Source organism: Stegodyphus dumicola, chromosome 3, assembly GCF_044657685.1.
Source record: "Stegodyphus dumicola isolate Sdum_Otavi_A_Nest chromosome 3, ASM4465768v1".
In the NCBI taxonomy this organism is placed as follows: Eukaryota; Metazoa; Arthropoda; class Arachnida; order Araneae; family Eresidae; genus Stegodyphus; species Stegodyphus dumicola.
Window position 1 is genome coordinate 55,728,531 of NC_140770.1, and position 54,326 is coordinate 55,782,856.

General features: G+C 32.2%; 2 protein-coding genes across 3 annotated transcripts in view; one reads left to right on the forward strand and one right to left on the reverse strand.

Annotated features, from left to right (window-relative positions):
• Window positions 1-4,894: 4,894 nt before the first annotated feature.
• LOC118187258 (mitochondrial outer membrane protein SLC25A46-like) lies at window positions 4,895-47,253 on the reverse strand. Of its 2 annotated transcripts, none has more exons than XM_085812903.1 (11): window positions 47,110-47,253; window positions 46,698-47,002; window positions 40,264-40,306; window positions 40,122-40,179; window positions 28,768-28,845; window positions 18,309-18,409; window positions 17,964-18,020; window positions 14,078-14,135; window positions 11,726-11,947; window positions 9,345-9,460; window positions 4,895-6,144 (listed from the first exon to the last, which is right to left on the reverse strand). In XM_085812903.1, exons 2-11 carry the CDS (start codon window positions 46,861-46,863, stop codon window positions 5,886-5,888), a joined length of 1,158 nt encoding a protein of 385 aa, XP_085669029.1. In that variant the 5' UTR covers window positions 46,864-47,002; window positions 47,110-47,253; the 3' UTR covers window positions 4,895-5,885. The 2 variants fall into 2 exon arrangements, with proteins under 2 accessions (XP_085669029.1, XP_035213332.1); XM_035357441.2 differs by having other exon boundaries at window positions 46,713-47,002; window positions 47,110-47,252.
• Window positions 47,254-49,416: 2,163 nt separating this feature from the next.
• SecS (Sec synthetase) overlaps window positions 49,417-54,326 on the forward strand; it is a 7,937-nt gene continuing 3,027 nt past the window's right edge. Inside the window, exon 1 of the mRNA XM_085812904.1 lies at window positions 49,417-54,326. This exon is cut by the window's right edge and continues 3,027 nt beyond it. Within this exon, the coding sequence (XP_085669030.1) occupies window positions 49,727-51,157 (1,431 nt within the window). The 5' untranslated portion in view covers window positions 49,417-49,726 and the 3' untranslated portion in view covers window positions 51,158-54,326.

The following is a 54,326-nucleotide window of genomic DNA, read 5'->3' on the forward strand; positions in this document are numbered from 1 at the left end:
TGCAAGGAACATGCGTACATACATATAGATTCTTTATTATTTAGTAATAGAGATTACATGCAGTAATTTTAGGGCGTCTTTTGTGCTATGTAATTTATATATAAGTGAAGAAATTTCTGGTGTTAACGAGAAAGTTAAGACAGAAATACAAAGATTACAAAATTAATTGCTGGAACCTTTAGAGTCAGTAAACAATGTCCTGGTTCAGCTTTTGATGACTAACACTCTGGTTCACTTTACTACAAATAATTTCATAGCTCAGTCATATTGGCCTGTAATCAAACACTTACTATATGATGGGAATGTGTTATTATGAAATATATAGAGAATGCAGTATGAAATAATTTTGCAGAGAAATGAGTAGGACTCTGTCCAACACAGTTCACCAGCCACTTTTCTTACAAGAAGTGGCAGATACTCTACAGACAAATAAGTAGATGCTGATGCTTTAGCTAATGCTTTAAAACTGCAATTTGGGAACAAATTTCTCATAGATTTTTCACAGACTGCAGCAGGAGAGAACCTTCAAGAACTGGCAACCGACATACAAAGACCAACTCAGCCGACATTTCTAGATTGCAGTCAGGAAATTAATATTTGATTGATGTTCAATATTTATCTAAAATTTTGTGTAAGGAGGATTTACTTAATATCTGAATTCTTCTTGAGTTATTTAAAGCTATTTATTTTGCTGAACCCTTTTTATAAATTATAATAACTTGTTAATTCTTCTGGAATGATTATTTAAACAGACATACATGAACCTATAGATTGCAGCATTATAATAATGATGATCCAAGACCATCAAAAACAAAAGCTTACACGTTTTTGTCGATGAAATGGTTATTTGTACACCTGAAAGGATTCTATAAAGCAGCTGAGTGTAAAACAATTTCTTCTTCTTCTTAAAAAAAAAAAATAATAATAATAATAATCTCAGTGATGATTAAAAAGTATAATTCATCTTCATCTAATAGTCCAAATTTTTATAAAAATTTGATTAATTGTATATCTGTTAAACAAAATTAGTTGAATTATTTTTTTGTTGGTGGTGCAATTTTAAGTATCAGCAACATAAAAAAGTGCTGCAGATGTAGAAAATAAAGCTGACGACTTATTTAACATTTAACTTGGAACAAGAAACAGCTCTGTTCAAGGAAGGAGAGAAAATTGTTATAATTTGTGCATGAAGCAAAGGATTAATTTACAAATGATTCAAAAAAATTAATAGGATTTTTATTTTCCGTTTGATGGTACAGTCAAAAGTCGTTAATCCGGACTCATCGGGACTTCGGCGATTCCGGATTATGGATCATCAGTTTAAATCTGGTAAGATGGCATGCAGAAATTACAAAATTAAAAATATGAAATGGTAATTTATGAAATAAAGAAAAATTATGATCTAAAGGGTATCAAAATTTACAAAAAGAAAAAGCTTAATATATATTTGTTTACTTTATTAAACATTTCTTTCAATGTAAGTTGCTTCGTTTCATGTGACAATAGTTTCTCTTTAATTCTATTAAACAGACATAATTTCTTGTTTAGTTACAAAGTTCCGCTGTTCAAGTCCTATAATTGCTGTGTCGAGAATACCGATTAATTTGTCAATCGAAATGTTTTCGTTTTCCTCTCTGACACTTTCTTCACTATCAGAAGCGAACTATAATGACGAGAAACTTGATTTAAATCATATCAAAGACGGAGTACATCGAGATGAAATACTACATTTAGTAAGGAATTATAAGCCAAATAAAATAAAAACATCTGCCCTGAAGATAAGGATAGTGCTGACAGATCAACTTCCAATTCATTGCGCGTCGCGGCATTTCCCCCGCCGAGCAGCGTGAAATTGATAAACAGATTTCGGATTTCAAAACATACTTTCGCTTTGTAGATCCTTTTACATATTAGCAAATATATATCGGAAATTCTATTTGACATAATCGAAAGTTCAAGCTTACTTTTATAAAATTGCTCTAACAGTCTGCAAAAAATAATAAGCCGGATCCAATTCGAAGATTAAGGAACAACGCAATCTGCAACATTAACTGAATTAGATAATTTTAGCTTAGCTTATACCGTCCATTATACATTAAACGCGCATGCGTAAACGTATTATGCGCTTACGCACACGCATATTCGAAGCCGTAAAAATCTTACGCACACGCTTAAACGCCTATGTGTCGCATGCGCAGAAAGTTTGTAGCTTTGAGGTCCGGATTATAGATCATTCCGGATTATGGGTGTCCGAATTAACGACTTTTGACTGTATCTGAATTACATTTATTCGTTATTTAAACAGAGATTAAAGTTCAAAGTGACCAAATGCTGAATTTCTTTTAAACACACATGAAAAACAGACTGGTTTCTTTCTGAATGTAGTTAAATTTAAAAAAAAAAAATTATCAGCAGAACTTTTTCAAAATACTTCACAGTAGAAAATTACTTCACACATAATAACTGAAGATGATGACACTGGAGATTTATGGATTACAAGGTAATTTCTTGAAAACAGTTCTTTTTAGATATGCAGAAATTACTTAGAATGATTCGATTCTCTTTACTATTCTAAAATTTTTGTGATATTATCAGCAGCACTATCAAATTTAGAAAGTAGTTTAACATAAAAATTTATACATACATTCACTTTGTGATGGCTTAGAAATGACTCATTGGTTTATTAATATTATCTAAGGAATGTGGAATTGAATTTAAAACTGATACATATGAATTAATTCAAGATTTCAGGAAAGCCTGAAAAATCAATTTTTCCCCATACAGACATGGATACAAATGCCTTAATGTCTAATTAATATTCTTTCATGTTTGTAACATTATTTTCATGTATATTTATGTAATTATGATAATATATAGAAAAAAAGACAATGAACTATTACTTAACTGTCCTGTTGACAAGAAAATTCAGGGTCTCATATGGTCTTATAAACATATATGTTTACAGCTTGAAAGCACCATAAACATGACTTTTTGAGCAAGCAATAAGGTAGAAATCTATTGTCCAAAGACAGTGTTTCCTACTCAAGTGAAATAGATTTCCAGCCTAGAAAGACTCACACTGGCTGATGACTAGCACACATCAAGAAATATAGTGTTCAATTCACTGAGTAGCAATGGAAAAAAGATTAATCTGAAATGGGGATTTAACACAATGTTCTTTGTATCACTGCATTCCTTTCAAGTACACATGATTCAATTCTTTCAGGATTTGCAGACAGATTTCTTTTATATGCAATGGCATATTGTTAATACTATGCAAACACAGTGTCTTAAAAACACCCTTGTTTCTCTAATTAATGTAATAACTTATGCACACAACCAACATCTATCAAACTTATACTGAAGCAAAATTGATAAAACTCGTAACTGTGATTCTGTACACTTCTCGTTAGGCTGCAGTTATTTTCATGAAAAGGACAGCAAGCAGAAATTTAAAATAAAACATACTAATTGTTTTCAGCCTTTCAGTTATAATAGTTCCATAAGGAGGTCTGCCAACTCTGAACTCTCAATGAACAAACACATAGATACAAGCAGCATTTAAATTTGTAAGATTTGCAAGCATATTTCCATATGTGAATTTCATTTATTAGTTATGATTAGAAATAGATTTGTTTTTAGTCAAGTGTTTTTTCCATAATGGTGTTTTCATATTTTTATAACTCGTACAAAACACGTATTTCTTTTTTATCAATATAAATGAATTTAATACTACTAAAAAAGAAATTCAGGATTTGAAAAACATGGCCTGAATCAAGCAAAATGCTGAAAAGCAATTGTAGGAAAATATTTCATACAGTAGGTTTTAGTTGAGCAAACAAATTATGCAGTTTCATGTAACAATGCATACATTGATTATGGATCAAATATATAATACTTCAGTACAGTGAATAAATATTAAAGCAATAACACCAGAATTACTTACAACGAACTGAATAAAAGCACCAACATGAGAGCTGTAAACTACAATTTGTTTACCAAATGCAAATTAATTATAGTAGCAGTTCGCATTTATGAAAACATATATAAGTATGTAATAAACAATCATAAGCAAAGGATAAACACTTTGATGATTCTACTTCAGAATATACTAAGATATTATAAATATTTCAAAACACTGCAAATTCAATGAAAGGGTTAGATTGTTTGATGCACATGAGGGATATTTGTTGTTTGATGCACATGAGGGATATTTGATTAAGGGGAGAAATGTCTCCATTGAGAATTTTCTAAGGGCTTTAACTACCAGTATTTAGTGGTCTTAACTATTCGGCCATCAGTGGAGCTAAACTTAATGAACCATTGAGGAAGGAGTTTCAATAAAAAGCAATTAAAATTTCATTAATTAGACTGCTATAAAGTGCATCAATATTTAAGCATCACAAAATAAATAGCAAATTATTCTGCTCATTTTCTTGCAATGTAAAAGAACTATCAGCAAAACTGAAGAAAATGGATGTCTAAAAATATGTAAATATAAATTATATTTGAGGATGCAGAATTTTTTAACTTCCAAAATTAAAAATGTTGCCAAATAATGGCAGAATGTTTGTCATTCTAGATCATAAAATTATCATAGCTAATAATTTTTCAAATAATCTATACAGATTATGTATCTAATTTTAACTGATGGTGTTTCATCTGATTGTACATAATAAGCTGTATTTTTTAGTAAACCAAGTTGGTATTCAAGAGTGGCATACTTTCCTCTTTGGTGTTTGAATCCATAATGGTGTTGAAATTTTTTTCAAAGAACTGCAATAAATTTACTGGTCTGTTTTGCTGTAAGGTTCTACTGAGACATGATGATAAAAGATGTTCTATCAGATACCAAAGATAAATTACAAAGTAAATTAAATAACACATACATCCAAAATTATAATAATGATTTTTATTTGAATATTTTAACACAGGATAACACTGACAAAAACTGTTTTGATTACTTTTCAGCAAGATGTGTCTTTTACAATTTAAAAAAAAAATCTATAGGTTAAGGAACAAAACATAAATGGACCAGCCTAGAATAAATGGTGAAGTTTCTGTAGCAATTATCAATTACCAGTTATGTAGCAATTATTATTAGGTTTTTTTAAAATATTAATTTAATAAAGGATCTATTACAGAAAAAAAATAATTCTTAAATTGGTTCAAATTAATGTAACATACATGATAAATATAAAAATTTGTGCCAGCATCTAAACAGTCTTAACATCTACACATATACACTGAAAATACATATTCTGGAAAACAGACTGCACGCAAATATGAAACATAAGTACAGAGCCTTTCTTATTAAATATTTTATACACAAATGAATGCTAAAACACAAAAGACTATTTTTTTAGTTTAGTTCAAATTTTATCTCTGTACACTTTTTAAATTTAATAAGCATTAAATTTAAAAATCACTTATTCATATACTCAGACATATGATATAAATTACAATATAATTAGTAACAATAATTTTATACACGTATGTATAAATTCAAAAACAATAATTATAATACAATATATTACATAGCAGACACAACTAGTCAGTTTATAATCATCGTAATCCAGTTACAACATACAAATATTAATATGCACTTAATGATTATACATGCACATATTTTTTAGCATAAAATTTCAAGAAAAATCATAATGACTACCTAAAAATAATCTTTTAGAGATATAATATTTTTGTGAAATACATAATGCGCGAAAGATTTTATTCATTACATATTCTACTGTATTTTATGATGAACTAAGGAAATAACATTCTTATAAATAATCTGATACACTGAAATAATATTCTTATAAATAAACACTGACAGAGGATATTATTTATTTGCGACCCATAATTAACGAATGGAATAAAATTTAAATTCAAGTTTTTTTACCAGCTGATGCACGAAAAAGTTGTTCAATTTCATTTAGTGTAATTCTAGCTATTTTTAAAATGAGAGCCTGAAAGGCATATTCCAATAAAAGAGCACCAAAGCCTTTATAAAGTCCCGCTGCTCCTTCTTCAGCCACAATTGTATGAAAGCAATCCACTACACCTTCATACTTTGTTATTACTGGAAGCACAGAAGTTCCAGAATCTAAATTATCAATTATAGTTCTTGTTCCTTGAAGATACAACCTAAAGAAGAAAATAAAATCTTACATCATGTAAATTTTCCTTTTAAAATAATTAACACACAGTTCAATTTACAAACAATTTATAGGTTTAAATTCAGAAAGTTCGAGTTCTTGTGTAAATCCTTTGCTAACTTTGTTGTAATGTGCAAGTCCTTTGTACTTTTTGTTTACTTCTCTGCTTAATTCAAATGGGGGTTGAAATGTCTTGCATGTCATAATCATGCTTTGACATACACCAGTCTTTCTGTTTCTGAGAATTACAATCTCATGTGATTTTGCTTGAATTTAGTCAAAAGGGTTGTAAATAAGATAAAATTTAACGACTGCTGGAAAAATGCCATCTGCTTTCAATAAACTAATTGTTGGATATCAAATTATTTCATCAATTGACAATATCCTTTAATGAGAAACCTTTAAGGGAACTTAAGTCTAAATCTTACATTATTATTATTATTATTATTATTATTTTTATTTTTCAAAAATTCTTGCTCAGCCTTAGAAACCTCCTAGAAGATCAAATGATGTGAAAGAAGAAAATAATATGCAGTAATTTCTGCCATAAAGTGTGTTACATAATTAAACTTGCTTATTATTTTAGGCCATTTTGCTGACACTTTTGTGGTTACCTTTTTAAACTGTACACATTTTCTATTATTTTAAAATATTTTCGTGTTTGCACACAATTATTTGCAATTTCAGTTTTTTTCTCAGTACATTTAATTAGAATTTGAAATTTTGTTTTTAAAAGATAAAATGTATTACTGATTACAATAATACTGAAATATTTAAACGGATATAAAACTCATAATGTTAAGATGAATAATTGCTAACATTAATTAATAATTCTGCAATGAACTCTCTTTAACACAGCAATCTATGGTTCCAAATGATTTTGGTTTCCTGTGAAGGTAGATTACATGAAAAATATAGTTATGTTGACTTCATAATACAACAAAGGGTCATATAACTAATTTATTTTACTAAATACTGATAATTATAGCAGTTAAAAATATATCATTAATGGAAACTTAGACAAGATGTTATTTAGCACACACAAAGGTTTTGAAAAAGTGATTACAGATTTTTCCTTTCCATACTTGTTGAATCTAGACATCATATATACTGAACAAAGTCCAAGATTTGTAACTGTTAGGACTTGGTGGTTCCTGATTTGCGATTTTTCCATATATTAGATCATCAGTTTAAATCTAGTAACATGAAATGTAAAAACCATACTATTAAAAACAATATATTTCTGCCGCCTTCTTATCATGCCTTCGTGGTATAGGGGTCAGCACACTCAGCGCGTATTTGAGAAGTCCGAGGTTCGAGTCCTGGCGAGGGCATTGCTCGTTTTTCCTCTTTCATGCTTCCAAGAAATCCTAATGTCTCCACAGTGGTGCCTGAACTAAAAATAAAAGGTGGTGGATGATAATTCTTCACCAACAGGATTTGGCAATTAGGTCTTCTAATCCCCAGACACTCTTTAAAAGGGGGAGTATATAATCTATTTCTCCTGCCTTCTTAGAATGCCTTCGTGGTGTAGTGGTCAGTAAGTTCGGCGTGTATTTTAGAGGTTCGAGGTTCGAGTCCTGGTAAGGCATTTCATATTTTTCATCCTCCTGCTTTCGAAAAAATCTAATGTTTCTACAACAAGAAAAATGATTTAAGAGATAATGAAGCCTTTATGACCTTAAATGAAGTAAAAAAAAAAAAAAAAAAAAAAACTGAATATTTATTTGCATGTTTTCTTAAACATTTCTTTCAATGTAAATTATTTAATTTTTTGTGCTAATACTTTGTCTTTAATGCTATAGATACACATAATTCCTTGTTCAATTACAAAGTTCCATTGCTCAATTCCTGAAATTGCCACATCAAGAATTCCCACTAAATTGTTAATCAAAAGTTTCTTGTTCTCAGCAGTCTCTCTCTTACTTTCTTCACAAGTGGTAGCAATATTTCCTGGATTTAGAACCACACTAGAGATTTCGCTATCCGTTAGTTGATTAATGTTAGGAGCATTGCCACCATAATGGTAAAACATTTGTTATATCATCTTCATTTATTAACACGTCTTCACATTTCTTCACAAATTCCATTAATTAGAAAATTTTACTTTCTGTTTTCAATATCTGAAAACCTTTAACTTTACGGCTATCATAATATAGCTTAGCTAGCACCTGCTACACACTATTGGCAAAGTATCATGAGATCGGTGACTAAAAACATGTTCCACTAAATTTTACCTTGCCTGAATTTTATTACCATCAGGTTTTACCTGATGACGTTAAGCCTGAATTTTATTAGTATTATAATTACAAACTATTTTCCATACATGCTTAAGGGTGCATCGCAAATAAATAAATTCTCACATATATTTAAGGTTATTCCAAAGTTGGTGTGCTAGATATTTTGTGGCCTTGTGCAGTCTCTGAGAGTCCAAAATTCTGCTGCCAAGTGATTCCCTAAATTCTAAAAATTTTGCCACCCTTAAATTTTGTTGTTCAGTGCTTCTCTAAATTCTAAAAATTTTGCTTCATTCTGCAACATGACAATGCTCTACCACACTGGCATAAAGTTGTATGCCAGAACCTGAACGATAGTCTACAACATCGCTGGTCTCGTTGTGCTGGGTTAAGTAATATACCACTGCTTTTTTGGCCACTGAGATCTCCAGTGATTTTTTTCGTATGAGGTCTTGTTAAAGAAAATGTTTTGGTGCCTACATTTCCCCAGGACTTACAGCAGCTGAAGTAATGGATGACTGAAGTGTTTTAATCACTAACAAAAGATATTTTATCACGAGTGTGACAGGAATTGGAATACCGTATAGATATTTGTGTCACCGGAGAGGTACACATAGAACATTTATAGAAACTTATATAATTATAATTTCTATGTAAATTTGATTAACCAAAATAAGGTAATTACAATGTTCAGAGGTAAACTTTCTTTTTGTAATATTCAATATGAAACACCTGGCATTACTCATTCAAAATTATTAAATTAACAATTAAATTATTAGCTAATGAAACCATTTATAAGTAATGAACTTATTTAAATAAAAATTAAAAAATGAATGATAAAATTAATAAGATGCTGGAAGGAATATGATCCAGGGCAGGCTTTATTCCATGCAAGATTTTAAGTCTAAATGAAATACACATAAATATTAAAATAATAATAATAACTTAATACCTATGAAGTAATGTTTCGCCAGGATAAAGCATTATACTAGCAACAAGAGAACCAAAATGTACTGTAGATAAATTGTCCAGATAATTTACAGCAGAACTTTGGTTGGCTTGAGAATTCTGAGGAGAAGAAAAAACGTATTGTTAAATCTATAATCTAATATGCTAAAGAAAAGAAAAATCATTATTCAATATATTAAATTGTATATTTGGTAAGAATAACCATTGAAATACGTGATACTTTCTGCTTGAAGGTTAATAACAGTTCAAATAATAATCAACAGAAACTGTGAACAAATATATATAAACGTACAGATTTTTTCCTGACATTTCAATATACCATTGTTCATTTTTCAGTTCTTTTCCTGGGAAAACTATATTACTATAAAAGTGTAATAATTCCTAAGAGCATGGAGTAAGTTACTGCAACATATTCATAGCAACTGCATTAAATAAGTACTAAAAGATAAAAATTTGTTCCTTCTTATGAATGTAATTACTGCAATGAATACAACATATAACCAATATGATAGAGCCTGGTTATAGTTTTATAAATTTTGTATTTAGTTAGATATATTTAATATGTTAATAAATAGAATCATAATTAAAATTGTTTTATTTTCCCATGCTATGTACAGTGTGATAAATTTTAAGAGAAAGCTATGCCAAAAAAGTAAAAATATAAGAGCATGTGCATTTAACACTGAATAAAAGTTTATCTCGATAATTTATATTTCATTTGAATAAATGTAATTGACTACTATATTAACTGTAACCGTAATTCTACTCTTTTACTTTCCAGAAAACTCAAGAAGCAGAAATTACTAGAATCTCTTGCTACCAATTTAAAGCTATAAAAAGCCAGACAGAAAATCTCAGTTCAGTTGCTGTTTAGTTAGCTGCTGTTGCTATTTTTGTGAGTTCAGATCAGATTAGCTTTCTCTGCACTGAAGATTGCATTCTATTTAACGTTTTAATAGTTTAAAGGATAACTACCGATTACATTGTGAGATACTGTGATATTGTACAAATATCTCTGAGGAAAAATCCAGAGCTCTTTTATATTTCTTTTGATAAGAATAAATTTTATTAACATTTTATCAGACTTGTGCATTCAATCTATTACAAACCTGTACACACACAACAATATTTTCCCTAAATGAACTTATTTTTAAAATAATTAAAAAACATAGTGATCTAGTCTTTCTATAAGTTGTCTAATTCTTAAGTACAGTGTTAATTTTCAGAATTTCAATTTCACACAAAAGGTAATATAATTCATGCGATATTTATGGAAAATGACAAGAAAGTTGCAGAGTTAAATCCTAGAGAGCAATCATTTCAAACAAGCTTGTTAAATAATTCTACATTATAAACATAAATCACAATTTAACAAACCGAAATTAAACAAATTTTTAAATATTTTCTGAATTTGTTTGGATCATCAACAAAAGCTAAACAAAAAATCTCGATTTGATGAATATATTATCCTAATTTTAAAAAATGCCAAAAAAGTTCCCAAAGTTTACACTTAAGAATCTTATTTTTTTTTTTAAATAAGCCAATAATTAATAGTCAGATCAGTTTTGTCTGATATTATTATATTATAGTGACATCAAAACTATTAGGAATTGCTATAAAAATATTTTTCTTATAAGGTGTGATTAAAGCCATCCACTCGTATCACAGAGAACAACAGCAAAGAAGATTTTATTATTAGGAGAAGTCCTGTTTCACAGATATGCTAATTTTCAGATTATTCATGAAATTCAATTTACTGGCCCAATGTGGTGATAAAGAAGTGAGTAATCAGTCCAGTTGAACAATAAGGTGGAAACAAAACAAATCACGCAGTATTGTATACTATTACAGTGTCTTTTAATTTAAGAAATAATTGTGATTTTATGAATTTTATAATCAGCTCCAGGCACTCTATTATTCAGATTAGACTGTAAATCAAACTTACATTTTACAAATGACAAAAAAGATAACTATAATCTGAGGTCGCTTAAAAATATAAAATATAATGCAATGAGATCATACGAACTATTTTAATGTTATTATCATTTTATGACATATCTCATAAGGAAGTAAAATAGCTGGCACTTATAGACACTTCAAATATTAATTAATTCTTTATTATTAAACTCTAAGCACCATCACATAAATTCAAAGAAGTCACTGTTAATTCATGTTAAATAAATTACAACCATATTTCAATCACTTGCTTTTAAAAGAAACAAATATTGTTAATAGACTACAGTAGCTTTCAAATTCAATAAAACATAATTATAGTTCATATTGCTAAAAATTAACAAATATTTTGAAATATATATAATGTAATTAATGACTTCACTTTTATTGAAAGCACATGAATTCACCAACCTGTTTATGCTGATTTAACAATTTCATTGAATGAAACCACTGAAAGACAGATCGAACTAATGAAGAAAGAACATAGAAAGAAACTCCATATAAAGCCGTAGGTCCTACCAGCTGCCACATTGGAAGCAAACGTGTGGAATGTGGTGTTCCTACTCTGAACAGGCGACAAAACCCTTCCTTTATGCAGTCAAGAACACCAGGTTTTTCACTCGCAATGTCACTCTGAAAATATTTTACACATTTACATATCTTAAATCTCAAAATAACACACACAAAAAGATGCTCCGAAGTGGATACCATTATCAATATATATGATAAAATCAAACTCAGAAGTAATGACCAGCAAGAATTTTGATGTTGTAGAATACTGACACAATGAATAAAAAATTTGGCAGTCAAGGTATATTTAATTTAACTTTTACTTCAGTAAACATGTGGCCACAATCAATTTGCACATTAATTGTGCCTATTCCAAAAGGTATACATTTTAGATAAATTTGCAGGAAGAAAGAAGGAGCAAACAGACTGCAGTCAAGCTAGGCCAAAGCATAGAAAGAAAGTGCATTATGTTCGGGGTGAAATCTTAATTCAGACCGAGTTAGTTTTGGTTCTCAATGACTTTTATTGGATAGTTAATATTGCTGTAAAATTACTATTGGCTGTTTGAGTTTTAGTTTCATTTACATCATCAGAATTACGTAAGAATCATATGACATCAATTAGTCTTGAAATGACGCAGTGCAAATAGAGGTTACTATTTTTAGAATACAGAAGGGAATTTAAACTGCTAATTTAATCTTTTACATAGCCTTTATTTTTCTTACATATACATTATTTTCTTAAAATTTAGTACAAGACCATGCCGATGCTTAATTATAAGCCATCACTTATATTATTAGTATTAACCAATTATTCAATGGGGATAAATATTAACTAATAATTTTTATTAATAAATTAATATTAATTATATTAACTGTCATTTTTCATCATACACAAAGTGATACTAAGCATAAAAATAATAAATGAAATTTAAAATTGCAACTGTTTGTAAATTATAAAATTTTAAACATATTACACAGACGATGATAAATTTCAAATAGCATAATGAAATGGAATTCTAGCTACCTGCTTGGTTTGTTTAAAAATAATGGCAAAATTCAGAGTTATGTAATGAATTATCATTCTTGAACAACCACAAGTAAAGTACAATGGTGCTCAAAAACATGTTTGTATACAAGGTTCCATTAACGTAGAGAGGTCTAAAACTGAGCTTGAAAAAAAAAAAGAAAAAAAAAAGAAAGAAAGAAAGAAAGAGAGAGGTCAGGAGGGGTTTAGTACTCTTTAATACACGACTACATACTAAATATAATGCAGTTTATGAGTCCTCGTGGCAGTTGGTTCCGCTTCTGCAGCCATGCTGTTTTCAGGTCCTGGGAGGAAAGGCAAATTGCTTTCCCAAAAATGTTTGAGACATGTTCTATAAAGTTTAGGTCAGGATATGGCTGGACAATTATCAAATTCAGAAAACAAATTAGTTCTATATGAATAAGCACTGTCATTCATAAAAATGAACTGTACTTCCTGTAGTAGTGAACCTTATGTATAATTATGCATGAATACCATGACTGTTAGTATGGTATAATTTTATGTATTATGGCAACCTATGTTCATATCAAATTTCATTAAAATCTGTCCATCAGTTCTGGAGATAATCAACGAAATGTGGAAATTATCTTAACTAGAGAACTAGAGAAATTTTTGAAAAATCTGATACTTATACACTTTCTTATTGATCATGTTCAATAAACAAACATCATTAAACCATCAAAAGGGAAGTTTAGCTTTCATATAGAGGGATATAAGCTAATTAATATTTCTTTATTTTTTACACTTTGGAAAAATGATTAAAATTTACAGTCTGCCTTCTATGGAAGAATACCTAATGGAGTATTAAAGTTATGATACTTGCCATAAAAAAAGTTGTGTATTAATGGGCAGAACCTGAGGTTTTATTTGAAAATGAATAAACAATGGTGGTAAGTTGAACTCACATTTATTATAGTTTTTAATATGCTATATTCAAAGCTGTATCTGTTATTAGTTAAGTAAATAAAGATCACTTTCTTCCTTTTGCTGGAATGATTGGCGAGATTTCTGCCATTTTCATGAAAAGTATGTTAAGTTCCAATATGACCCATGCACAATCTCTAACAAGGATTTGGAACTTTGAAGCATTCAATACATTTTAACAAAACAAATCTATTTCACATTAAGAATGTGATTCTTTAAGTCACCCCAAATTCAAAACTGCAAAAGTCTTAAAATGGGTAAAATATGGATGAGATTACAAACCTGCACTGTTTCAACAAGACTTGCACAATAAAATGGTGTTAGAAATCCATATGTAATGCTATAATAAAAAATGACCAAGTAAAGAAAATGTATTGATAGTACTTTAGAATAACAACAAAAATATAACTTTGAATTAAAGGAACAAACAATATGATATGCAAATTAGAAACCTGTACTTAAAATTGCATAAATAATTTTTAACTTAATTATTTCAAATGTAATACAATTTTATACATGAATTTAAAAAAGTTGATGTGTACACTACATGACTTTCCTGTACGGAATATTAAATTATATGCATTTTTTTCTGCATATCATTTAAACTTATTGAATTGAATTACATCTACTTCGTTGATAGTGCATAAACCACTTTAAAATTCACTATATATATTTATCATAGCGACACTCTGAGTGCTAGGTTCACTTAACAGCATTACATCTCATTCATTTTATAACACAGAATGCACAAAAATCATATCATCTGAAGAATTATTTAATTGTCGCCACATGTTCTATCGAAATAATATAATAAATCTAAAATGATGTATAAAAGAAATTAAACAAACAAAAACAAACAGTTTTCACAGATGATTCAATCAGAGATGCAGCTAGAGATTTTAGCGCCCGGGGATGACTGAAGATCTTGCGCCCCTTTCTGTGTGCCAAGAATGAAAGATGTTTCATTCTAAAATTTCATAACATCATTTTGGTGCCCCCCCAAATGCTGCGCCTGAGAAAAGATGTCCCTCCTTGCCCCACCCTAGCGACGCCAATGGATTCAGTGCTAATTCTCATGTGCTACTCGTAAGCATTCTCCTCTGCCTTAAACAGACTGGCGACAATATTTGCTGCGACTATGAAACACTTATTTCTTTGAATTTTATTAGAGATATATTTCTCATTCAATTAATTCAGTTCTCACTTCGCGACAAGACAAAAATACATAAAAACTCAAAATATCTTCATAAAAAATTGAAAGATATCTATATCTATATATATATATATATAAGTACAATTAAAACAATTTAAAAAGTTTACAATTAAAATTACAGTTTCTATGCAAAAACAAGCAATTTGGCTAGCAGGCAAGAAGGCAGACATTTTACTGCACAAAACTAAAAGTTTCCTTCTGGTCCCACTCGGCAAAAAAACACTGAAGGCGCAGAAAGAATTAATTCATTATTCTTCTAAGTTTCAAACGTAAACAAATATGACTGTTATGCTAAAAAAAATTAAGCTTAGCCGCACTTAAACAACTTTTAAATTGTTGATAATTCTACAACTATTGCATGCATATTAACTAAAGGCATAAAAACCTTAACCAGAAGATAAAAACAATATAATTCAATCATTTTTAAAGCAAAAAATGCACAATTTACCGACATATAAGAATAAAAAGAAACTGAGCTCACTGAGCCAAGTTACAGAATGGGTGTGTTTATGTATACATAATATATATATATTTATATAATTTTGGCACGGTCAATTGCAACCAAAAAGATAGGGGCACCACTACATATTATAGCAATCCTATATTCAAAATTTCAATGTTCTCAGACTACTCGTTTTTGAGTTATGTGAGATATATACATAGGTACATAGAGATGCCGTGAAAAAAATCTTTTCTGAATCCACTTTAAATCAGTTTTATAATTCGTTTGGGGAAAAGAGTCCTTAATTTTGTCCTTACATGCAGAGAAAAACATCATTAAATTGCATTTTAAAGTGGTCAAAATGGATATTTTTGTTGAAGTATGGTACCCGGAATTTTTCATGATTACAATACTTACTTTACTTCTTACAAGGAAGTAAAAATGAATACTTTCTGATTATCTGCAACTCTCTTAGGAAAAAAAAGTCGGCAACTTGACAGCAACTAATTTTTTACCAAGCTAATATATAAAAAGTAAGAATAATTATGAAAATGGTGTCTAACTAAGAATTCCATTTAGATTTTATATTACGTCCATAGGGGCCTTTTTTTTTTTTTTTTTTTTTTTTGAATGTTTTTTGTGTTACCTTTATTTATTAAATATCATGTTCTTCTCACTTAAACCATAAAATTCAATCCAATAGCAATATCGCAAAATAATTTTAAAATGAGCATAATTTGACATTTTCCAACACACAGTCTCGTGCGCTGGAGATAAAAATGTTCCACCGCCCCGTACAGAGGTGCCATTGCTCGCTTTGAAATCGTTGAGTTTCTTAATCAAAAATTCGTTAAAGTGTTACAAAATATGAAATCGATAATAAAACAAATTCCAAATTAGGGCTTCCAGATGCCAATAACTGGTGGAGGATTACATTATTTAAAATTGGATGGCTCTTCGTACCGTTGTTTTATTATAAATAATAATTCTTCATTATTTAATTTCTTTAACTATAACACTGGGGGAAAATATTTGTTGGCAACAATTTGAAAAGCGAACCAATATTTATAGCGAATCAACACAAAATGCCAAAACAAAATTAATAGCCCAAAGAAAAAAAGCAAGACGTCTATTATAAAACATTACTTTCTGAAGAAATTCGTACATAATTTTTTTTGCACTGTTGTTTTTACCATGTACACTCCAATTTCGTTTCATTTTTAAAAACATCCGAAAATTGCAAAATTCAGCATCAGCATTTTGATGCACAAAATTCAATTGATTTGCATTCTCTACTGTTGGCAAGATGCCACATTTTTAAATAAATGCAACACTTTCCTTTTCATCAGCTAATAAATTCAACAATTCCATTACAATTCCTTACAAGGGGCAAGGACTTTAATGATCACTGAATTTGAAAATGGAAATTTACATTAATCTTCTAAGCGGGTGAACATACTTGGGTTGCCATAGAAATACATCTTGATGACATCATGGGTTGCCTATTTTGGCAACATACTGTGATGCCTTGTGAATACTTTTCAGGAGTATGCAGATAATCAAAAAGAGCTAAAAAAATGTTTACTGCATTTTGGCAACACCATTTTTGCATTTGAAACAAACTGAAAGTAAAAATTACATTATAAACAGTAAATTTTCATCTAGAAAGAAAGGACAGATGCATGAGCAGATTTTTCTGGTGCACAAGTCAGATACACTAAACATAAAATTCCACATTTTAAATTTTCAATAAAAAAATTTAAATAATAATGCATGTAACATCATTATAATACATTATTTACGGCTATCTGAAACAGGTTTTCAACCTGTTTTGCCCCATGCACCCCTTTCCTTACAGCTAGAAGATCGTTATCCACTGTTTCCAAAGCTAAAAAAATACATACCGTATTTGACGGCATATAAGACACACTTTGTTTCCTAAATTTGGTTTCAAAAAAGTTACCTGCGTCTTATATGTGAAGGACACAGGTTAACTTTCAATACTGAATGCTATTTTTAGCCCGGATAAAGATCTAGACACACATAACTTTTTTTACACCTACATGTGTGTGGCCTTCTAAATAAGGGTGCGTCTTATATGCCGTCAAATACGGTATACATTTATTTAGGTTTAGATTATTTTTCAGCATGTTTTATGCATTAAACATCAAAAGGTAGAGAAATACCAAAACTTGAATAAAAGAATTTTTTTATATTCATAAACTAAAACTAATAAGTATAGTTTTTTAGAATCATAAATTAAAACTAAATACTTGACAGCTAAAAAAAAGCTAACACCATTTCTTCTGTGATTGAGAACGCCTGGTCTAAAAGGTTAAAATCATGACAGTGAAGAAAAATGATGTGCATGATAATAAAACTTAGAAACAATGAGAATAATCAAAACATTAAAATATACTAGGTATTTCAGAGAGCAAAATCACTTTAAAAAAGAAAACATAACAGTTGTAAGAAATTTTTATTTTAGGAAAAAAATCTACTAAAACACTTACAGTTTCAATAACAGATGTTGAGCTAATTGTTTCAAAGAGTTGTTTGAAGATACTTCCCTAAAAAGTATTAAAAAGCACATATGAATGGCTGAAAAAAACCATTTTAATCAAATAATGCACAAATTTTAAAAATAAATATCACTAGAAAGAATTTTAGTTTTATAAGAGCTATATTAAACAGAATACGTATTACATCATACAGAATACACTACAAAATAATAAAAGTTGAAACAGCTATGATAATACATAAATATAATAAATACTAACCAAAAAATAATTATCACATTTAAAACCTATCTTAATGTTTCACCAATAATAGAAACAATTTTAATTTTTCTATATTACCGAGGAAAAGGTGTTAACTCAGCGATGAACGTTTCCAGAGCCACAGAACATCCACGCAGTATGAAAATACCACTACACCCTTTCCACAGACATTTTAGACCCTAAATAAAATTGACAATTTTAAAACAATTCATGAAAATTAAAAAGCAAGAAAATACATTTAAAACAAATATACAGAAAAGCAACTATTGGGTTGTTCGGAAAGTAATTTCGTTTTTTTTTTTTTTTTTGGGAACATGAAAGACAATTTTCATATAATGAATAAATATTTTATTAAATTATATATTGGCCATTCTGGTCCAACACCTTTTGCCATCTTTCTGGCAGTAACATGAATGATTCCCCGCTCATAAAAGTTTTGGTCCTTGCTGGCAAAAAACTGATTCATGTGGTTTTTGACATCTTCATTTGAGGTAAAGGTTTTCCCATCCAAAAAATTTTACAGGGACCGGAACAAATAATAATCGGAAGGCGCCAGATCTGGAGAATATGGTGGGTTTTGCAGTATGTCCCATTCAAGCTGTAAAAGTTTTTGGCGAGTGACCGAACTTGTATGAGGTCTCGCATTATCCTGGTGGAACACTACACCCTTCCTGTTGGTTAATTCTGGCCTCTTCTGTTTAAGTGCATCATTCAATTTGTCCAGCTGATGACAATAGACTTCCGAATTAATAGTTGTATTATCCGGTAAAAGCTAAAAAAAAAAACCGATTTCTTTGAAATTCCACCAAACGGACAGCATCACCTTTTTTTGGTGAATGTTGGCTTTTGAAACGCTTTGAGCCGGTTCATCTTTTCTTGCTCCATGACCTTTTGCGTTTCACATTGTTGTATACGACCCATTTTTCGTCCCCAGTAATAATCCTCTTCAAAAATGGATCATTTTCCTGACGTTTGAGGAGCGAATCACACACGTGAACGCGACGACACAAATTTCGCTCCGTAAGAACATCGGGCACTCACACATCGAGCTTCGAGGTTAAGCCCAGGCCTTTCAAGTGGCCATAAACAGTCGAATTCGACAAATTTAACCTCTCACCGATCTCTCATGTGGTTATTCGCCGATTTACATCAACTAATGCCTTTATCGCATCTTTGTCAGCTTCGACCGGCCTTCCAGACTGTGGTGCATCTTTGACATCAAAATTGCCGGATCGAAACTTTGCAAACCAGTTCTGGCACTGGCGTGCTGTTAACACGCCTTCTCCATACACATCCGTCAATTTTTTTTCTCGCTTGAACAGCATTTTTACCTTTTCTGAAGTAAAAAAGTAAAATATGACGAAAATGCTGCTTATTGCTCTCCATATTTAAAAGGGCTCCAACCAAAAACTACTGCGTAGAATTAATAGAACTTTTTCACACACAAGCCTTGTAATATTAGCTCTCAAGACATATAATGGTTATGCGGCTTAAGTGTGAAGTTGGTTTCGAAAAAATGTAATTAAGTCCTCTGACGGGAAAAAACGAAATTACTTTCCGAACAACCCAATATATTTACAATGGTGCTCCACTATAAACAGTAGATTTGTATTAGAAGTTCACTTTGATATGATATGTTCATTCACATTAAGATTTATCTTTCATTCTGTGAATAAATATGCCACAGAGTTTACAACTTATCAACACCGAATACAGCAACTTGACGACTGATTTAAATAACTCGGACATCTAGTGTGATACAATTAACATATAGCAAAACCGTACTTTAAAAATAATGACGCTCTTTACAAAATTCAAGAGAATGGTAACATAATTCTCATGCTATTTGGCACAGAGATCATTATAAATTTGAAACAAAATTTGTGTACTCTTAAAAAATTAAATAAAAAAGAGGAGACAAGTTTATAATTTTTTTCGTATAAATTTTCAAAGAAATTCTTCAAACACATATAAATGCTTCTAAATATTTAAATCTGACATTTTTTTTAAAACAAACTTCAAAATATTTACATTTGATCAAAAACTATTTTGTCTTTAGTCGAATGATTAGTATAATGACATTATTTAGTCCATCATATGGCCACCAAAGCTTCACTTCTCACATTATCTAGAAGTAAGCAGCAGTGAGACATTGCAATTAAATTTCAATTTTAAACAAACCAGAAGTGCACTAGTTATAAATACTAAACATTCGTTATCATGCATAATATTGCTCATATTTAACACCATATTATTCATTTCCTTTCCATCAGTCTGTCTAATTCCATCAGTAAACACAAAAATAATTCTGAAAAGACAAGGAAGGAGGGAGAAGAAAACTTGGTACTAAAAATATAAAAACTGAATGATTTAATGATTTAGCAAAATCTTGATTAAACTGCAATTACACTCTTAGACAAAAAAAAAAAAAAAAAAAAAAAAAAAAAAGACGCACTGAGAAGATATAAAGCAAATTGGACACAAATTGATTTGCATACAGGTTTTGACGGAAAAAGCAAAATTCTACGTTTTGGCAGCCAACGAATGAACGGTTGTTGCTACAGCACATCTGATCTGCGCAACTGGCAGGATATTTAAGAGAAGAAATTACGATTCCAGGTAATAAATTCTTCACGAATTCCATTTCGTGCACTCTGGTAGACAGTAACTATGCCTTGCATACAGGTGCATGAACGATATGCGCAGGTGTCTAAATTCGGTCCTGGGAACAGCTGCGTAAAAACATAGCAGGGAAAACTGACGCAGCTATCAAATGCATATAAAAACCTCCCCTTACACTCCATATACCGGTCCCCAACCAATTTTACACAAAAGAGAAAAAAAGTTTTGTAATATAAATAAATGATAAAAACATAACAGTGTTTATTGATGACTTAAAACCTGCATATATGTTAACTGACATGACAGATTCTCCTACAATTTGAGTCCTGTTCAGCCATCAAGTGATCCAAATGCATGGGCTTCCGATCCACCATGTACAACATGTAGTGCATGGCATTTACATTTTTCTATCAGACTTTCCACTATTATATAATACATCTAATTATTCATATTTTACGATCGCAGGTGTTTGATTTTTACTGTATATGGTACTGTATAAAACAGGCGTTCTCAACCAGGGGAGAACTCATAGTTTACAGAGAGAATGCAGTCAAACTGGAACCACCTGCCTCCTGTTCTGCCACTGAAAAATAATCTAAATCTAAATAAATTTTATATGCACATTTTGAGTTTGAGGGAGAGGGAGGTGTTCCTGATATTGTACATTACAACTTCACTTCTGACACAACTTGGACTTCAGAACATCAAACGACAAGACCTCTGAAGACCTATTATTTTATTACACATAAAATATATTGTGCATGACTTATCTCACTTGTCAGATAGTAACATCAGAACAAGCCCATGAAATTCAATGTGGCAAACAGTGCAAGATTAAGCCTGTAAGAGCCTTTAGCACCATACAGGTTGTAATAACTTACGCAATATTCCATATGCGGCATCAGTGGATCTTGATATGTTATGGTATCAAATAAAGACACTTTCCCTTAACTAAAGCTATTTATGAATCAAAGACTATGTACAAGTATTATATACAGATTACAGGATATCTAGTTCCTACCACTCTCATCAATCTGTAAACTCTCTCTCTTCAAAACTTTTAATTAGCTACACATACGGGCGGCGCAGCATCTTCTATCTCTTTTTTCTACATCACTCCCCAGCTGTACTCTTTAATAAGAGTACACATACTTACTTACATAACAATATTAACATTAATTAGCAATGGTTTTAATACTAAATAGTATGACATATATAAATAATATAAAAGAATAATCGGTACTTTTCCGTTTCGCCGGCGCAAATCTCGCCAAGCAGACTTTATTGGCGACAACATACAGTATACACATAAAAAATATTTAAAAAATGTTAGTTCTAAGAATTCTTTTAAAAAGAGAAGGCATTTTAATATCGCTTAAAATTTTATAAAAAGCCAATAAATGAAGACAATAAATTTGTAAAAAGACATTAATTTAAGAATTTACTATGCTTTCATGGTTCAACATCCTGATTAGCCAGTTCATATCACGTGACCCCAAGCGATCTCATCTCACGTAAACTACTCTACAAAAATCTAATGCTCTCAGTAATTATCTACATTAATTTCAAGTTAAATCTTAATTTGGAACACAAGTTTAAATGCAAGAAATATTTCAATTTGTATGAATAGCTTACTTAGAAATTTAAAACCGCAGTGCTTTACTTCGCTAATGCATTCTCATTAGAATTCATGAATTCTAATGACCTTGACTTTACCTTTTCTATATTTTCGGCTTCAGGTAAGCGCTGTGATTGCATCCTAATTGACTTAATTACCGAAATGGCCTTAGACATAAAACCGAACTATCTGATAAAAATTCTATGTATTCTATATGCCAGTATTGAAAGAAACAATCAATCTGATAAGAAAAAGCTGCGACTTGTTTTGAAAATGATGCGTAAAAGGTTACCAGCGAGAATATTCCGTTTGGTATTGGTTGTACCATTATTGGCGACTTCATCGCTTGCGCCGGCAAAACAGAAAAGTACCGAATAATCTATACTAGCATATATCAGAACCACAAATAAACATAATAATTAATAATATAATGAAAACTCAAATAATATCAAAAGTTCTAAATTAAATTTTGAAAGGATATAACATTTGGATCGAGCTTCTGATTTGTCCTTTGGGCGTGCGAGCGAGGCACGCTCGTACATGTCCATCTCTTCCTATAATCATGTTTTCAATCACACGTATGTCCAAAAGTAGTTTGGATTGTTTTGGTTTTTCTACCAACACGGCGTCTCCAGTCTTAAGATTCCACTCAGTTTTAGGATTAGCAAAGTTATGTGCATTTCTAAGATGGAGTAAATATTGCTCTTTCCACTTGATCCATGTTAATTTTAAGAGCCTAGATTGGTAAAGCTTCCTAGTTAAAGTCTCTTTGTCTGACACCTTGTTAAAAATTTCCAAGAAATGCTCAGGAAAGTTAAATGTACCACCTCCTGGCAGTAAAAACTGTGAAGGTATGAGCGGGCAAGGTTCACCCAGCTCGTTGCTCTCACACATTAAAGGTCTATTATTTAGCACACACTCGAGTTCAGCTAATATTGCAGAGAGCTCTTCGAAAGTCAGTAATGCTCTCCCTAAAATTTAATTAAGAGGTTCCTTGGTGCTTCTCATCAAACGCTCCCAGAACCCTCCCCACCATGGGGAATGCTCAGGTATGAATTTCCATGTTATCTCTTTGGATGTCAAGAAATCTCTTACACTTGGCTCTGCTCTGATTCTTTTAAATCCTTTGAAAGAATTCTTTTAAAGGATTTAAAAGAATCAGAGCAGATTTTTCTGCGGAATCAAAGCAAATTTTTCTGAGGAGATCAGAGCAAATTTTTCTGCGGAAATTCTTGGCATTATCTGAATAAATCACTTCGCATCTCCCTCTTCTTGCTAAAAAATGTCGTAATGAAAAAATGAAACTTTTTGCTGACATATCTGAAACCACTTCAATGTGTATTCGAGTGATGGTGCATGTAAATAAGGGCTATGTACACCTTTTTGTGGATATCCACTTTTTCTCTAATAGTAACCGCTCCTGTTAAGTCGATGCCTAGAACTGTGAAAGGATTTCTTTGGACTACACAATCTCTTGGTAACTGACCTGCTAATTGTTTGGCAAGCTTAACTGTGAACTTTTTACACACCAGGCAAGTGTTAATAATTTTCTTTACTACCTGTCTTCCTTTAGGTATTCAAAATTTATTCCTGAATTTGGACAAAGTGGCCATGACTCCTGATTGGAATACTTTTATGTGTTCACTAAATATCGCTAGTTCGGTGAACTTTGACTTCGGCAGAATAATGGGATGTTTTTCATCATCTATTAATTCTGCTTGTTCCAAACGACCCCTGACATACAAAATACCTTTACTGTTCAGATATGGTCCTAAACTGTAAGGCTTCGAATCTGGTGTTATTAGAGTATTCCTCTCTAGTTGTTGAATATCCGAAAAATAATTCTCTCTCTGAATTTGTTTTATCCAGTACTCCTCAGCTTCTTGGATCTCCAATACAGTAAGAGGACCTTATTCACAGGTACATTTTCTTAGCTTGGCGACAAACCGCTTTACCCAAACAATAACTCTAAATAATTTTTCCAGACTGATGAATTTGATAATGTTTAATGCAGTTTCTCCTTCTGGAACCGTCACCTGAACATAAGTGCTTAAATGTTCCAAATTTTGAGTATCAGTTTCTACTTCTGCTCTTCAGAATGGTTGAAAGATCTTCAGAATCTTTCAACCATGATGGACCATGCCACCAAACATTATCTTTCACCAATGCATTTGCTGTTTCACCAAGAGTTAATTTATCTGCTGGGTTTTTCCGACCCTGGACAATATTTCCACTTATCAGGCAAAGTACAGTCTTGTATTCCTGAAACTCTATTTGACACAAACTGCTTCCACTCACGTGCTGACCCCTTTAGCTACCACAAACAAATTTCTGAGTTTGTCCACAGAACTAACTTACCTACCAATTCCTGAAACATTTTCAATAAATATTTCCCTAACCTAGCTGCAACTACAGCCCCCATCAATTTCAACCTAGGGAGGGACAACTTTTTTAACGGAGCTATCTTACTCTTCGACATTATAAACGACATACATACATCTCCTCTCTCATTCTTATATCTAAAATATGCCACTACTAACGCATCACTGAAAATATGAATTTCAACTGAATGACTTTTACTTAGAACTTCAGGAAAGTAGTACCTCTCTATTTTCAACACATTTAATTCCTCAATTTCAGCACACCACTTTATCCATTTGCACCGTAACTCCTTTGGCAACTCTGAATCCCACTCCAAACCTCTCTCCCATATTTCCTGCATCAGTCTCATAATTTGAACATCAAATGGAGAAATAAATTCGACTGGGTCAAACACCTTAACTGCTGTGCTTAACACCAATCTTTTACTATTTCTCAACGATTCTAAACTACTCAACAATGATATAATGTCTATTCTCAAACCATCCTCTTCTAAGTTCCACACCAAGCCTAACACTTTCAACTTACTATCTCTCTCAAACCTACTTCTTCACACAACCCTTTCTGAAGCCACAAGTCATATAGCTTTTTAGAATTGGTGTTTAGCTTTCTAAAATTGAAGCTCGCATCTTTCAAAATAAATACGGCCTCTGATGAAAGACTGAAAGCTGACTCTACACTTTCCCCTCCATAACACAAATCATCTGCATACAGCGAGCTATTTAACATCTCGACACAGTTTTTGTTTGTTTCTGCGTATTTCTTTAAATGATATTTGATCATTGCACTCAATAAAAACGGTAAACAATTACATCCAAATAATACTCTGTTCATTTGCATAATTTTAAAGTCCTCACTGTCATTATCAGGATACCACAGAAATTTTTAATATTGCCTATCTTCCCTTGCTATCTCAATCATCAAAAACACCTTTTCTATGTCACCGCAGAAACCAATTTTCAATTTTTGAAAGGCAAGAATGATATCCAAAATATTCGGATTTAGGTTTGGGCCCTTTTCTAAGGAATCGTTTAATGATAGCTTTCCTCTTTTGCAACTGCTGCAATTAAATACCATTCGAACTTGAGTGCTTTTTTTACCTTTACGGACCACTGCCTGAAATGGCATAAAATATCCCTCTCTCGTATCCTCACACTCTTAAATAATGTTGTTTTGTGTCTGAAATTTAATTATTTCCATAAACTGCCCCCTCACAAAGCTGTTACTTTTTAACTCTCGCTGTACCCTTTCGAACTGCCTTTTTGCTAAACCAAAAATTTTTTCCAAATGCTCTGGACTCCTATTCCACAACAACCGAGCCTCATACCTCCCATCTACATATTTCAAATCCTCTTCAAATTGTTTAATTATTTGCTTATCGGCAGTGCTCCTTTCCAAGGCGCACTCAGAAATTCCTAGACTTTCAATCTCCCAAAGCTGACGAATCTGTTCTGATATTTTTAATTCCTCTTCTGAATTGATGTGTATAAACAAACCAGTGGAGTCTGACCCTGAACTTAGCTTCTTACTCACTTCCCCCATTCTACCACTCAACTTCCAACCGAATATGCTTTCATGCAATACTAAATAGTCTGTTAAACGATGTGTTTTCTCTGTTAAAATACAGTTCAAATAATCATTCCCAATTAAAATTTTTACCTCTGCTACTTCAATATCGCAGCTGTCAGATAAGTCAAATCCTTTTTTGCGTAACTTGTGTATGACCTCTGCAGATGGCCTGGGTAATGCATTGGAACATATGGTTTTTATTTCGAGTGCTTCGATGATTAGAGTGAACCCATTCTTATTTTTTAATTTAAGTATTTTTCCTTTTAAATTCTCTTACTGGAGGATTCGAAGATGAATTCTTAATCTTTCTCTACCAATAGTTGGTTAAATCACGTCACTAGGAATTTGCTTACTCAGTGTTTCAAGGAATTGTGAACTAACATTTGTCTCTTTTGCTGCGCTCGCAGTATTTTTTATGGATTTATTTTCTTGCACATTTGCATCACACAGGCTCTCAAAATGCAACATACATTTGCAAATATTACATTTAACTCACTTTGCCTTACAAAACGGTTTTTTGTGATGTTTTTTTAAACAGCACTTGCACTTAAATTGAGTCACTTTGTGTTTCTCTGAAATACTTAAGTCACAGTCTTTTGAGAGGTGAGATTTAAGACAAAAGTCGTACATATAATTTTCGACTGATGTATTAAGTGTCATCACTGACACCATTTTCTTTTTAATTGGAGCAACACTCTTACGATAGTTGTCAGTATTTCTTTCGCTTGTTATCGAAAGTGTTTGTTGATTAAAAGCCAGAGTTAATGACTTTTCGCTCACTTCTACTTCTCTCTTTAGAAACAACAATAAATCTGACACTCTTGACTCTGTGTGCCGACCTTTTGCTCCCTACTAAAATGTAACACTAAATCTTGCGGTATACACTTATATAAAATAGGAAGTAATAGATTGCCATAAGAATTAAAATTAATATCTAATGTCTCTAAACTTCCTGTTTGAACCCTTATTTCATCATATAGTTTTTTTAAACTGCATGCATCACTTGAACGATGTACTGGCTCCAAAGCTAGGAGGACGTTCATATGTGCGTTAACTAATATTTCTTTTTTCCCCAAATCTGTCAGTTAAGATTTCGATGGCTTTTTTATAGTTTTCTCCTATTAATGGCAATCCGCTTATAGCTTTTGCAGCTGAACCAGTGAGTAAAGATCTTAAATTGTTAAATTTCTCAACATCTTGAAGCGTATTGTTTTCATGAATGGCAGCTTTATACTGAGCCCAAAATTCAGTAAATTTACATAAATCACCAATGAAAGTTTCCAAAGTAATGCGAGGTAAATTAGTATTATAATTAGTTTTGATTTCCGAAACTAGTGAGGTTGTTCCGGTTTTACCACATTTTGAATATATCCATTGATTTTCGATTTACATCTAATGATTGATTTGCTGTATTCTAAACTATGTTCTACTTCTGTCTCTAATTCCTGAACAGTGCTTTGAGCATTAAGAACTTCATCATATTTTAACAACCCAATTTCTCTCTCGATAACACTGAAAGCGATTCTCACAACACTTCTAGGTTCGGATTCTCACTTTGCAATTCATCTTCCAATTTCCTTATTAATTTTGTTACACTTGTACGAACCGAACCTCTAATTTTTCTATTTCTCTAAACAGTTTCTTCAAAACTCATTTTCAAAGATAAATTGCATGCAGATAAAAATGAAATGACTCACCTTCTGGCCAAAACTTGTTGTATGTAATAATTTATTCAATATTCCATACGCGGCATCGGTGAATTTTGATATGTTGTGGTATCAAATAAAGACACTTACTTTCCTTTAACTAAAGCTATTTATGAATCAAAGACTATGTACAAGTATTATATACAGATTATATGATATCTAGTTCCTACCACTCTTGTCAATCTCTCAACTCTCTCTCGTTAAAACTTTTAATTAGCTACACATACGAGCAGAGCAGCGCCCTCTATCTCTTTTTACTACACAAGTAACAGTACGATTTTGCTCAGTTCAGCCCCTAATTTTGATGGAGATTACCCCCCAGGACTCCCACCCAAGGGTCTCCCACCCCTATTTCTATTTCTTTACCACCAACCTCTTGAGGGGACTTTTGGCTCCCCACATATTTAGAGTGCCCTCCTCTGCACAGACACTATACATTTACAAAGATCCAAGCCATCCCTGGGATTCAAACCCGGGCCCTTAGGTACAGCAGTCAGAGTCACTTGCAATTATCCCTCTCTCATTTCTACAAAATATGTATACATACCTTACAAAGAAAACAGCATGAATTAGATGAATCACAGAATATTTAATAGAAACCAATCACAAAATAAATAGAACTGCTATCCTTTGTAATACATACCTGTCTGCTTTGTAACCTTATTACAACAGGCACAAGAGTAAAGGGACTCAGATGATATCTAGCTGCCTTCCTGTTCACCTGCAACAAGTTTAAAAGCTTATTCATCAATAATAAATTAAAGAGGCATTGTTACTTTTAGGAAAAATAAATCCGCAATTCAATGGCTCACCCCCATTAGATGATGAAATAACAAATATTGCTTATTAAATTATTAGCTGCTAATTATTTACTGAATGTTACAAATGTTTTCATTAGGCAATTATTATTTCATAAATGTTATGCATACCAAATAACTTCATGTTACACCCAAATTTTATCAGTGTAAAATTTTCCTTTATGTACAAAATTTAAAAAAAAATTGTTATATTCTTCCATTATGTCTAATTGCTTTCAAACTTTATTATAAAAATACATAAATATGTACTTTGTTAGTATCAAAAACAGATGCTCACCAATAACTACTCTGGAGGTGACCAGAAACTATTCCAATCATTGGGTTATTCCTAATTACAAAAATGATTTACAAATTCATCGTACAATAAAAATTCTTATTCAACACCAACTGCAAAACATTAACTTCCATATCTGAGTTAAAATGACATAACAAATTACGATTATTGGAGCTAAGAATTCTTAATTATCAAGGCAAGAAGAATCAGTGTAATAAATATTCATAGATTTGTGAGACTAATTTCAAAGTTTTAAATATAGAACCATTTTCTTTGCAAACTGCAGAAGTGCAAATGACTAAAGAGAAGACTGTTCTCAAATGATAAAAATAAGTCTACTGGCACCATCTATTAATGAAAAGGAAAACAACTATGAAATAATTTTCTTAAAATCTGGGGTAAAGACGGATTGGAATTGGGATTGTAAAACTAGAACTGAAAGATTTTTATGTGAAACCCCTCTAGAAAATCTAATTTATTGATGGGTGTTTTTTGAATAATTCTGACTGCAGTAAGATAAAAAACGTGATTTTATGACCAACAGAACATTTATGTGTTTCTTTTTCTTACCATGTGCTTCATGTTCCTTAGCATGAAATTTTAAAGCTGTCTTAGTTTAACAAATGTAAATTAAACCACACTGTAAGGAATCTTGATTTATAAATATGTATGATATAACAAAATACAATAGCTGCTTTAAGAAAATAGTTGGTGACCTCAAAATTAACTATTCTAGATTTTATGCTCTCCCCCTAAATTCATCTGCTCTCCCAATTCAGTAATTCTTTCTATGTTATGTAACGCTTAATGCTGTTACCTCTTGTCCAATAAAAATAATTGTAAACCAAAACCCTTTTAACTCAAACTGAAACTTTTGACTCCCTCTCTTCTTCTTTGAATTGCTGTGATCCTTTTCACTTACACTTTCCTCCTGGTAAGACACTCCTCATCCATGCTGCTGCTTTTGCTTAAGATGATGATGTACTTTAAAATCAGTGTACATGGAAATTATTGTATTCTCACTATGATTAAAAAATATCTTGTCTGTAAAAAGATGATATTTGATATGGGAAAATAAAGATTGGTGATCTGTAGAAATCTAGTTTTATTTTCTTCATCAGCTATGATGGATATGTCGAAAGTTGTTAAAAGTTCCAATGTTTTCTTCTACGCATTAAATTATGACATATATATAACATAAAAAATAAATCAAAATTATAATTTAAACTAGTGGTAAGCCCATAATTCCCTCTTTTTATTCTAGAAATTGTAATAACTTTTCCATCTTGCATGACTTGAATAACACGGATGAGGCAAGTAATTCAAACTTGAACTCAAAATTTCGAGAAGTGAAACTTTTCTATTTAAGCCAAAATGCTACCTTGGTAAGCCTCCTGAAAAATAACTGCACAGTTTTAGGCTTCAGTTCTCTTGCTGTCAAGACTCTATTTCACTCCCTTTGCTCTGTCTTGCTGCTACCAACATTATCTAAAATATGATACTCTGTATAAAATCGTAGGATGCATATTATGCCCAAGATCACGTGCAGTGAAAAATATGTTTCAATAATTAGTTTGTATAAACCAATAAAAATTATATTCAATTAGGCCACATCTGTCTACAAGTCTCCCCTTCCTGTCACCTTTCTAACTACACAGTAGAGTCTCCCCAGGATACAATGCAGAGTACCATCGTCCATCTGTTGCAGCTTACTTCAAGTCATCTTATTATATATATATATTCATACTCCACGAATTCATATCTGGAATGGAATTGCAAATTTTATTGAGAGAAGAGAAAACAACCAAATAATTGAAATTTTTACTGAGAGAATCAAAATATATCCCGTTTCGTATGAGAAACAAAGTAAATAAAAATAAATATATCACACATGTGGAAAACTGATACAGCTCACTAAAATTTATCCCCAATGGAACAAACCAGAAAAACAAAATATCCCTTTAAAAATAAAATGCCTGAGTAAGAGACAGGTGATTCCGTAATAGCAAAAACAGCATCCTCACGATTAACCAGATGAAATTATTAGCAATTATTGATCCTGTGCGGAAGATCATGCCATAATCTTTGGAACTAGGCAGTTAATTTACCAATATCCCGAGACAGCTGCAGTTGCCTTTCAAGCATGTCCCAAATGTGTGCTATTGGCGAGGTCTGGTGACCTGGCAGACTACGGAAGTATATCGTATCCCTTTAATATATGGTTGGAGAGTCGTGCAGTATGTTGATGAGATGTGCAGTGTCTTGCTGATAAATGGCACCTGTGCGACTTGACAGCATACGCAGTACAACCTGTGTTAAAATGTCCACATAAGTGCCAGCCGTCATACTGCCTTTAAGGAGGACTAGAGATGATTATGTATCCCAAAGCTACCCAAAGTGTCACACCTTGTATAATCGATGTATGCCACTCGACAACTAATGCAGGATCGGATCGCTGACCTGACCGCCTTCACATGCGTATGCATTGGTCATCAGCACCAAGACTGAATCGGGATTCATCGCTGAAGATCACATGCCTTCAGTCGGCCACACTCCAGCTTGCCTGAGTTTGGCAATAATTCAGTCAATACTGTCTACGACGTGAAGTCAGTAGTAGGTGTCTTAATGAACATGAGTATCATATAGCAGCATCGGCCAGTCCTTACCAAACGGTTTCCCTTGATACTTGCCTGGAAGCTGGTAAATGCAGTCGAATCGATGTTAGCGATGTTGTTGGTGCGGAAGTAGCCACTCTTATGGTCCTTGCCCTCGTTTGCATTTCTGTGGCATCCTGACCCTCCACAACGTTAGATCCATGATCTAATGTCACCAACACCGAGCAACTACCATATAGTTCTGTCTGAAGTGGCAGCTGATATGCCTGTTCGACCAACCTGCTATACACACTTCTTCTCAAAGTCCAACAACTGCTCATATTGTGTAGCCGGTTACATCTCAGAGGCATTTTTAGTCACAATATCGTTCATCTAAGTCGACAGATTTGTCTGAACAGCCTTACAACACGAGAAATTATGCTTTTAAATTCAACCAACTGCATATCTCATATGCACATAGCGCGCTTACCCTTGTCTCATTGTCATTGGCATCAAAATTTAAACCATTTGTATATCTCTTACCAGACTACATTCCTACCGAGTTTCGTGACTATTGCTTGATTTCTTCTGGGTGCATGCATTTTTTTGTGATAGAGTATATTTGCATCATTGAAGCAAAATTATAGATCAAGTTCGAATCATTCATAATCAAAAATGAGATGCATGGACCCTTGGAAAAGTCAAGAGTTAACATGATTCAATACACATCAAGCTCAGTACTGATTATATTTAGTTATAAAAGGTAACCCTGGAACAGGGGTGTAAAGACTGGTTGCCTCCACAAAATACTTCTTTAACTCCTCAAATGCTTCGTCGTTCCGAAAGTCATGCCTTTCGGGCTACGCAACACTGCTGCAACATTTCAGAGTGATGAATCAAACACTTACTAAATACAAAGACTTCCCTCCAGCCTATATTGATGACACAGCAGTTTATTCAGAGAGCTAGAATCAACATTTAGTAATTCTAGAAATCATTTTTTCAAAATTATTAGAACGAAAGTTTTTGGTAAATCTCAAGAAATGTTCCTTTAGTAAAACTCACAGTAAGTATCTATGACAAACAATTGGTTCCGTCAGTCAACATACTGATCCAGAAATCAGCTTTTCCTCAAAGAAACAACTAAAAAGTTTTCTATGCCTACGATTACATTCCACATTGTGAAGAAGCAGCTTAATCATTAACCAAAAAAAAAAAAAAAAAAAAAAAAAAAAAAAACCTTTTACCAAAAGAAGAAGTCCTGAGGAGCTGTGCTGGACAGAAAAAACTGACGAAGCATTTGAGGAGTTAAAGAAGTATTTTGTGGAGGCAACCAGTCTTTACACCCCTGTTCCAGGGTTACCTTTTATAACTAAATATAATCCATCCTCAACAGATATTGGTGCTTGCTTATCTGAACGCAAGGACAGAAAGATGTACTAATTAATTATGCTAGCCAAAAATATAACCAAAGAATAACAGGCTTGGTCAACCATCGAAAGGGAAGCCTTTAATTATATAATAATATTTATAATTTGGATTTATAATTATAAATATTATTATATAATTAAAGGCTTCCCTTTCGATGTAATTTGGAGCCTGCAAAAGTTCGAAAGATGGATCTTCGAATCACCCATGGTACTGATTACTGATCACAACCCACTAACTTTTATTACAAAGAATGCACAGCAATCTTCTAAGCTACAGAGATAGGCTCTAGCATTACAGAAATATGATAAAATGATTTCGCAGGTGCTAAGTTCAACAATACTGATGCGTTGTACAGACTGGAGACCATCGTGTGACTAGTGTGAAAGCAAAGAACTCTTCATAGTCATTTGTAAGCTCTTAGGATTATTTTTTGTGCTTTCTTTTACATCTACAGGGGTGTTTGTGGGACCCCAAAAAATCCCCTGAAACTTTTACGGACTTACTACCGACATTTTGGAGTTTCAAGAAGGGGGGAGGTGAGAAAAATGAAAAATTACAATTATGAAGTATTGAATGACCTAATTATAAAAGTTCAATGAATTACTTTTTTTTGCAAAATTAATAACCATAAATTTTCAAACATATAAACTACTATATTTTATGTAAATATTTTAAATTATCTGAATTAATTCTTAAAAAAAAATTATCTAATTTCTGCTGCTTTTTTTTTTTTTTTTTTTTAATTTTCTGATGTTTGTGAGCTTGTCTTTCTTTTGTGGTGAACTTCATAATTGCAGGAAGGTTGACTTTTATTTTTGTTGAAGAAATTTCCTCGAGAACTGCACATGCAGATGTAGAAGCAGTTTGCTTTTCTGCTAATGTAGAAGGTTTTCAGAGATTTTTATAGGTGACTCATCTGAAATACATGTTTTTAAGTCCTCTTGATATGTTTTCTAACTTCTGTTCATATTCAGTAAGAGATCATTGGAAGAAGAGTAAGAGTGAATTGGATCAGTCATTGGATTTTTTGAGCCATATTTTTCACATGAGGTTTCTTTAGAAGCCATTAAATCATATTTAATAGTCTGCACTGCATCTAGGGAATCAATCTTAAGAGAGGTTCTATAGTCAGTGACATGTGTATCCATTAAGTTGAATGCACTTTCCACTAATGGGCCATGGAAGCAGCTAAGGCAGGCTTTGACCAATTTAGCCAATGTAGGATACTTATAATCATTTGTGAAATCATCTTTTAAATTAAAAACTTTAGACCAATATTTATCAATTGTACACTTGACTTGATTTCCACTTTCATCAGATGTGTAGAGCATTTCTTTGGTGATATCAATATCACTCTGGTATAACCTTATTTCAGCTTCTACTTTTGACTTTTCATTATCACTAAAAATATGGGACATAAAAGATGATAATTTTTCAAAAGCTAATATTGTACTGGTTTTACCTCTTAGCTCTGGATCTAATGCTGTAAAACTAATTAGATATGAATTTTTAAGGGGTAATTTCTGTTTCATATGCTGTGCTGTATTATATAAGCTTTCATCAGAGAAATTTGGAATTCTTTTGCTATTGGATGATTTTTTGATAATTTCTTCAGGAGAGTGGAAGCTTCTGCACCAGTAAATATTACTTTGCTAGGCAGATGGAATTCTGGATTTGTGACATCAACCTTTAATAAATCATTATAATAATCACTCTATATTTTCTGGCTTCATAAAAAAAGAGAAAAATTTTGCCATCAATTTATAAATACTGGAATGTATTAAATGAAGCATTGGTTTTTTTGTTTCAAATAATTTAATATATGTGTTGAACTCTGGTAATACTGCTGAATATAATGCCACATGCAATAAAGTTTTGTTTTGCATAACAAATACCCCATTTAGTATTCTTTTTTTCCGAGCTAAAGCATCCTTTGTGAGTTGTTGGGAATGCAAGCAAGAATACACCCCTTCAACAATTTTTTTCTGAGCTGCAGAAATATTTCTTTTATTGTATACAGTTTCAACATAAGAAAAATAATCCCCTTTATCAGTTTTATCCAAGTAGTGAAAATAAAATGCAATAAGAGCATCCCACAGATCTTTGATTCTTTCTAAAACACATAAAATGTACACCCACCTATGGTCTGGTCTCTTCAAGGGCTTAAGTTTTTTAATGGCAAGGGATTCACAGATTTTGAAAAAATTTTCTCTTTTACTGCAGCTTTTCATATCAAAATAGATGTCATCAAACAAATCTTCTAAGTATCTATCAAAACATGAAGCAAATGGTTTTGCACAGTTATTAGCTGTGTGACATGTGTCACCATCAATATCTAATAAGTGGGGTGCTTTGATCGTAGTCTGGTTTCAACACCCTTTTTTTTCCACGCATGGTGTTACATGAGTCCATTAATACACTAATTAAGTTTGCCCATGGAATATTATTATCTTCAATAGTATTAACAACTGCTTTAAAAACAGCTTCTGAATTGCAAGATTCCATCTTTAGAGATGCAAAATGATGAACTACAGCTTCATTTTGATTGTTGTCATAAAACTGCACCAATATTGCCAGTATACTTTCTTGAGCATTGCTAGTACTTTCATCCAAATTTAGAGAAAATGGAGTCTCCTTTAAAGTTTTAATGATATTTTCCTTAATAGTTTTTGTGAGCACATATTTCATCTTATAACATGCAGTAGTCCTGGACATTTCCAACGAGTTTAGTGCCGTCTGATCGCAGCTCAACTGTTTGCAGAGTTCAATTAAATTGAGAGCTACATTGAAAGAAAGAGAATTCTCGGCGATAAACGAAGTTATTAATATCTCTTGGCGTGCTTTTCTTGTCACTATATCCAATGGCCAAGCATCAGTCTCCAGTAAGTCATCAGTATTTTTTGATTAGCATAATTACTTAAAGTCATTGAATGTCTAATGCACTTTGAATATTTTATGTGCGTCACAGTTTTAGAATGATTTGTGAAAGCCTTGAGTCCTTCCCCACCATACTTCAACAGTGAATTACAAAAAACACAATATGCTTGTCCAGCAACATTTATTTTCTTGCACCATGTGCCGATGGTATCCCCATTACCATCTCTCCATTCAATCAAATTCCACCTAAATGCATTCCGGACACCTTCTTCTAATTGTATAATATCACTATTTATATCGAGAAATTTCATAGTGAAATTCTCTTGCGTACATAAATAAAAAAAAATATTTCAACAAACGAAATGAAAAATTTACACGTGCATCAATAAATGAAACGAAAATTTTACACAGCGGAGAAAAAAAAGTTGAGAAGCGATCAATGACAAATAGCTAATACAGTGGTGCCTCGCATAAAGAACGCCTCGCACAGCGAACGCTGCACACAACGAACTTCATTTCGTGATTCATACAATGAACTTCGTTTCACACAACGAAGTCGGCCGAGCTTCCACGACCGCTTTGCCCGAGCTTCCATGACTGCTTCGCCCGAGCTTCCACGACTGCTTCGTCCGAGCTCCCGCGACTGCTTTGCCCGAGCTTTCACGATCGCTGCCGATGTATTGCATCCTTCCACGCAGGCACTGCAGGCAGTCGTTAGTCGCTGCGCTTAACTTAAGCACGTATTGCAGCAATACCTCCTTTTAAGTTAAACTCGATATCGTTATTTTAAGTTCAAATCAATATTTTTTTTTATATCATGGCTTCTAAGAAAAGCAAGAAGGTGATTTCTGTTAAAATGAAACAGGAAATAATTAGAAGGAGTGAATGTGGGGTAAAACAGTGTGACCTCATCAAAGAGTTTGGCCTCAGCAAGACCACCATTTTCACCATTTTGACAAATAAGGATGCAATCAAATCAAGTTATTGCGAACTTTAAAAAACTCTACACTAGAGCCCTCTTTAATAAGGTGTTTGAAGAATGCGAGTTTGGTGGAGATAATATGACTGTCCGAAAGTTTTGGAAAGAGAAATTTGATGTCCTTATGGCAATACGACTTATACAGAAGGCCTGGGAAGAAGTGTCATAAAGGACCCTCATTTCTGCTTGGAAGATGCTTGTGCCTTCGTGGACCCAGGAAGAAGCAGTAGTTGATGACACAGAAGTAGTGAAGGACATCATCACAGTGGCCCAAAGGTTGGAATTAGAGGTAGAGGAAGAGGATGTAGAGGAGCTTATTGAGGAACACGAAGAAAAGCTGACAACTGTCAAGCTCCAAGCACTTCTGGTCCAGCAACAGGACAATGCTCAAAGGGAAGCGTCATCTGATAACGAGGAGCAACAATCAAACAATCAACCAATCCCAACTGCTGACATCAAGAACATCCTGGTCAAATGGAAAGCAGTTCAGGAGTTTAACAATGCCCACTATCCGGATTCAACTGAAGAAAACAGGATCAATGATCTTTACTCCGATACTCTTGTCCGTTATTTCCGGCAGATGTTGGAGAAAAGAGAAAAACAAATGACTTTGGACAGGTTTTTCATGAAACCATCGGCCAAAAAGCAGAAAATGGATGAAGATGTGCAAGATTCGGTAGACTCTACTTAGTCTGTCTTAAAATTAAAATTTTTTTTTTTTTTTTTTTTTTTTTAAATTATGTTTTTAGATGCATCTAAATAAAAATAATAACAAAAAATTTATCTTTTTTTATGTCATCTTAGCATATTTTATGCTACAGAATGAATTATTTTTTTAACATATATTGTTATGGGAAAACGCGTTTTCCATAATGAACTTTTTGCATAACAAACTTGCTCCTGGAACGAATTAAGTTCGTTGTGTGAGGCACCACTGTACGGCAAAAAATCCCCCTTCTCTACCTATTGGCGCCACGCCAGGAGAGATAAGACCTTTGAACCCAGAGTCACATGATCGCACATCTGGTAGAATGAAGTCTCTCCCTTTTTTTTCTGCCGCGCCTACTTGCCGAAAAGAATCCAGAAGAGAATGTCCGAGAACCGGGGGAATGAGTCATAACTCGCAATAAGGAAAGAACAAAAAAGAAGTTTTTTCCCCCTTTTCACGCATTATTACTGCCTTTGGAGAAAGAAAGGAAAAGTTTTCACCACACACACTGACCTTGCGTTTGCTGCTTTCAAAGCAAACAAAATTACCCAGATCAAAATAAATAATTCATTATTATTCCTACTTCCTTTTGAACGATGATCCCTGGATTCCGGGCATCGAAGTTAAAAATCCCCGGAGCACAAACACCTCTGCATCTACTATATGACACCCATAAATATTCTAAGTATTATTCTATTGTATTCTAGAATTATTTTGTTTACTAATTGTTAATATGTTACAGCTTTAGAGTATGTCTCATAGTAGATGTAGAAATAATATGTATAAGTATTTTAATGTATCTTTCAACTTCATTATTGAATGATTTGTTGACATTAATAGGTAAGTAATTTTTTAATTTGATGTAACCATTTTTTTTGTCATATTTTCAAAAGGCTTTCACCCAATTTCAATCTTGGATGGGGTGTGTGATGTATGGGTGACATCAACTCAAGAGATGCCTAGAGAGCACTAGCTCTCAGATTGAGAGGTGCCAAACGTTGAGTTTTCTGAGAGGGAGACCTAGAGAGATGTCAGAAAGAGGAAGGTTGATGGAAGTCGTTTTGTGAAAATGAAATTGCCCTATAATAATTAATGCACATATTTCATTTATTAGTAGTGTAGTTTTAGTGATCTAGTATGTAATTTTTTCTAAGTGTAATAAACATTTAAAAATATAAAGAAGCATAGATAATTTCTTTGATGAGACAAGAAGAATTGAGTGACATTACAAAAGGAATGACAGCAGAATTCTTTATAATATGTATTTTGACTTAATAAGTTATTTCATTAAACAGAAGTTAGCTTCATCTTATTTATTCCTTTTATGAGCACTTCAAATCTCCTTCTCCAGATTGGCTTTTGATCAAGAATGAAACTACTTAAAAGCAGCATCAGAGGCTCTTTACCTAATCTTATTGGGCAAGCGTTAAAAAAATTCTCATTTCAATACACCAAAAAGTTCTCTTTTGTTTTGGAAAATTATAAGAATTATGTTATCATTTTTTTCCTTCCATTTATTAATTATAAAATTGTACATATATTTCAGAAATTCAATTTTCAGCTTGTTTTCTCTTTTATCAATAAAATTTGTAGTTCTATGCTTAAAGAACACATTCTGGATATGAACTCATGGGGTATGTATAGGATTCCTTGCTAATGTGGTTCAATTTGCATTAGTCAAACTAAAAGAGCATTTAAAATTTCACGGGGGGAAAAAAAAAAAAAAAAAAAAACATGAGACAAATGTTAGGGGGGGAACATATAAATCTCCCACTGTTCAACACTGTTGGTTAGAAAATCATATTTTCCATTTTACTGCAGCCAAAGTTATTTAAAAAATATCGGTTGGTGAATTATATTTTTATAGGCGTTTCCTATTAATAAAAATCTTTCAATTCAAATTAATAAATCCAGTCCTAATCTGTCTTTACTCTCAGCTTTTAAAGAAATTATTTCATAGTTATTTTTCTTTTTCATCAATAGGTGGTGCCAGTAGCTGTTCAGTGTTATAGCCTGAATACAGACATCTGTTTCATCATTTGCACTCCTGCTCCTAAAGAAAATTCTACATTTAAATTTTTTAAACTAGTCCAGCAAATTTATGAATATTATGCTAATTCTAGATGCCTTCATTTTTTCGATAAAAGTTAAATAATACTAGTATGCTATTGATATTTTACAGAGAACAATCCCAAGAGATCCTATAGTTATCATTAACATATTTCTTCTGATAAAATAGTATTCTTAACCCCCCCTTTTTTTTTTCCATTGGAATTGGTTCAACTAAGTTTTTCTAAATAGATACATTAACTTACCTGACACTGCCTTCGGAGTACAATGCATGGATGAGATATTAAACTCCCAATCACCGTACTGAAATAATCAGAAAAGTACTCATCGAAACAAAACATAACAGAAAACCTAAAATTTCAAAAAGCAAAAAATAAACTTTTCTACCTTGCAATTTCAAGTCCAATGCCAGCAAATTTCTGGGCATGATCTGAAACAGATAAAAAAATAATAATAATAATAATAATTAGAGGAGATAATAAAATTTGCTTTAATACTTTTCACATCTCCACCAAAATGATGCAAATCAGTTGATAATTTTGGAAAGAAATATTTTTTGGACCTTCATTATGCTTATTGATGCATCCAGTACTGCCTATTTTTACACGTTCCACTTTTTCCCAGAAAACAAACACACACGTCTAAGAGGTAATTATACCAATTCATAATTGGGGATATTCCCAGTAGTTCTTCACAAAATATCTTTAACGTATATTCCTCTCTCTAACAAAAAATACGCAAAGAGCTATTTTAAACAAAATATAGCTATTTTTGAACCAGTTTCTGACCCCTACTGTACACTTTGCTTGCAATTTTTCACACTGCTTTACTATAAAATGTGATTGTTTTGAAGTACAATACAAGAACCAAAATTTGGATGTTCAATATCTGGAATGATAAAATACAGACCTCCAGGCAACCAACAAACTTCTTATAATAAAACATGTACACAGTCCCGATTCTTAATTTCATTTTGATGTTAAAATACCTCCATACTGAAACAATCATTTATTAGCATAAATCTGTATAATCAATAATTTGGTTCCAAAGCCACATTATTACTTCAGTATACTCAAATCAGAACATTCTAATATCATATAACCAACATGACCAACATGGAAAATCATTTTTCATTATTTTTCACGTTTTCATTACATGACTATCAACTCACAGCTGTTTGAGAAATGACTCGTGCAGCAATGTCTAAAACAATTTTTGTTTATCAGTAATTGAATACTAAACATCATGATAACCTTTTATGTTCACATTATGCTTGGCAATGATTACAGCTTCAGCTAACTGCATTGCGAAGAGTTGAGTGTGTTGATAAGGAGAAATTTCTTTCCAAATGGAAAAAATAGATTTTGTAAATGATACTCATAGGCCAAAGGATTACATTTAGTGCTGTGCATTCCGAAATTGAGAACGATTGATCTGTTATTCAGATAAGACCAGGACTGGCACCAGAGCTGTGTGGCTGCACCGGGGGGGGGGGCAGAATTTAGAATTTCAAGAAGCATTGAGCAACAAAATTAAGGGATGGCAGAATTATTAAAATTTAAGGAACTTGGATGCAAAGTTTTTAGAATTTACGAAAGCATTAGGCAGTAGAATTTAGAACCTGCAGAGACTACATTGGGCCACAAAACGTCTAGCACCGGCTCTGGACAAGCCTTAAGTATATGTGAGAATTTATTTATTCAGGACTCGTATAAGCCCTGGAAAAAATCAAAATAAAATAAATTAGTAACATAAATCAGGCATGGCTTTATCAGTGTGTGATAAAAGAAAGACAAAATTTAGTAGAAGAACATGTCTTTAGGTGCCAAGCTCATGATATATCACTAACAGACACCAGCTAAGCTTTATGAAAATAGCCAAGAATTTGGAGGTTTTCAGACACTGCACACACAAAAAAGCAATTTTTTTTAATTAATGGAATTTGTGAAGAAACATAGAGAAGTAGTTGATAATGAAATATAACTGAAGCTTTTCATTAAGATGACAATGTCCAAACAAGATGAAAAAGATGACAATGTCCAAATCATTAGTCAACTAACGAATGGTGAAATCAGTAGCATGGTTCTAAATCTAGAAAATATCACTACCAATAGTGAAGACGGTGGCAGAGAGGTGGTTTGGAACATCAAAATTTCGATGAGAATTCTCAATATGAGAATTACAGGGCTTGAACAATGGAACTTAGTAACTGAACAAGAATTTATGTCTACCTATAGTATTAAAGAGAAAGTATTAGCAAAAAAATTAAGGAACTTAAGCGACTTACATTGAAAGAAATGTTTAAGAAAGTAAATAAATGAATATTGAGCCTTTTTTTTTTTTTTTTTTTTTTTTTTTAAATTCTGATTGCCTTAAAATCAAATGCTTCATTATTTCATAAACCACTATTTCAGAATTTTAATTTTATATTTTCTACATGTCATCTAGGTAGATTTAGATTGACAATTTAATATCCAGAAAACTCCCCCATCCAGAGTCCCCGGAAAGTCTTAATGAGCCTCGATCTTGAACTTTGTATAGTACAGTTTCATAAAATGTGAGTTTTTAACTATCTACTGTTCAGTAAAATGCCATATTTCTGAAGAAATGCAGCACGTTTTCATTAGCTGGCACACTCCACAGTCCCATTTTGATTCGTTACTACAAAAACAAACGTGTGCAATGCAAAAAGAAATATTAATCAGAAAAATAATCATTGAATTTCTCAAGAACTCAAGGGCTGAAAGGGTGATCTTGATCAACATCAATATGCCAATTAATGTATTTTTCTTGGCTACAGTGCAGCTCCATAGACAGCAAGTGTTTGAAACTGACATATTGGAATCTCAGTTAATTGAGAGAAAAATTGCATTTATGGCACACCTCCTTCTTTTGTTGATATTCTCCATTCCTTGATTTTGTACTGAGGCAACTTTTTATTATTGTATTTTAACCTATTTATTTGTTTTATTTTATGGTGGTATGGATATCAGATCATTCCATAGATTGATGTCCACATTTTGGACTTTGAAGTATACAGCATTTGCGAAAGCCATGACCTAGTTTCAATTTTTATTCAGTAACAAAAATCACAGTTTTCTTTGTGAATTTTAGCATTAACTTACAGAAAACAAATACTTGGCATTTTATCCATTACAAAAATAAATCAAGCTATCATGCATGCAATGCTTTCACAGAATCGCAAATGAATTAAACTGCATTTATGCCAAAAATACACAAACTTTTTTATTATTATTTTCAATGGCTAGGCAAAAAGTTATAAAGAACTAAAATCTTACAAACAATAGAACAAAGAACAAAAAGACCGAAGCCATTGCCTAGGAATGCTCTTGCCTCCCAATATCTCGACTTCTTTGTAAGACCATGAAGAGACCATATCGAAGCAGGTGGTCCCTGTCCACTTCTTCTCCAGAAATACAAAGTGGACAAACAGGATCGCTTGAAATACCTATGCGATGCAGGCAAGTCAATCATGTCCTGTAGACAGAAGGAAAAACCACAACTGCATTGCATCTTGGACTACTAGGAATAAGAGAAGTTATCATTCTCCAACTTCTTAATTCTGTACGAGTCTGAAGATCTCATGAGAAATTAAACGTAAATAAACTTTTTGAAAACAGTTTAATCCTCCAATAAGAAATGGCTATATTAGGATGCTGTAGTAAGCTGGCACCTCTTTTTGCAAGTAAGGCCGCTTGTTCATTGCCCCAAAGGCCACAATAGCCAGGCACTCATTGGAAAACAATTTATTTCCCCTTTAAAGTGCAAGTTCTCAGGAAAATACTCAAACATTCATAAAATTTTACAAATTCTGTTTTCATGTATCCAAAATTTGCAAGATCAACATATCTACAATACAATTTAAAACTATGTTCGCAAGATTAAGGATTATGGTTTCATGTACAAGAGATTAACATATCTAAAATACAATTCAATATGTATAACAAGATCAACACTTAAAAAAAAAAAAAAAAAAAAAAAAAATTCCACAAGAAATTAGTTCACATATTTTCATTTCACCAATGATAATTTCAGTTTGGCTAGACTGGAGATTACGGTCCAGTCGCCAAGTTAAGGCTTAACTTGGCGACTTAATCGTTGCTTTCCGATCATTTATTGCTTATTACAATTTCTTAAATTTCATGATAAAATGCTTTACTCCCTTTTGCTACTGTCTTAAAAATGATATATGATATTATGAAAACTTTTAATATTGTTGATCCTAAAAATACATAGTTATTAACTTTCAAATACTTTGGGTAAAGTGCAGAATCGCCCACTTATTTATTTGGCGCTTTTTACAAAAGTAAGAAGAATTGGATTTTTGTCAATTTTCTTTGTCTTTTTAAGTGAAAATAGGTCGATGTGTACATGGATACTGAGTATGTGCAGCAATTCTTAAAAACGCACCAAGTAGTGAGTGATTCTGCACTTTCCCCGTTTTTCTTGAAGTCCTGTTTTAGATATTTTTGCATGTTTACATGATCTATTTTTTTCATGTTTACAGAATTAATTCAAATTCGCAACCCTCTAATATGGCGATATGATAAGTTAGCAATTTTCTGAAATGTTCGAAAACAACTGATTTGGCGACTTGGCAATTTTTCGAAAATGCGCCAAACTGGACCATAATATCCAGTTTTACCTTTAGTTTTGACACTATTTTATTTCTCAATTAATTCTAAAAAATAGTGCGCATAAAATACCCATAAATTTTTAATTATAAAAATGAAAGGGGAGAAAGTGCAGAATTGCCCACTGCTTGGGGCATTTTTAAGAATTGCACATACTCGGTATCCACGTACACATCGACCTATTTTCACTTAAAAAAACATCGGTTGATCTTTACAATATGGTAACTGGTAGTTTGGCGACATTTTGGAGGCGATAAAGGTTACTACCTGGGACTTTGGTACTCAGTTCCGATTACGCATTATTTTGCGTGAGGGAAATGAGAGATCATGGGATATGTCGTGATATTAATGGACGAATTACGGTTCTTTAAACGGAAAAGGGGGGAAATCGGGAAAAAATGTGGAAATTTTGTATTTAGCTTTATTCTGTGTTGTGTGAAACAGTGTTGTTTAATTTTTGGATCCCACGGCCCTAACTAAAGTAAATTCGAAATGGGTATTTAGGCATTGTGATAAAGAGAAGTTTGCTTTTTATTTAGCGGAGGAAGTATGGAGGAAAAATTCGCAGAAAAAAATCTTTCAATAATTTTATTGAATGAATTAGAAAAGTGTATCCGCCACGTAATCAAGATTCTGAAGAAGATTAGGTAAGTTAGTATTTTTAATTATTTGAGGATATTATTTTTATGCATTGTTCTAAATGTAAGGTGGAAAGGAATTTGGTATTATTGGGAAAATTGTTATTAGCAATGATTTAGTTTAAAGTAATTAGGATTGTAAGGTAATTTTTATTAATTTAATGTATGTGCTCATTTATATTTTAAGTAGTGTTTTTGAATTTAATTATATTTTAATGAAATGATAGTTATTTTGTGAATTTTATGTTTGTAGGAATTTGGTATACATTTTAGTTGAAGTAAACGTGCATGGAAATAATTTAAATATTTGATACTAAGCATTTGTAATGCTTGTGGTATGAATTCGTTGGTGACATGTATAATGTAATAGATGATTTAGAGGTAAAAGTTTTTGGATATTTTATTTATTTTATATGTGGAAATGTTCATATTTGTAAAGGGTAAATACTTTTTCGCGATCAGGTAATTTCATATATGTTCTTTTTACCGGGTTTAAAGATTGAGAAAATTGTCATGTATTTTCGTGAAATTTTTCTAATTTATGAGAAAAAAGCAGTGTACATGGATATAGTGAAGAGTGTGCGCGATGCCATTTTTGTGCAATTCTGGGATTTTTTTTAAGTAAAAATAAGTCGGTGTGTACATGGTTTATGTGTATGTGTTATTTTGAAAAACGCGTAAGGAGTATGGTATTGTGCACTTTTTCCCAATTTTGCAGTGAATATTTGTCATGATTAAGCAGTTTTGTTTGATAAAATTTCTAGCATAAGTGTAATTCGGCTAGTAGATTGTTGGAAGAAGTGTTCAGTAGATAAAAAGAAAAGAAACATGTCTTTACTTCGTGAAGACAAAATGGCGGCGGGGAAAAAAAAATAGAGGGTTGCTGTAGGAGAGTTGGTTGCCAAATTTTCGCCAAAAAATCGCCAAGTTACCATAATGTAAAGATCAACCAAAACATCCCAGAATTGCACAAAAACGGCATTGCACACTCCCTTGATTTTATCCATGTATACATCGACATATTTTCACTTGAAAAGTCAAAGAAAATTGACAAAAATCCAATTTTTCTTGCTCTTGTAAAAGCGCCAAACAAACGCCAAATAAGTGGTCTATTTTGCACTTTAGTTGATGAATCAAAAGACTAAATTATAATTATTATGTTTCTAGTTCCAGTACATTAGTTTAGCCTAGAAATTGGATAGAGTTTTTACTAAAGGTTTTTCACTTTGAGAAGTCTTAATTTTTAATGTTCTAAAATAAAACTAAAAACATGCACAGAAATATTTTCTGAGTGTTATGTTCCCACTTACTATTTTTTTACATTTTAAAAATCTAATTTCATTGTATTAAAAGTAAGAGTTTTCTTTAAATTACTAATTTATTAAATTTTAAAGTTATGTGCTCAAAAGTTTTATTTTAAAAGTTTTATTTCTTTCATTAAAGATTCATTGCAATGAGATTATAAAATAAATTCAATATACATGAAATACCTTCCAAGTACTTAAAATATCAAGCACCTTATAATTACTTAAACCGTGGTTACCAGTATCTAGATTTTCAGGGATATAGTCAGGTTGCGGATGAGGCACATTGGAATCAGTCATTAGAAGGCCTTGAGATCCGTATAGGTTTGGCTTGCTTAAGCGAGATCGGCCTTCTTCATCAATAGGTAACAGTTCTACTCTCGACGACATTTAAAAGCAATCTAACACTTTTTCCTTCCGCTTGTTCGTTCTCGCTTATAAGAAAACAACAAATATTAATAAAAGATGAGAAGTTCTACTTCTTCCTCTAACTGTATGAAGAAACCCTTTGAAATGGCTGGAAGATAACCTGAAATGTAAGTAAAAGATTTTATTTAGAGCTTATTGAATTAAGCAAGCTAAAAGATAGTACGAAAATAAATCAATTAGAAGCCAGTTTACGAAGCATTTATTTACCATAAAATTTCAGAAAATTTATTAGTTTTCATTTGTATTTTATTCTTTGGAGTCGAAGATAAGGAAAATATGGCTGATGTCAAGGTTCTTTAATATACTAAGGTTAGGCCAGGAACGGAAAAAGCGTGCCATTGGTTGCTGGTAGTGACGTCACCCGGGAGACAAGACGCATCGGCCGACGCGTCTGCTACATGATTTTGGTAATGGAAAAAATGTAAACTAAAGCAAAATGATCATTTTATATGTGGTAGATACACCGGAAATACCGGGTATATACTTTCCGATTAAGTATTTTGTTAAAGAAAATGTTTATTTTATGCACAGAATTCGTACGAATGCTGAAAATAATTGTAAACATTAAATTCTTTTCGTAAAGGAAAGCATTAGAAAATGAAAAACGATATTTAAGTTAATTAAGGGAAATAAATATTGTAAAACAAGGTATTTTTCAATATTTTTTCGTAGTATTGTTTGCACTAAATAAATCTTGTTGAACAGAACACATGATGGCATAACTGCTAAGACCATGGTAAAAACATAATCAAAAAGTATTATTCTATTTATTTTCATTGCTCATGCACTTTTTTTTTATAATACAAATGAACTTTGACATTCCATGAGAAATATATGATCGTGATTTCAGTTTAAATTACATATCTCAAGCAAAAATATATATAAAAAGATTTGACTTAACAAATTCATATTTAAATACTATAAAATTCTACAAATTTCTTAATATCCGTCATTATACTTTTAAATAGTATACTCATCTCATTCTTTTTAAAGTGAAAAGTCACTTCATACTGATTCACTTCAGATTTTAGCAGAAGTGCGTATATTTTCACTATAATCTAAAAGTACTTTTATAATCCCTTACACTCAACAAGATTTCTATATAACATTTATCCTGACGTGATTATTTGCTATAGTAAATAATCTTCGATATTGGCATCCTATTCTTCCTTCCATACATTAAAAATGGAACAATTAAAATACATTTTCTTACACATATACGCACAATTATAATAATAATAAACTTGCCCTACATCTTAGTTTCGGCCCACCAGCGGCCGAGCGGTAAAGTCGCTGAACACTGGTAGTTCGGTCCGAATCCCGCGAACGGGCTGGCTGCATGGGTGTTTTCGTGGTTTTCCTCATGTGTAACGTGTATACGAGCCAGTTTCCCTGAGAAAGTCCTCCACGAAGGCATCACAACGCAGATAGCCCTAGTGGGCTTTGCCATAATTAAATGCACCACCACATCTTAATTTCAATTCAGCCTGTACATAAATTAAATATTTTTAATTACTAATGTATTTTTATCAGGTTGTTTCTTAAAATACTTTTGTTATACTCGAAATATGCGTTCAATATTGAAGTATTTTTCTTTCTCTTATAATTAAAAACAAGTTATATGGAATCAAAATTAAAACATATGCAGCAGTTAAATAACACTGTACAGAATATCTTACTTACTCTTTCGCTATTTGTATTGTAGCATTATACACAGAGTTCTTTTCCTTCAGGTTCAAGCATGTGTAAGTTATATCAATTAAATTACATCACACATACCTGTATGCATCAGTTAAACAACACTGAAGGAAATATGTCACTCACTCATTCGATGTTTGCATCATAGTGTGGTCGAGAAATTGTTCTTTCCTCACGGTGAGGCATGTATCAGTTTACTTAGTTCGCAAAGCTTAACCCAGACGCTGCTTCAATACATAGAATTACGTTTGGGATGTAAAGAAAGTAACCAAAACATGTGAATGAAGTTGGATACGCGAATTTATTAACTAATCATTCAGGTACTCAGTATTGGTAAACATGACACTGAGTTTAAATATCTCACTACGATGTAAGTCTCATACACAAAATGAAGATTATGATAAAAAATGATTTAAAATGAGAAATTTTTCAATTTAAATGTAAAATAGCAGTAAAATGAAAAATAAATGTAAAATTACATCACATTTATGTATGAAAATTACATAAATTCATTAAAAAAATAGTTATTTTATCTGGTTGTAAAGAGTGTTTTCCACCAAAAAACGTATTAACGTGTATAATTCTGACACAACGCTATTGCACAATTTGCCACTTCCGCCTAGGTATAATAGCAAATTAACAACACAAATCAAATCAAACTGTTGATGCAACGAAAGTAAACAAACGCCAAGAACTAACGCTGTCACCCACATGACGTCATGCGCATGTGGCATAACTTTCTCCCTGCACTGCGCATCGCTCTTGGGCCCCCCCCCCCCCCTGGGCTGATGTTACAGCGCGAATTTTGCATGAACACTTTACAAAGAATAAATACTAGTTTTCAGATTGCAGTGCAAAGGTAGATCCGAAAAGGAAGTAAAAATGTAGAAATGAAATGTAGGAAAAAAAAAAAAAAACTGCTGTTATCGCTGTTTTCTTTTTAAATGTTTTATTTATTTTTTGACCGGTGAGCAGAAAGTCGTAGTCGTAAGATGCGCAAATAGTGATATGCTTATCTTTCGCACGTCATTTTAAGTTATTATTTTTGTGTCTTCCATTTATTAATTTTTGTTTGTAATATGAAAAACTGAAAACTTATAATTTTATGCCGAGATTAATTTGAATAATGGATGCGAACGCCATAGCCGCTACTAAAACGTTTGTGCGTCAATATTCTGAACAAGCTCAACAATCATTTGAGAGCCGGCGGAAAAAAATCTTAAATCTCCTTACGAAAAAATCATGCCCAGAAGATGGTTGGAATGATGAAGAAATTGAAGTGTTTCTTCATGAGATTGCTATGATGGATAGTAATAATTTTCTAGGTAGTTGCGGAGTTGGTGAACGGGAAGCAAGATTTGCCTCTAAAATTGTTGCTCGCAGGCACTATTACATGGGTCATGGCATTGGAAGATCCGGAGACATAACTGAAATACAACCTAAGGCAGCTGGCTCCAGTTTAATTGGACAGGTTTGTAATAACATGGTTTTAGATCTTTTGAAATCATTAGGTGTGCCTAGCTTGAAAAAATGTATGATTGTGCCTTTAGCAACTGGAATGAGCATGATGCTTTGTTTACGAACTTTGCATAATCAAAGACCAAAAGCTAAATATGTGATATGGCCTAGAGTTGATCAGAAGTCTTGCTTTAAGTGCATTTTAACTGCTGGACTTATCCCAGTAATAATAAAAAATGAAATAATTAGAGATGGCCAGAGAGGATGCTTAAAAGAAATCGAAAACAAAATAGAAACCATTGAATCAGATAATATTGTATGTATTATGAGTACTACTTCGAGTTTTGCTCCTAAACAACCAGATAATTTATTAGAAATTGCTAAGTTATGTAAGAAATATGATATTCCTCATGTGATAAATAATGCTTATGGAATTCAGTGTCCAGTATATTTGGAAGCTATTGAAAATGCTTCTGCAAAGCGAGTGGATTTATTTATTTCAAGCACAGACAAAAATTTCATGGTTCCTGTTGGTGGTTCAGTTATATGTGGCTTTGATACAAAAATAGTTGAGGAAGTGGGTAAAATGTACCCTGGACGGGGTTCTGGAACTCCTTCCACAGATGTATTCATAACTTTGCTAAATATTGGTAAAAGAGGGTATTTAAATTTACTTGAGCAAAGGAAAAATTTATATATATATTTAAAAGAAGAACTTCAAAAGATTGCTTCTGAATTTGGGGAAAACGTTCTTGAAGTACCCGGCAATTGTCTGTCTGTAGCATTTACTTTAAAACAATTTGAATCTCATCATCATAAATTTGTAACCGAGATTGGATCTATGCTTTTTTCAAAGTTTGTTATGGGTGCAAGATTAGTGGCAGCTGGTGATGATAAAACTGTTGGTGGTTATAAATTTAAAAACTGGGGCATGCATACTGATGAACCATTTGTAAGTTATTTCACTGCATCAGCAACAATAGGAGTTACTAAAGAAGATATAGATGTATTTTTAAGGCAATTGAAACAAGTTCTGGTAAAAGTCCAGAAGCATTTAAATCAAAAAGCAATGTGTGTTATGTATAAGAACAAAGAATGATATGTGATTGCCTTAGCAGAAAAGATCAAAATGTTAAATATTTTAATATAATATATCATAGTCATGAATAAAGTAATATATAATTGAATAAAGCAATATATAATATATATCAGAGTTTCATTTTTAGTTTATTTTCTAATGGTTTACTCTTAAGTAAATTTATTCCACTCTTTATGAAGTTCTGTGATTAGTGGCTAGTATATATATAGAATTATGTGATAGCATGTACGGTTTACCAAGCAGTGAACATAGTTGAATCAAAAGACTAAATTATAATTATTATGTTTCTAGTTCCAGTACATTAGTTTAGCTTAGAAATTGGATAGAGTTTCTACTAAAGCTTTTTAAGTTATGTGCTCAAAATTTTATTTTCAAAGTTTTATTTCTTACAAAGATGAAAAAGCATTTAACATTCTGGACATCTCTATGTATAATAAAAGAAAGAATCTGTGTGTATGTCTTTCATTCATGCTGCGTGTAAGCTAATAGACCCAGGGCTACGGAATTTCGTACATAGGTGCATCTCAAAGCAATTTTTTCAAAATTCGAATCAGATTTTTTTTATATTTTATCTTTTTTGATGAAATTGCATCATTTTGAATAGTTTCATTCTTTTAGAAATGTGATTTTGGCAACAGTTTTTCAGTCAATGCTTTGTATACTGGACTGCCGACTGTTGAAAATCAGCTGACTGTTGCCATTTGGAAAAATGAGAGCGATAATTCTGTGCAGTTTTTAAATTTAATGTTTCTCTTGGATACTGGGTGTTTGTTGAGAGAAAGTAACGGAAAGTTGGCTAATTTATTTCATTAGAATAATTAAAATTTGTATTAAGGGATATTTCTTGTGCAACTTTATAGCTAATTGATGAAAAGAAGGGAATGACAACAGAATTTTTATAATCTCCTAAAATAAGAGTGTGGCTTTTAGTGTGTTGAGATGAGAATTTTTTAACTGCTTGATTAATAATGTTGGGTGAAAAGCCCCTGTCAATAGCTATTGCTTTTAAATAATTTAGTTCTTCATCAAGGGCTAGTTTGGAGGAGCAAACTTGAAGAGCACGGAAAACATAGGAATAAAATGAAGCTAACTTTTGTTTAGTCGGATGACATGATTTAAAGTGTGGTGGAAGGCAAACCGATGAAGGTTTACGGTAAACAGTAGTACTGAAGTTGGATGTGTTACGTGTGACCAGAATGTCGAGAAACGGAAGAGAATGGCAAGTCTCAAGTTCAAAAGTGAACTGAATAGCAGAATCAATAGAATTCATTGTTGTAAGAACTTTATTTAAATCATCTTTATTACCTTCAAACAGGGTAAAAGTATCGTCTACGTAGCGGAACCACGCCGGGAAGTTTAAAGTTTCAAACAATTTTGATTCATAATAATGCATGTAGATATCAGCCAGTATGGGACTGAGGGGGCTTTCCATGGCTAATCCCTCAGTTTGCTTGTAATATTTATTTTGGCAAACAAAATGTGTATGTTTCAAACAGAGTTGAGTGAGAGAAATTAGCTCATCAATTTCGATGCAAGAGAAATGAAATTCACGAAGTCTGGTTTCTAGACATCTTAATGCACCCTCCTCTGGAACATTGGTGAATAATGATTTTACATCAAAAGAAACCATGAGTAAATTTACACCATAAAAAATTCAATAGAGTTTGTAAAAAAGGTTAAAAACATTTCTCCTAGAAATTCACTGGCCTTTAAAGAAATTATGTTTTAGTTCTGGTTTCACCAACAGATGGCACCACTTGCTTATTCTTGTCCAGGCTTTCTTATCTCATCTAATCATTATTTAATATCTTGTTCATTTGCGGTTTTGCAGCTGAGGATGGTGGTTCGGTAAAACCAACGAAACTAGTCCTGTGAAAATTTTGAAAATATAACGCTGATTTTTGTTGTTTGACTTCTGAATTAGTATTCTGCTGGATTATTTACGACTACTTGAAAATCACTGAAGAAGTTAGAAGTCTTAAAATTTATAATAATAACTGCTATGAAAACCTCTACATGTTTCTGCCACTCAAAGAAATCTATGAAAGTCTTTTAAAAATTACAGAAATTTTTTCTGAAATTCTTAATATTCTAGATTTACAAAAATGGAAAGAATTTCTACATTTTTTGCTATACAATAACTATATTAGTAAACATTCAAACTTTCTTTACCTGCAAACACAAGGAATTCCAATGGGAAGTTCATATTCCACTCATATTTGTAACTTATTTTTATTTTCTAAAGAATTCAAATTCCTAAAGGCCTTTCTAATAATGATTTCAGTAAATTTGAACATACTTATAGATGTAGTATTGATGACATTATTACTTTCAACAATTATAATCTGATTGAAAACAGCAACATTTACCCAAACTGTCTAAAACGTAATAAGACCAATAAAAATAGTTTATCTTGATCCAAGTACTCATTCATAGTACAGTCAAAAGTCGTTAATCTGGACTCGTCGGGATTTCGGCGATTCCGGATTATAGATCATCTGTTTAAATCTGGTAAGATGGCATGCAGAAATTATAAAATTAAAAATATGAAATCGCGATTTATGAGATAATGAAGTATTTATGATCTAAATGTAACCTTTGAGTCTATGAGTATCATCAACAAAATCTATTTTTAGCATATGGAAAGAAATTTTTGGTAAATTTTTCCTCATCAACATTTTTTAGCGCAACTGAAATCTGTAATCATCGCCAAGCGTAATGTCAATATAAAAGGTTACCACATTCCTTTATTATTCAAATACTAACATAAAAAAATTGTTTGGGTATCGTTATATGAGTCATTTTTCAAGTTGTCATGTTTTGATAAACATGCGGTAATGAAATGAAAGTAGAATAAATAATGATTCGCCAGGTTGGGCGTCAGATCAACGATGTATCTATGTCGAATGTTTCGGTTTGAGATGCGTGCCAAGCAAATACGCAGCAATGAAGCCAAATTAGTGATCGTACAAATTTATGCTAAAATGATTGTTTCTTCAATAACAAGGTATTTTATTTAGTGTCTTAGTGAAATTAAGAATCGGGATTCTCCAGATTATGCACAAAGGGGGAAATCAAATGCGCATGCATAAAGCCTACGAGAAAAATTTTCTTGGTGGTTTTGAGGTTCCAATTTTAGATTTTTCCGGATTACGGACGTCCGGATTTT

Coding starts and splice junctions, on each gene's coding strand:
- LOC118187258 (XM_085812903.1), bottom strand. CDS start 46,863: ATGTCGTCGAGAGTAGAACTGTTACCTATTGATGAAGAAGGCCGATCT. Junction 28,846..40,121: donor TACTCCGAAGGCAGTGTCAG/GTAAGTTAATGT, acceptor AACTTGTTGCAG/GTGAACAGGAAGGCAGCTAG. Junction 9,461..11,725: donor TGTTAAATCAGCATAAACAG/GTTGGTGAATTC, acceptor TCTTCTCCTCAG/AATTCTCAAGCCAACCAAAG.